This window comes from Cryptomeria japonica, chromosome 9 (genome assembly GCF_030272615.1).
Source record: "Cryptomeria japonica chromosome 9, Sugi_1.0, whole genome shotgun sequence".
Taxonomy (NCBI): Eukaryota; Viridiplantae; Streptophyta; class Pinopsida; order Cupressales; family Cupressaceae; genus Cryptomeria; species Cryptomeria japonica.
The window spans coordinates 479,873,088-479,945,176 of NC_081413.1; the positions used below are offsets into that span (position 1 = coordinate 479,873,088).

At 37.5% G+C, this 72,089-nt stretch overlaps 1 protein-coding gene across 1 annotated transcript; it reads right to left on the reverse strand.

Moving 5' to 3' along the window:
• Positions 1–25,076: 25,076 nt before the first annotated feature.
• Positions 25,077–42,654, reverse strand: LOC131858449 (uncharacterized). The gene is made up of 3 exons (XM_059211687.1): positions 42,480–42,654; positions 42,163–42,374; positions 25,077–25,436 (listed from the first exon to the last, which is right to left on the reverse strand). Exons 1-3 carry the CDS (start codon positions 42,652–42,654, stop codon positions 25,077–25,079), a joined length of 747 nt encoding a protein of 248 aa, XP_059067670.1.
• Between the last annotated feature and the right edge of the window lie 29,435 nt (positions 42,655–72,089).

Sequence of the window (72,089 nt, forward strand, 5' to 3'; positions counted from 1 at the left end):
AACACAAAGCACGAGGTGACTTCGCTTTCCTTGGGGTCAGTATGCTGTATGATAATTCATGTATATCATATGTATGTATGCATAATTGTTCTTCATTCCCCAATCAAGGAAGGTCACCTAGAAGAAGGGAACACATGTGTCTTTTGAGTCAACATGAGAGAGATCGAGAGATCACAATGCTTTGCATCGTCCTCAAGTAGACAACACTAAGGACAACAAATAGAAGAATGAGGATAACACATAGAAGAAGTAACGAAAGAGAGGGGGAGAGAATCTGCTATGCTAATGAAACTAGTCTAGCACGTCATCTACCCCCCGATCTTGCTGATCAATGTTTCGGGAAGGCAGGGAACACGCTAGAGGAGGAACATCCAACACAGTAGATGGAGCTATCACAAGATCCAAACAAGGGCTATGTTCATATCCCAAGCCGCGGTGTTCTTGTCTAGGAGCTAGGATAAGTGCTTTAGAAAATTCATTAGATAAATGGTTATCAATATCAACAAGTTCATATTCACTATCAGAATGAACAGGAGAAGTAGTATTTTCATCATGAATAACATTTTCATCTATATCATCATCAAGATTTATAAAAATAGGATCTTTAACTCGCACAGGATCAAGACCATCATGCATCTTATGTTTAGGAGATTTCGGCTCAATCGTCCGCTGAGGAGAAAATGGAATAATGCTTGTTGAAGGTGTTTTTGAGGATTGCAAAGTTTGAGCTCTAAGACGACGCTTTCGCCGGCGTTCACGTGCAGAACGATTTCATCTAGTCTTAGTAGGAAGTTGAGAAGATTGAGGAGGAGGAATGTTCTCATCCTTATCACTTGGGTGTTTAGGTTGTGGTCTCTTAGGCTGAACAATAGGAGAAGAGGAAGGTCTCTTCTCTCCATAAGAGGAAGGAGGAGGAACTGCTCCATATAAAGGAGGAATATTTGGTTTTGGAAGGAGACCAAGTCCATCATGACAAGGAGGGATAGGTCTACTTTTAGGAAGTTTATTAATCATAGGCATAGTCACATCCATAGGGATGGGTTGGGAATCTTCTTGAGGAAAGACATTAGTTTTATCTTTCAAAGGAAGAACTTCCTTCTCAAGAATGATAGGAATGTCAAGTTTGGGTGTTCTAGGTTCACTTAGAGATAAGATCATATCTGTTTTCCACTTTTGATAAGATTTGAAAAGATTATCACTTCGCGGAGGAAGAGATTGGAATTGTTTAGGCCAAAAGTAATCAAGAGGAACGCTAGAAGTTCTTTCAGCTGGTTTAAAGAGACTATGATTGATAGTAACAACTTCACCATTATGGGGAAATTTCAAACACTTGTGAATAGGAGAAGCGATAGCTTTCATGGAAGATAGCCAAGGATAGCCTAGCTTCACACGAAATTGTTCGGATGATGGAATAATAGCAAAGTCCACATCAAGGGATTTGTTATGGACTTCAATAGGTAATGTAATAGAACCAATTGCAGGAGAAGAAAATGCATCAAATAGTTTCACAACCACATCTGTTTTGTCATAGATCACTTGATTCAATTGCAAAGTAAAAAGAAGTTCTTCAGTAATGACATTAACCATACAAGAAGGATCAATAAGCACTCCACGGCAAGGTGTATTCTTGACTTTTGCAACTATATATAAAGGACCATCAGGTGCCCTGATAGTTTCACTGGAATCAAATGTGATGGAAGGTTCTTTAGGGATTTTCTATTGCTCTACAAAGTTAATCACATTCGGAGTCATGGACACAAGATCATCAGGTGAGACAGAGGAATCAGTAGTATCAATCGCATTAGAGGTATGAGAAGGTAATGGATCAGTGAAAATCTAAAGATTTTGGTTAGGAGGAGCTACAGATGTATTGCCTTTATCATTCACACCAGAAACAGAGATAGTATTATTATCAATCAAATCTTGAATTTTCCCCTTTAAAGCAAAACATTTTTCAGTATCATGCCCAGGTTGACGATGAAATTGACAAATAGATTTGTTATCAAAATAGGGTGAATTAATCTTTGCAGGATCAATTTGCCTTATAGGAGGAAGAGTAAGCACATTTTGTTCCAATAACTTATTCATAATACTATGCAATGATTCATTCAAAGGAGTAAACTTTCTTTCTTTCTTGAAAAACTTAGAAATAGGAGACACACCTGATGCTGCATTCACATTGTTGTTGATGATGTTTTCATTGAATTTAATGGACTCTCTGTTTGGTTTAAACTTCCCAAATGGTTGTTGACTACTATCACCCTTATCACTCAGAGTCATAGGATGTGATTGTTCCATTTGACTCACAGTCAGTTGATAATTGTGAAGAGTTGCGCACAACTGTTGGAAAGAAGTAAACTCAGAAAACAGGAGTTTTTCTCTAATGTCTTTTTGTAAATTAGAAATAAAGATTCTTTGAATATCATTGTCAGGCACTGGAAAAGAAATTTGAGCATACAAATGCTTATATCTACCAATGAAATCAATCACTTTTTCTTTAACACCTTGTTTACAATGCATTAAATCAATCAAAGTAACTTTAGGACTTATATTGTTTTGAAATTGTTGAATGAAAGCATTTGCAAGTTGTTCGAAAGAAGTAATAGAATAGGAAGGCAACGAGCAATACCATTGTAGGGATTTGTCTCTTAATGTTCTAGTAAACAATTTTGCAAGCAACCTTTGGTCATAAGCAAAATCAGTACATATTGTTTGAAAGGTCTTAACATGTGTTAGAGGATCACCCTTACCATTATAAAGCTCCAAATGCGGAATTTCAACATGTTTAGGGGGAATAGCTCGAACAATATCAAGAGAAAGTGGGCTTGCAACATCAAATGTGGGCACACTAAACTTAGATTGATTCATAGAGGCAATTTGTTGCAAAAGTAGGTATACTAGCAATAGAAGTCGTTAATTGAAGAAGAGGGATTGCCCCCATGACTGGTGATCATAGGAGGAATGTCTTGTATTGAAGTAGTCATTATGTTTGATGTAAAAGTAGGTATACTAGCAGTAAAAGTTGGATTGAATGAAGGAAGAGGGTTAATTGAAGAAGAGGGATTACTAGGTATACTAGGTATACTAGCAGTAAAAGTTGGATTGAATGAAGGAAGAGGGTTAATTGAAGAAGAGGGATTGCCCCCATGACTGGTGATCATAGGAGGAATGTCTTGTATTGAAGTAGTCATTATGTTTGATGTAAAAGTAGGTATACTAGCAATAGAAGTCGTGCAAGATTGTTAATGGTCGCTTCAGTCGAAGAGTTCATATTAGACGTGTTAGATTGTGATGGAGGTGTTATGTTATTGAAAGAAGGTAGAGAGTAAGGTGGTGGGACACTATGATAGTTAGTCATAGGAGATGATTGGATAGGAGGAACACTACAAGGAGGAATGGAATGATTAAACGAGTTGCCCCCTTGCGTCATGTTCATTTGTGGTGATATAATAGGAACACTCATTGAAGGAATGAATGAAGAAGTTGGATTGAATGAAGGAAGAGGGTTAATTGAAGAAGAGGGATTGCCCCCATGACTGGTGATCATAGGAGGAATGTCTTGTATTGAAGTAGTCATTATGTTTGATGTAAAAGTAGGTATACTAGCAATAGAAGTCGTCAAAGGAATAGAATGATTGTCTTGAGTAGGAGGTTGTGTATAACCTAAGGTTTCGGCACAACTTTTCATAGGCATCACATTTGAATCCACAATGTGTGCAATACCACGCAAAATATCAATTCCATTCTTATCACTTTGAAGCATACGTTTTAGACCCTCAATTAAAGGAAGAGCTTGACTATCAGGGTATTCTTGAGACATCCAATGTCGAAAATCGTCAAATTGGTTATCCAATTTTGAAAGTTGTTCTACAGAAACCTCATGGAGAGCTTCTTCATCATTAAGAGGATTAGAGGAATTACCCATGTCCTCGTTAAAAAGACCATTCAAATTAGGTTCCATCTCCTCAGTAATTAAACCTTGGAAGGACTTAATTCTAAGGCTTCGTCTAATGGGAATAGTGTAAGTAGGACTTATTGTTGTAAAACTCATGCACTAAAGAGAGAGAGAAGATTTTGAATTTTTAGAGATAGCAAATTTCAGTAAAACCAGCCAATCTTCTAGATTTAAGCTGTTAAATACAATCAGGACAATCTCCCGAAATTTCGGAAAAAATGTCCAGGACCGTGGCGCTCGGGGTGCACACGGTCCTCGCAACTTTTTTCGAAATTTGCAAGGATGAAAGTTATGATGATTTTACAGCTAACCTGAAAAAATTGAGTGATTTTACGATCTATAGATAAGCCAAATTAAAGTTGCAATCTCAAAATTGAACCCTACCAAGATTGTCGAAAAATGCAAAATTTGAATTTTGAAAAAGAGAGGGAAACTGAAATTTTGAATTTTATGATTTTAGAGGGAATACCAAAAGCAATGCAAGTTTTGAAATTTGAAAATTGACTCAATTTCACGCAAAATTCAATTCTGAAAGCGGAAATCAAAGTTGTTGTAATTAAGCACTTAATTTCAAAAGTCACAAATTGCAAAAATTTGAATAAATCATTGAAATTTCGAATGAATGCTAACACACTTTTCAGATTTAGGACTGTAAGAAACACAATTTTGACACAAATTTCAATTTCAACAATTTTTGAATGATTAGAAGCCTCAATCCAAGCAATCACTAGACCAACTTTGACTGTAATTTTGAAGGTGTTAAAATTGATAAAATCAGCCAAAATTCTGGATTTTAGCAGGAAAATACAGTAAGATCTCGCTCCCGAAATTTTGGAAAAAATGTCGGGGACGATGGCGCTCGGAGTGCACACGGTCCTCGCAACTTTTTTCCAAATTTCCAGGGATGAAAGATATTGTGATTGTATTGCGGAATCCAAAGTTACAGCCGATTTGGAGGTGTTTTGATTAGTGAAATTATCAGTCAAAGGTTGAATCAAGAGGGTTTCAAAAATTAGCGTTTTGACACTTAACCACTTAATTTTCAGAATTAAAGCACAAATATGAATTGATAATTTGTAATAGAAGGGCAGATCTGAAACAAGCATTAACAATTAAACATTTCACAAGTTTAATTACTTAAAAAGAAAATTTAGGGTTTTTATGCAATTAACCTCTAAAATTTTGCAAAAGATCAAACATGGAAATGTAATCAAGGAATCCAATTTTCAGATCTAACTATGAATAATCAGAAAGGATGTTCATGTCGGGTTCACCAAAATGTAAAGCGGAAAAATCGAACCCTGGTCGTTCTCCCCTCCCCAACTCCGAGGAGGGAGAAGGGAGAGTCACTAGGGTTGATGGTTTTCACTTAGGAGGGACTTTACATTCAAAAGAGGGGTTGAAACCCACAAGATCCAATCCCACGCAATGCAAGATTGGATTCTATATGAGTTTCAAGGGTTGTGATAGCAAGGATACCCTCTTTTGTAAAGAATGTAGATGGAAAGATTGAACTAGGAATGCATAGAAAGTGAGAAAGATTCGCTTATAAACTGAGTTAGGGATATAGGATGAAGCTGCGGACTTGGAATTAGCAGTAAAATGTCGAGACGGCGCTATCCTGCAAATTTGAGCAAAAGTTGACGGGACGATGGCGCTCGGCGTGCACACGGTACTCCGAAAAATCCGCGAAACGAAGGGGGATCTGTTCGTCTCTGCACAAGGATTCCAGATCTTCAATTTCAGCCGCGTACCTGCAACCTACACATAGAAAAGCGAAGACGATTGGGGGGTTAGGGATTAGGGGTTTGCCCTTAGGTCAAACCCCGGTTTTGGAATTAACCAAGAAATGAGAAATTTTGTAAATGTAATGTAAAACAAGTACTAATACCTTGTTGTAAGGATGTTTGTATCCTTATATGCGAAGGTATAGATGTTGTTATTTGTTGTATGTTGTATGTTTTAGCATGTAATGTGTTGTAAGTGATCTCCTCTTCAATGGTTGAATCCTTGTCTTGAATGCAACACTTAGCCTTGAATGGAGACTTATAATGATCAATTGCTTGAAGGAATGCTTGAATGCTTGAATGCTTGAATGCTTGAATGCTTGAATGCTTGAATAGAGTTTCCATGTCTTGTACACATATGTCCTTCCTCCCTAAAATGGGAGAGGAAATGTAGTTTATATACTTGCCAATTAGGGTTAAAAGACTGATTTTCCCGACCTTAGGCCGACCAGGAAATGTTATTTTCCAAATTGCAAACATAAAGACCCGAAGTCCCATAGGAGACCAGGCCCAAAATAGGGTCAGGGACCAGGGCGCTGGGCGCCATGGTCCTGGGGGACTAGGGCGCTGGGCGCCCTGGTCCTGAAGGACTAGGGCGCTGGGCGCTCTGGTCCCACCTCCCGGGACAGCAGGGTGCAAGGAGGATCAGGCCAGGGTGCTGGAAAAATGCAGTTTTTGGTGTCATGAGCAAGTTTCGGGGTCTCCATTCAGGTTTAGTGTTGCGTCACCATCGTGAAGACCCAAATGCGGTCGAAATTGCAAGTGTCACAATTTTAGGACGCTACAATTTTATTCCAGAATTGGCTGAGTTTTCTTCTCGACTCTGCTTCTGCTCTGGTTCAGCCCTGTATCTTTGTTGCCCTATTTTTCATTTGCTCTTATAAGCTGGAAGAAACAACCATGGGGGGTGACACATTAAGACTGGAACCCGACAAAACAGATGAATTCAAAGCTAGGTTGACAACTTGGTTTGTTTGTTCGGAAGGTGGCATAGACAAATTCATGGAGAGCATGAAAGGAAATGATGAGAGACTGTCAAAGCAGTTTGTGGCCTCCTGGGAGGACAGAAGGGTCACCATGGGTGGTATTTCATTCGAATTCAACGAAGATGTGATTGATCAGTCGACGAGACTATCCATGGAGGGTAGGAAATGGAAGAAACAAAGCCGCATTTCGGACACCACCAGCCTGAACCAATTTTTTCATGATAGGGAGAACCTTGTGAAGAGGGCTAGCTACTTCAACCGAGAAGAGCTTCCACCACCTTGGGATGAGGTCTGCTACATCATCATTAAATATTTCACCCTTGAAGGACGGTATGGGGTCTTCTACTACTATCACCTTTCTTTCCTTAACTATCTTAGGAATAAAGATCTTATCTCCATTCCTTTTTTTCTTTTGCACTCTATGGATTCTAGTGTGAGAAATATTGCGGAAGCCAAGAAGAAAAGCAAGGACTTTACTATTCTCCACCAAGGCCTTATCCTCCACCTTTACAATTTCCACTTGGCCCTATGCCCCCCTCGCACGATTTTTGTCCAAAATGTGCCTGAAAGCCAACCCCTGGCCATTGTTGTTGATAAACCTGACATAAGCCCTCCTCAGCTGCCTGAACTTGGCTCTTGTAGTAAGAAGAATAAAAATAACCATTCAGAGGATGCAAAACCCCTCAAGAAAGTGAGAATCCAGGAAATTGACTTTGATGTGGAGATTACAGATGAAGCTAACACTCCCCGTCACTCTGTGAGATTGGCGTCCAAGCCCCCTGAGAAATCCTTAAAGGACCCCTCCTCATCCCATGAAACTAGGAATTCCATCCCCTCTGACAATGTGGCCTCGTTTTAGTCCACCTCAACCCCCACTCTGCTAGCTCCACCCATGCTTCTGAGAGCCCAAAAAATTCCATGAGCCCAGATGCTGACCCTAAATCCCGGGCCAACTCTTCATCCCCTACTCTCAGGTTTGATAAGATGGTGGCAGTGGAGGAAGTGAGTAGCATCCAGGAGGAAGCGGATGGCAAACCTGCGGACTTGGAAAAGAAAGTGGAGGGTATGTTTGAAAACCTACAAGAAATTACTAGCAGAATGGAGGCCATTGAGAACAAGTTGCAAGACGTCTCCAGGTTTGCTCTGAATGTAATGCACAGCTCGACGACCACTCTTTGTCTCCTGCAGGAAAGAACACTCAAAGGCAAAGGAAAGGAGGACGGGGACTACAGGGACCTTTTATTTACTCGGTTAATATGTGTAGCATGTTTAAAGTTTTTTATAGAGGAAAGTTTAGGAGGCTGTGATTTTGTTGCTTCTCTGCTGACAATTGGCTTGCCACTGTGTTCTTATCTGTACCTAGCACAACCCCCTTGTTTTGGCTGCTTTTAATATCAAAAACACTAATTGTAATTCTAGGTTTTATTAATATATATATTTAAATAAATAACTTGTTAATTTGAATTGTAATTCTAAGTATATATATATATATAGTTAATTTGTTAACATTGATTGTAATTCTAAGTTTTATTAGTATAGGGGTTAAAATAATAATAATAATGATAATACTTGCCTCTTTAGTAACCGATAGTTAGCCAGTTCAACAAGTTTCATTAATTAATTTCTTTTATAATTCGTTTCAATTAAATTTGTTAATAAGAATATTAACATAATTGTTATAATAGAGTTAGTAGATTTTGATTAAATTTTATCAATGTCTGATTTAACTAAGAATTAATAGGTTCGGTACTATTTGTCTACTTTATAATGTAGGCTAAATTAAATTAATTTGATAAATTATCATCTATGGATTAATTCATTTTTTAGTTAAATTTTAGTTGGGTAAAATTGATAAATAAAGATTTATTTTTATCAGATTATTCGATAAAGTTAATAATTAATTTTAAATTTCTCTTTGGTAAATAATAATCTTGGATTGGAATTGTTATTAATCAATACTTCCAATTAGATCACTGAAATTGATATTTGTAGAAATAAATTTTAGTTGGGTAAAATTGATAGTTAAAGATTTACTTTTATCAGATTATGTTAATAATTAATTTTAAATTTCTCTTTAGTAAAATAATAACCGTGGAGTGGATTTTTTTTTTATATTAAAAGCAGCCAAAACAAGGGGGCTGACCCAGGTACAGAACAAAGAAACAGTGGCAAGCCAACTGTCAGCAGAGCAGCAGCAAAATTACAGCCCCCTCAACTTTCCTCTATCAAAAACAATAATCATTCTACGTATGTTCATTAGATATATAAAAGTCTTAATAAACATTTTAAACATTTTCCACGCAAGGCAATAGGTAGATAAGTTCAAACATAAACATAAATAAAAACTATAAGCCCAGAGGCTAATAGGGCCGAACAAAAAACCAGAGGTTCGAAACATAGAGGCGAGCTATTTCTTTTTTCCATGGCTCCTATTGGGGAGGAGCTTCCTAGTCCATTCCTTGGTGAGGAATTTGAAGAGGGCCATGTAGTCATCGTCCTCCTTGCCTTTGCCTTTAATAGTACTTTCCAGCAGAAGACACAAAGTGGTTGCCGAGCAATGCATAACATTCAAAGCAAACCTAGAGACGTCCTGCAACTTGTTTTCCATGGCCTCCATTCTGTTGGTGATTTCCTGCAAATTATCAAACAAACCCCCCACTTTCTTACCCAACTCCACCAGGTTGATGTCCTCTTCCTCCTTTATGTTTCTCACTTCCTCCACCACCATCATCTTATCGAACCTGAGAGTCGAGAAGGGAGAGTTTGTCTAGGATTTGGGGCTGGCCTCCGAACTCATGGAATTTTTTGGGCTCTCAGAAGCGTGGGTGGAGCTAATAGAGTGGGGGGTCAAGGTAGACTGAAACGGGGACACATTCTCAAAGGGGATGGAATTCACAGTTTCATGGGATGAGGAGGGGTCTCTTAAGGATTTCTCAGGGGGTTTGGAGGTCAATCTCACAGAATGGTGAGGGGTGTTGGCTTCATCTATAATCTCCACATCGGAATCAATCTCCTAAATTCTAACTTTCTTTGGGGTTCTAGCATCCTCAAGATGGCACTTTTTTTTCTTCTTACTGCAAGAGCCAATTTCAGGCAGTCGAGGAGGGCTTGTATCGGGTTTATCAGTAGCAATGGCTAGGGGATGGTTTTCAGTCACATTCTAGACAAAGATTGTGCGGGGTGGGCAAAGGGCCAAGTGGAAATTGTAGAGGCAAAGGATGAGGCCTTGGTGCAAAATGGGAAAGTCTTTTCCTTTTTTCTTGGCCTCGACAATATATTTAACATTAGAGGCCAGCAAGTGCAGCAGGAAAAAAGGAATGGAGATAATATCTTTATTTCTAAGATGGTTAAGGAAAGGGAGGTGATAATAGTAAAAGATCCCATATCGTCCTTCTAGAGTGAAATATTACATAATGATATAGAAAACCTTGTTCCACGGTGGTGGAAGCTCCTCCCGATTGAAGTCGCCCACCCTCTTCACAAGGTTCTCCCCTTAATGGAAAAACTGGTTCAGGCTAGTGGTATCCGAAATGCGGCTTTGTTTCTTCCATTTCCTCCCCTCCATGGATAGAATCGTCGCTTGAGCCATCACCTCTTTGTTGATTTCGAAGGAAATACCCCCCATGGTAACCCTTATATCCTCCCAGAAAGCCATGAATTGCTTAGACAATCTCTCATCATTTCCTTTCATGCTTTCCATAAATTTATCAATCCCGCCTTCCAAACAGACAAACCACACCACCGGCTTGGCTTTAAATTCATCCATTTTGTCAGGTTCTAGTCTTAGCCTATCACCCCCCATGGTCATTTCTTCCAGCTTAGCAGAACGAAAGAGAAACAGGGTATGAAAGATACAGAGCTGAACCAGAGAAAAGGCAGAGTCGAGAAAAAAACTTAGCCAGCTCTGGGATAAAATCATACAATAAACGGTGTGATTATTGCAAGTTGCGCCTAAATAGATTTCACTTTCACAAAATCTATTACACTCGTGCGAACCCTCAATCCAACCAATGTGATTTGGCCAATCTCAGCTGTCGCCTTTATCGTCGCCAATTATATCCATCTGGATGATAATTAGGAAATTACCATTCCCGATATCAGTACTATAACAATAACTATCATCATTATTAAACCCCCTTTGTAGCTGATGATAAGGCCATACGTAGCTACGTAGAAAGCCCAACCCATGATGGTCAAGTTTCCCCTCCAAATTCATCTGGTGATCGTTATACAGGTTCATCATTAGACTTGGTTTTTTCAGTCTCCAAGATCTCCTTGGTGATCATTGGCAACAAATCAAGGTTCCTCCAACATCGCAAGCCGTTTTGCAACCTTCCCACTGCAGCCATAGAGTCAGCAGTAGCATTCCCTTCTATGAAGATGTGTCGGATGGTGAAACCATCAAGGTTAGCCAGAAGCATCCTAGCATCCCTCAAAATGGAATCCACTTTCCACCCAACAACAGATCTACCACTAACCGCTTCCACAATGATCTACGAGTCGCCTTCAATTTCTAGATGTTTAATGCCAATAGTAGTAGAAAATCTCAAACCCTAGAGGAGAGCCATTCCCTCGGCTTGAGTGACAATATGGTTCTTTACGTTGCCCGCATAGGTTGCAATAGTATTCCCCTTGTGGTCACAGATGATTCCACCTCCTGCTTGGCAAGCATTTTGGGAAGACCCATCAAAGTTCAATTTGTACCAATGGGGGTTTGGCGCTAACCATTTGGTCTTTTTCCTGTTGATCTTTGCACTATTGTTGAAAACTTCAAACTCCGGGGGGAGCTTCCATAGTTCAACAATTTGTTTGTCCATTGGGTTAGGAGGATTGGGGGGGGGGTTCCACTTAGTCACTGATATATTATCCTAAATCATTTTGAAGAAATTGTAGAAGACTTTATTCAGGGGGGATTCAATATCTCTGAAGATTCTATTATTTCTTTCTTTCCAGAAACCCCAATAGATATGGGGAGGGATTTGCCTTCATAATTGGAGAATCAGGGGGTGGTGGAAGGGAGGTGTCCATCTAGTGACAAACTGATTGTTATCCTGAAAAACTCATGCATGCCACCTTTTTCAAGGGTAATGGCCCACAAGTGTCCAGCGAAGGGGCAGTGGATGAAAAGATGGTCAATAGTTTCCTATTCAGCTTTACATAAAATGCATCTATTGGAAAGTTGGAAACCCCTCCTTTTTATATTGTCCCGAGTCAGGATTTTTCCATGCATTAGGGACCACCAGAAGAAGTTGACTTTTCGAATCAGCTGTGAGTTCCATATCTTCCTCCAACACTCAACATTGCCAATGGATCTCAAGCACTGTCTATAAGAAGACTTGACTGAGAAAGCTCCCGACTAGGTCCCCTTCCAAATGAATCTGTCTTCCTGGGGAGCTAAGGGAATTCTGCATTCCAGCATAAGATCCTGCAGCTCCAGAGTAATGGGTAACATGTTAGGTCGATTAGAAAATATCCAAGCTATGTTCTTCCATCTTCCTCTTCCTAGCTCCATGTAATCAACAATGTACTCCCCTACGTTCTCCTTTAGGGGATACATTATTTGGCGGAATCGAGAATCTGCCAGAGGTTTGTCATCCACCCAAGAGTCTTCCCAGAACCTAATCTTCCTGCCATTTCCAATCAGCCATTTCAGTCCTTCTCGGATAACCGGTCTAAGTTTCAAGATGTTGTTCCATACTTTAGACCCATGAGGTAGGTCACCGACACTCAAATTACAATAGAATTGTTCCCTTTCCAAATACTTGGCCCTGGTAATGTTACACCAGTCCGCCTCGCCTTTAGCTAGGGTCCATTCCACTTTTACAATTAAAGCCTTGTTCAAGGCATTTATCTTTCTGATACCAAGTCCTCCCATGGATTTGGGTAAGCAAATAGTGTCCCAATTTACCAGAGAGAGGCATTTCTTTTCCACTATGTCCGTCTAGAGAAAGGTTATTTGGATCATCTCAAGCTTTTCCTCCATAGTACCAGATATTTTGAACAAGGAAAGGAAGTACATCGGGATGCCCTAGAGGGAAGCAGCAAGGAGTTGGAGTTTTCCCACACTACTAAGGAATTTCCCTTTCCAACCAGCAAGTTTCTTTTGTATTCGCTCAAGGATAGTATTCCAAAATCCAGAGGTAACCTCTTTAACAGTGAGGGGGAGACCCAAGTAAGTCCTTGGAAGAGTAGTAGACTTACACCCTAGTATAGAGAGGATTTTAAGCTAAAGGTCGACAGAGATGTTGAACAAGAAGAGATTAATCTTATCATAGTTGATACATTTCCCTGAGGCATAGGCATAATCGGCCAGTAAATTCTTCCATAGTTTGGCCTCAGTTACTGAGGATATCCCAAACAGAAAGGTATCATCAACAAATTGTTGGATCACTAAGGGGGGAATAGTAAAAGTTTCTTTGAATCCCTGCAGTCTGCCATTGATCATCATATCAACCACATTCCTACTCAAGACTTCAGCAATCATGATGTAAAGATAAGGGGACAAAGGGTCTCCTTATCGAATACCTTTTTCAGCTTTAAAGAAACCCCTAGGGGTCCCGTTGATCAAGACCGAGAACTGGACCGTAGAAACACATTCCTAAATCATGTCAACAACCTTCTGGTTGAAGCCCAGTTTTGAGAGAGTTTTAAATAGGAAGCACAAGTTGACTTAATCATAATCTTTTGAAATGTCGAGCTTGAAATCCATACCTGGGATTTTGATCCTGTCCATGGAGTGGATTATTTCATGGGTGGCTATGGTTGCATCCAAAATTTGATAACCAAGGACAAAACCTTTCTGAAAGGGACTGATAAATTTTGCCAGAAGGGGCTTAATTCTATTCACCAAGACCTTAGATATTATTTTGTAGATAGAATTGCATAGGCTTATGGGCCGAAAGTCCTTCATGCAACTAGGGTTCGAAGACTTGGGGACAAGTACGATGTAGGTCTTATTTAGTTTTTTTAGTAATTTTCTAGTCTTAAAGAAGTCCTTCACCACTTTAGTAACATCATAACTAACGATGTCCCAATAATCTTGGAAGAACGCCAAGGGGAAGCCATCTGGGCCCGGAGTCTTGAAAGCACCCATCGCAAAGACCGCCAAGCAGACCTCCTCCGAGGAGATAGGAGCAAGGAGTTGACAGTTATCCTCCTCCCCAATGGCATTAGGGAGCTTATTGAAAAGCCTGTCCTGGAGAGACACATTGTTTCTTCCAGATTCAGTATACATACGGATGAAGAAGTCAGTGTCAGTTTGGCCAATTAGGGATTCTCTAGTGATCTCCTGATTTGAGTCGTCCTTTAGGCATTCGATAAAGTTTCTCCTTTTATGGATGCTCGCTAAGCGGTGGAAGAAAGCCGAGTTTTTGTCCCCCTCTTTCAGCCACTGAATTCAGGATCTTTGTTTCCAGTAGATTTCCTCCTTAGAAAGGATTTCCTTCCAATTCTTAAAGCATTCTTCTTCCTCAACCAACAGAGAGTGAGGGGGGTCACCTGCAGCCATATTGCTCTGGAATTGTTTTAGTCTAGAGCACAACTCCTTTTTCTTCTTGAATATGTCACCAAAGGTTGCCTTATTTCAACCTTTAACTTCCCTGCAGATGAGTTTCAGTTTCTCAGCAATTCTGAACATTGCAGTCCATTGGATCGAGGTAGCCCACAAACCCTTGACTAGGTCTCTGAAATCCAGGTGGGAGGCCCACATAATCTCATAGCGGAAAGGGGGGACCCAGGCTGGGTCTATCCTTCCAATGGAGCGAGAGGGGGCTATGATCAGAAGCGGTCCTTGCGAGAATCTTTAGGTAGGATTTGTGACCAATATCCCAGTTGGTAGAGACAAGAAATCTATCCAGTATGACTTGAATTAGATGATTGTCTTTCCTGTTATTCAACCAAGTGTAGGGGACACCCTGAAGATCAAGATCAAAGAGGCTAGTAACATTAGTAAGGTTAGTGAGATCTCCCATGCTATCTAAAAAATCCACTAGGCCTCCACATTTCTCAGAGGGGTAGAGGGGGGTATTAAAGTTTCCTGCCAACATGTAATGAGACTTCTGGTCCACAAGGATGAGTTCAAAGATTACCTCCCACACCAGACACCTTCCCACTTTGGAATTGGGGGCATATATATTGAACAGGTGTCATTAGTGCTCACCATATTGAAAAGTAACTGCTAGGAAGTTCTGAGTGCTAACATAAATCTTTCCTTGGACTTTGAAGGGGTCCTAGAGGGTAGAAATTCCCCCAGACGCCCCCAAAGCATCCACATACAAAAAGGCAGCCTCCGACCAAAGTTTACCAACAATGGTTGCAAAAGTTTGGTAGGACATTTTAACCTCCTGAAGAAGACAAATATCAAGTTTCATTTCCAAGATATATTGTTTTATAGAAAATTGCTTCTGGGGACTATTAAGACCCCTTATGTTCCAAGAGAGGAACTTCATTTCTTGTTTCTGTTCATTTCATCAAGGGTCAGTTGCCATAACTTTATGTCTCAACACTCTCTCCGTTAGCCTTCCGACTTTACTTTCAGTACCCACATCTGCCTTCTTAGCCCTAGGTCAGCCATTCCTCATTATCCATCGGAGGAGATCTGGGTGGTGATAACTTCATAGGAGAAGTCGGTATGGGTGATTTAGCTACTTCAACAGACGACTCCACCTTGCTAGGGGAATAAGGAGGGGTTGTGATTAACAACTTTTTCTCACCCGAGGGGGTCATAGCACCACATGGGTTGGAGGGTTGAGGGGATAGAAATAACCAGAGGCTTGGGGGAGAGGTAACCATCACCCATAGACAAGGAGGGGGAGGGAGAGGGACCAGGCGATAGCCAAAGACTTGTCAGTGGGGGGATTTCACCCTCTTCCAGGGGCACAACTAGGCTAGCTTTCTTCACTGGATCAACCGAGGTTTCTAAAATCTCAAGGACCTTGTCAATGTGGGGGTAATCATCGGGGATTTCACTCACATTAGGTAGACCCAAGGGGGTTGAGGAAGAGGGAGCACTTGGGCTGATGGGTTCATCTACAATAGCCTTTTCTTTCAGCTTGGGTTCTACAGACACCTGGGTCTTACACTCAACATACGTGTGCCCTTGTTTAGCACATTTCTGACAAAAAAGAGTAGCATTTTCATAGACAATGGCCTAAGACCATTTCCCCCACTTTGAGTTAAGAGAAACAAAATTGGGGAGATCTTTGTTAATCGCAACATTGACACAAAAATGGGCATAAACCAACTTGGATTTAGCAAGAGTGACTGAATCCACTGTAACATAGCTGTCGAATGAGTTTCCAATCCAACAGAAGATATGTTCATCCCAAAATTCCAGCGGGAGGCCAGGGAGTCTAACCTAAACAGGAGCCATGCGATTGAGTTTAGCTGAAGGGTCGAAACCAGGCTTCCATTTAGCCAGAGTTAGAAAATGTTTCCCATAGGCCCAGGAGCTTGAGAGGACAAAGATCGGGTCTTCCTCCGCAGTGAACTTGAAAAGGAAGAGATCTCCTAGCATTGTCAAGATGTCAATAGTGCCCTTTAGTTTCCATCTTGATTTAGCCCATCTCCTAATCATGTCAATAGATGGCCTGAAGGAGAAGAAGCGTCTAACTATCGTGAGGTGAAGAGATGAAGCGATTTTATCCATGAGACTATTTGGGAGCTTGATCTTTGTTCCTTCATCAATTTGGGTAAAGTTAGCCAAAGCCACTTCCAAAGTCATATTAGTGGACCCAAGAAGGGTGCTTTTCCAATTGGATTTGGAATCTTTCTTACCAAGCTCTGCATTCTTCTATCCAACAACAAATTTTGGCCCTTGGGGGGGCGGGGGGTTATATTGTTCTTATTTGCTTTCAAGTTATCCAATCCTTTGTCTTCATCATTCAGGCCAGAGTCCGTCAATACCAAAGATGAAGAGTAGGAAGGAATATCAATCTTAGTGGTCTTTTTCGTATGACCCACAGATAGTGGGGTCCCAGCAGCGGAACCAACAACATGTGAACCGACCGTGGGGGGGTCTGGTTGCAAGGAGGAAGGGACCTCCCCAGAGGGGGCGATCATATAGACAATTTAGATTCAAACGCTGGCAAAGGCGGGAAATTTGCAGAGCATTGATTTTGTGTGAATAATCTGATCTAATCTTACTAGGAGTGGATTTCTTATTAATCAATACTTCCAATTAAATTTTAAAAGATAATTTAATATTTGAGAGTTGGTTTGGAATTGATATTTATAGATTAATTTATACCTGAATTGGGATTATTGTTAATTAATACTGTTGGTCCTCACAACTGGAATGACAACTAGGTAATAAAACACAATTCAGAGATTGAATGTTCTTGAATAGATAACTTTCATGTGGCAAAGACTCATTTATTTATCAACCAGGGACATAAACTTGAAATGGGTCAGCATTGTTTGTGCACCAAGTTCATATCGCAACCATTCTATATTACTGCAGGAAAGGAAATTCTTCTAAAGCAAACAAGCGGAATCTCAATGAATTAATACTTAATCTTACAACTGGAAATTAATTTAAACAACTACAAAAATGATAAAGTTCTAGCAAGCAAGAGGAACTACTCTACTGCTATGGTTGCAGGAACAGACACAAGAACTATTTCCAATGGTTGCAGGAACAGACAATTGCAGAACTACAGAAGTATGAAAACTAACTAGAACATACAAAGGATTACTCACCAAGTGGGCCCCTTTGAGTGGGTATCTCCATAACTTCAAATTACAATTGTTTAAGCATTCAAAATCATATCGATCTCTTTATTTCATCTTGACTGTGAAAAATACATAAAATACCAGAAGATTGTGTATTACAAATATTATGGTCGTTCTCTACTATCCCCGAGAGGAGAGAGATCCCTTTATTTATAAGAAAACTTATAACAAACTTCTAACTAATCAACCACATTCCTACGGAATAGGTGAACAGGATTTATTAACAAGAGAAGAAGAAGAATAAGAAGTTAGAGCAAGAAAATAGAACATATGTCCTGCAGCTGAGAAAATATAGCATGACTCGCTCCCTGGATCTAAGCTCCACTAAGAACAATTATAAATGTTTCATAAATCAGTCTGCTGAAGAACCGGTCAAGTGGTTTTGATCATTACTACATTTCTCTGACTGGGTTTGCATTGCGGTTACATACTTGATGCTCCTTTAAACCGCCATTAGTCTTTACTTCACCTTTGCTGACCCTACATCATGGTAATAATGTGCACAACAAACATGTGTATATACTAATGCTAACATGATATAATGTAAACCATATTTAAAATTGATTTTAGATATTTGTATAGATAGATCATTTAAAACCATTATATGACATCCTTAGGTATAAGTTAAACCAGTTTCAAAAACACTTAAAAGGTATCAACTTAGGAGAGTATTATAATCCAAATGTCATCTAATCACAAGACCTAGGCAGGAGTATCATACAAAAAAAAAAATCAAAATAGAGCCATTATTTAGGCTCATCATCTCCCCCTAACCTAACTTTTTGTTGATCCTCCAACAACAGGAAAATTTCGGATTCTGGCATTGATTCAGAAATTGCCTAGAGTAACCTGTCTAGAACCGCCTGCAGATAAGCTGCAGTAGAATCCTTTCATTTTCTCCAATCTCTTCCACCTGGTATGCTCTGTTGCTTCACTATATGGTGGGTCACTATCCTTGCATCCCATCAGTGGCCATAGGAGGATTGGAGGTTGAAAACTAAGAGGCAACCAATGTCGTCCCTTTGTTCTTCCCAAGTGCATATACTTGGGTGCTCTGTTTAAGGCTGCATTGTAGTTTTGCGCAGAGTGTGGCTCAGATTGCCTTAACTCATCTATTAGGCTATTCTAGCATTGGACTATATGTCCTATTGCTACTTGTCCTTCCCTTGGAGCCATTTGTTCATTTTCTTTAAACACTTCTTCCCTTAAGGGTAGGATATCCTTTGCATAATTTGGCTCATATACAATCTTTTGCCAATCAAAATAAAGTTGCCTAGGTTCCCTTGATTTAGCCCTTAAGGGCAGTGAAAGCTCAAGTTCTTCCTTGTGATGCACCTAAAACTGCTCTCCCCTTGATATTTCATTCTGCATCCATTACATAAGAGCTCTCAATTGGATATCTCCAATGTAGAGGAGAGGGTTCCAATCGACATCATTAGGAACAACATAATTATGTACATAAAGTTCACAAAGCAGATTTTTAATTGTTGTAGGAGATGTCTAATAAGCACTGTAGAATTCTTCTGGTGTTTGCAATGAGGGACTTAAATCCCCGACAATTCTCATCATCTAGAAACTAATGTGTTGTTCTCTTAAATACAAAGAGTAAACACGAGGAGGAGCTCGGCATTGCATTAGTTGTGGTACCATGGTGGCTACTATCTCCACCTTGGCTTTAAGCTGAGAAATTTCCTCATCCTTTTGTTCAATAATTTTCTTCTCCCAGTCGATTATCATCTGCATTTTTACCTTTTCCAATTCCCATTCTTCATAGAGAGCAAGTCCCACCGCATGACTAGTAAGGGAAGTAGGTGGCCTATGAATAGGTGCCCTAGGTTTCTTCTTTTCAACTTTGCTCCCTGTTTCAATAACTTGTTCTACAACAGATGTTAAGTTGTCTAATCTTTCAAAACCTACTTCTTTCTGAGGCTACTCAATATTCTAGAGTTCCCCTCCTTCCTGAAGCTGCAATTCACGTTCTTCCTCCATATTTTGCAGTTCTTCCTCTTTTTCTTGTTCCCTTTGGGGTTCATTACGTGGAGAAGGAGGGATATCATTGTGAAGTGGACTGTGTTGTTCTTGTTCTGGGGAGTCAATCAGGATGATAATATTTTGCTCTGTTGATTGGTCTTGGTTTTTAAGCTTTTTATGGAGCCTACCACTACTTCTCCGAGATTTTCCTTTTTCAGCTATAGGACTACTTCCTGTAGCCAACTCTTCAACCACTTCAATGGTTACTGGAGAAACTAGTTTTACAACTTTTCTTTTCTTGGCCGCAGGAGGGGGTAAATTCTCACTTTTACTTTTTTCTTCCTTATGTTCTATGTCAACCTGTTTTTCTTTGCCCTTTTCCTTTCGTGTGGCAGCCCTAGTTTTTTTTAGACTTTGAGAAGGAACCCTTGCTTTAGCTTCTTCTTGTAAGGGTTCCTTTGTTGTAGGAATATTTTATTCTGATGATATCATGGAGGATGAGGGTTCAAGAGGGGAACCTGATTTTTCAAGGTTTTCCATATTTTCTTGTTCCTTAGTTGGAAGTGGCTCCTCTATAACCATGTTCTCTACCCTAAACATTCTAATTTCAACAAATTCATTCCAAAGCATTGGAGAGACATCTCTCAAAGATCTTTCAACTAATAGCTTAATTAGGCAATGATGAGAAACAGAATGAGGCCTACCTTTCTGGGTCTCTGTTGCACTTATGGAAAGAAGGTTGTACAATAGGCTTGGAACATTCATCCTTCTTCCATGGCATAGATGACTTAGAATCTTGAAGTGATGGGAATGCAAACACGAGAATCTTCCTTCACAAGTTAAATACTTTAAAACATACAATGCTACGGCTTTCCAATCAAGCGGAAGAGATTCTCGCCTAGTTCCTTGTCTATCTACTACTAATGGGGGGTCTCCCAAACATGTAAATTCTTCTCTTGCACAGCATGCGTCCTTGGATTCTGAGTACTTTTCCCCATCTGTTGGTAACCCAGTTACCTTTGATATTCGTTCCTCTGTAACCACCACTCTCAAACCTTTTACCTGAGCTTCTCCATTTGAAAGTGTGCGGGTAAATTCCCTCGCAATTTCTTCATTAAACACCATCAGCTTCAAAAAATAATCCATCCATCCACTATTACAGAATATTGGTTCACAATCCTGGTCTTGAAGAAGAACTTCATGGATTGTCGGCTCATGACGAATAGGTGGACCACCCATTGCAGTGATAACACTTTCAACTATACAATGGCATAAATTTGCCCAATTTCTGCACTACAATATACTCAATGTGCCTTTACTTGGTCAAAACCTAGCTGCAATCTAAAAATAGCTCTAAGTAGACAGACAAACAGAATACAAGATATCACCTCAAACTAGAAATTTGAAAAATAAAACACAATCTGAGAGGACATCAGAATTATCTGCTAGAGTCATTATCAGTGTACTTCCCCCCACCAACCGAAGGTTTGACAGGTGTCCACACATGCAAAGGAGGATCGAAAAAGGACAGTATGCAAAATATCATAATTATAGTTAATATGGTTTAATTATATACATGCAACAAAAATAAATACACACGAGCATACTTGACATCACGCGAGAATGACTGCAGCTTGAAGACATTGAGTCGTCATGCATGGAAAACGAGGCGGAAATGGATGGAGTGAAAGGAAAGAAATGAGTGAATACGGAATGGAATATTTATTATGCAGAAAAGTACTCCCTCCAGATGTGGAAGTATTTAATATGATCATGCGGCAAAGACTTTAAGATGGAGTGGTGACGACAAAGTCGTCTCCAGTTGCTGCAGGAATCTCGGCATGCTTGGCAGTGGAAAACTACTGTAGAAAGTCATCTTTGCTAAGAGGTTTATGGTATAAGCACAGCCAATGACCATTGACTAATAATTTAAACTTAACAGAATCTATTGTAGATAATCTGGCAGCACCATTAAAGAATGTTTCAACTATCTCATAAGGTCCTAACCACCGTGTTTGTAATTTTCCCAAATTATCTTTATACCTTGAATCATAGAGAAGAGCCCAATCACCTGGCTTGAATGATTTATCTTTGATATAGCGATCATGCCACTTCATGCGCTAGTTTTGAACAGATTCGGTATGCTGCAGGGCAGACTTTCTTATCTCATCTAAGGCTTTAAGCTACAAGAGCCTTGCTTCTTGTGCTGTAGAAAGTCATATGTAAGGAAATAGTTGTTCTCAAAGTTTTATGCTCAAATTCTACAGGCATCATTGCTTTTGTCCCATATACCATTTCAAATGGTGTAAACCCTGTTGTAGTTTTCCAGGTGGTTCTATAAGCCCATACAGCTTCAAATAATCTGCTAGACCAATCTTTTCAATTGAGTGCTACTGTTTTGGTCAATATTGATTCAAGCTCCCTGTTAGTGATCTCTGATTGTCCATTAGCCTGAGGATGATAAGGAGTGGATTTCCTATGCCTGACATTGTATTTATTAACCAGGGTTGTGATCAGAGTGGAAGTGAATTGTGCCCCTTGATCTGTTACTATTTCTCTAGGAACTCCATACCGAGTGAAGATTTCTTCATATAAAAATTCGGCTACCTTATTATCTCTGGCATGCTTAAAGGCTTTGACCTCTACCCATTTAGTGACATAGTCGATACAAACAAGAATGTAGGATCGACCATTTGATGATGGTTCGATTGGCCCAACAAAGTCTATGCCCCATTTGTCAAATGGTGTAACAACCACCTAAGGGTGTAGAGGCATTTGATGATGGATCGATTGGCCCAACAAAGTCTAGGCCCCACTTGTCAAATGGTGTAACAACCACCTGAGGGTGTAGAGGCATTTCATCAGACTGAGTTAGTCTTCCCATTCTTTGACATCTGTCACATTTCTTGGTGTATTTAACTGCATTGTTGTGCAAGGTTGGCCAATAGTACCCTGTAGTTAATATCTTTAGAGTTGTTCTTTTGGCTGCAAAGTGACCTCCACAAGGCTCATCATGACAGGTGTGAAGTATATCATATGTCTCATCTTCCCTTACACAGTGCCTCATAACTTGATCTGGCCCTGTATAAAATAAACAATCTGCTATCCATGAGAAGTTGAAACTCTTTTCTACCAGCAATCTTTTTTCTTTAGGTGAGAAATGTGGGGGTATCTTGTTAGCTTCTAGGTAGTTATCTATGTCAACATACCATGGACTATTCAAAGTGATGGAAAACAAATGCTCATCTAGAAAAGAATCATCAATGACCTTAGCATTGTCTGGTGTTTGAATCCTTGATAGAAAATCTGCCACTACATTTGCTTTCCCTGGTTTATCTATGATAGTAATATCAAATTCATGCATTAACAACAACCATCTTGCCAATCTACCTGTAATTGAGCTTTTGTTCATGAGGTACCTGATGGCTGCATGATCAGTATGCACAAAGATTTGATATCCAGTTATACAGTGTCTAAACTTATTGAGGGCATAGATGACAGCTAACATTTCTTTTTCAGTAACAGTATAATTCAGTTCTGGTCCTTGCAAATTTTTACTGATAATAAATTGCATTTTCCAAAACTCCTTGCTTCTGCCCCAAAACTGCTCCTATTGCAAAATCGGATGCATCTGTATGAATGTGAAAAGGAATTGACCAATCAGGTCCTTTAAGCACAGGGGGCCTGGGTTAAGACTCCTTTTAGTTTAGAAAATGCTTTTTCACATGCAACTATCCATTCAAACTTAACATCCTTTGTCAATAGAGAATACAATGGCTCTACTATTTGACTAAAGTCCTTGATAAATCTCCTATAGTACCTTGCATGGCCTAGAAAACTTCTTACATCCTTTTATTTAACAGGGGTAGGAAGAGCAAGCATTACTTCAATTTTCACTGGATCTACTTGAATACCTGATTGAGAGATACAATGCCCCAACACTATACCTTCTTGCATCATCATAAAACATTTTTCACTGTTTAGGGATAAATTGTGATATTCACACCGCTGCAATACTTTGGTCAGATTTTGTAATGCCTCCTTAAATGTAGTCCCATAAGTAGTAAAGTCATCCATGTAAATTTCCATTCAATCATGGGATATGTCTGAAAATGTACTAAGGACAACCCTTTGAAAGGTTGCAGAAGCATTACATAAACCAAAAGGGAGGACTGAATAAGCATATGTGCCCCAAGGGCAGGTAAAGGTGGTCTTTTCCTGATCTTTCGGAGCTATTCTGATCTAATTATAACCACTAAACCCATCCAAAATTGAAAAGTATTTCTTACCTGCTAGAGAGTCTAACACTTGATCTATAAATGGAAGTGGGAAGTGATCCTTTTTGGTAGCAGTGTTGAGCTCCCTATAGTCCACACAAACTCTCCATTTCCCTCCTTTCTTTAGAACTATAACTAGAGGAGAAACCCATTGACTATCTAAAATAGGGTAAATGAATCCTGCATGAAGCAACTTTTGTAGTTCCTCTTTAACTATTTCCCTTAAAGCAGGATTAATCCTTCACTGAGGCTGTCTAATTGGTTTACAATCCTATCTGATATAAATCCTATGGGTACACAATGTAGGATTTAATCCTCTCATGTCATGATAATCCCATGTGAAAGCTTGTTGTTGGGATTTGAGTACTTTTGTTAATGACAATCTTTGATCTGCTGCTAATTGACTATCGATATTCAGATTTCTTCCTACTATTTCAGACAGACAAGAGGTTTGAATCTCCTATGGTAGCAATGTGTGAAACATGTTTGTGGCTGCAGGAGAATCTAAAGAGCCTGTAGATGGAAGAAGAATATGAAGAGGACTTACTGGTATACCCAATGATAGTTGAGCTGCTCCATAATGATTTCTTATGATGTTAGAGAGTATTGTATCATCCTCCTGAAGTGCTATTAATGGTTCCCTTGCTAACATCATTAGTTGTTGAACATAATTAATTTCCTTTGCTTCTTCTCCTATGTCTGGCCATACTACTCGCTCTTGATCAAGTTGTGGTTGTGTTGGAGAATAGAGTGCAAGTGTTTCGGTAGTAATACCATCTGAAATTGTCATATCTCCTGATCTGCAACCTATATATGCATCAATTGTTGCCAGCCAAGGTCTTCCCAAAATAATTGGATATCCACCTAATGTTGCCTTAGGAGAGAGGATTATAAAATCAGTTGAATATTCCCAAGAATCTAATGTGACAATAATATCTTCAACCATCCCTTCAGGCCGAGCAGTAGAGATATCAGCAAGCTGCAGAATCGTTGGAGTTGATCTAAGACTAGTAATGTTGAGTTGTTGCATGACATCCTTAGTCATCACATTTATGGCTGCTCATAAGTCTATCAAGGCATTTTTAATTTGAGTTTCATTAATAACTACCTTCACAATAGGGCTGCCTGGGTCAGAATATTTAGGGACAACAATTTTTCCTAACATAATATCAACCAATTATCCTACTACATGCACTATTTTTGGGTCTTTTTTCTTCCTCCCAGGTTTCTTCAAACATGCCTCTTTAATAGCTTTTCCATATATGGGAATGTCTTTAATAGCTTGAAATGGTGGGATCTTGACACATATATGTTTTAGTTGATCAATAAGATCAAAAGCTATATCATCCTGTTGCCTAAACACTTCTACCTACAATCTTTGAGGAAATGGGGGAGTTCTTATAGGTGTATCTAAAGTTTCAGACTGTTGAAGCTGCTCAGGGTTTCCAAATTTATCAGGTATGGTTTCCCGAGCAGTCTCCTCTGATGGTAACTCTGTTATGACTAGAGGATATGGAGTAGGAAGTGTTGTCCTTGACCGCAAATGAATATCACTTATATTGAGAGAGTATGCAGGATAGTTATTAGGGTCAGTCGAAAAAACTTGTTGTTGCTGTTGTGGTTTGTTATTTGGATTTGGCACAAGCTGAGTTGGCAGTTGGGTTGGTTTGGATGGAGTGGCATTAGGAGCTGGTGGCATTAAACCCAGCTGTTGGGACTGTTGTTGTGGCTGCAGGAAACCTGATGACTGGTTTGCCCATTATTGTCCTCCCCTCGATTGTGGTGACTATTGCCAGTTACCTTGAGGGGAGACCAATTCCCTTGTGGCTGTTGCCATTGAGATGAGGGACTCTAATAATTAGGCCAAGGGTTTTGAGAGTTATTCCAAGACCGAGGAGTATAATTTCCAAAATTTTGGGAATATGAAGATTGCCACTGATTGTTTTGTGCACTGAAGTTCATATAAGGATTAGAAAATGACAATGGATCTTGTGGCATACTTTGTCTTGGAGGCCAAGGTCTTCATTGTGCAACATAAAAGAGTTGTTCATTATCTTCATAGATAGACTTGAAATCTAGGGAACTCTATTGGCTATCAATTTTAGCTAACAGTTTGCATCTACAATCCTTCTTCTTTTGTCGATAGTGAGGACAAAATTCAGCAAGCATAGCCTCCGCCTCCTCATGCTTCTTCTTTGCCTGAAGTGTATCCAATTGGGTAGTCATATTATTAATTATATCCTCTTTAAAATCCTTCAATAGATGAGCTATTTCCATTCTTGAAACTGTTGAAGATGACTTTGCAATTGAAGAACCAGGCCTATAGTGTCTTCCCCTTTTGGCTGCAACTCTTGAGTATTTTTGATAGATTTTTCTGATGTCATCCCATTGAACTTGAGTAATATCTCCTCCTCCCATTAGATCTAAGGAGTCAACACAATCATCATTGATGCCCCTTAGAAAAATCAACTTCATAGAATCTTCACTAAGAGTACTATGCTTGGATTTCCTGACACTAAATAAAAACCTTTCCAAATAGTCTTCCAAGCTTTCATCTTCTTTTTGTGTCATCCTAAAGATATCATCACCATGTCAGTTCATTCCCCTGCAATAGTATTTATACTTATCCAAGAAGTTTGTCTTCATCTCCTCCCAGATAGTGATTACATCTCTTCCTAAACTCATAAACCATCTCAAGGCAGTTTCTTTCAAAGTAGTAGGGAATAACCTAAGTTTATGAGTGTCAGTGGTATAATCCTAACTTCTACAAAGGATATCAAATTCAAACAAAAAGGTATCTGGATCTTCTGTTACCAATCCATGAAATTTTGGAAGTGAAGAAGCCGGTATGTTTTTCAAATTTGCATTATCATGTTGGTCAAGAATGGGAAACTCAAATGTTGGGTTTACAAGCAGAGGTGGAGGATTTGTTGTCATTGGTCCCTAATAAATGACTAGAGGTAAAATGTTTTGTTTAGGGGGTTCGTTCAGGAAGTCTAGATCTCCTTCTGACAAATTAAAGACACCTCTATTTAGCACATAAGTTTCTACAAAAGGGTTTACTTCATGTGCTTGATCTGATCTTATATCTTAAGTGAATGCGAGGGAAGAAATATTCCTAGTGCATCTCTTCTCCTCCTATGCATGTAGATTAATGAAGAAAATTTAAAGAGCTAATTAAGAGTACTTAGAAACTAATGGTTTGCAATAGGTTCTTAGCTTGGCACCATCCCCGACAACGGCGCCAAAAATGTTGGTCCTCACAACTGGAATGGCAACTAGGTAATAAAACACAATTCAGAGATTGAATATCCTTGAATAGATAACTTTTATGTGGCAAAGGCTCATTTATTTATCAACCAGAGACATAAACTTGAAATGGGCCAGCACTGTATGTGCACCAAGTTCATATCACAACCATTCTATATTACTGCAGGAAAGGAAATTCTTCTAAAGCAAACACGTGAAATCTCAATGAATTAATACTTAATCTTACAACTGGAAATTGCTCTAAACAACTACTATTAAATGATAAAGTTCTGGCAAGCAAGAGGAACTACTCTGCTACTGTGGCTGCAAGAACAGACACAGGAACTGTAGACACCTAAAAATGTCTCATTGATCATGTACTAATTATTCCTCTAATTGATTAAATAATATTTATTTATAATTAATTTAATTAATCTATTTCTTCATCATCTTATTAACTATTTTATATTATATCATCATTTTAATCATTTTAATCATTTTCTAAATATTAATTAAATATTTATTATTTAATTAATTCTAATTAATTCCCCAATTTAAATAATCTTTTTTATTTAAATAAATTGTTAATTATTCAATTTCTATCTCTAATCATCTAATCATTCAACCCTCTTCTAAATATTAATTAAATATTTATTATTTAATTAATTGTGATTTAATTCTTTTAATTCAAATAATCTTTATTATTTAATTAAATTCCATTTCTAAATAAATAAATAGTTTCTTTAAATTATTTAATTAACTAATTAATTCTTCTAACTCTCCATGTCCAAATCCTCAAAGTCTAATTTCATTTAATTTCATATCCTTCTAATTTCTTCCAAATTCAATCACATGTGCATGATTTCAAAAACCAAATTGAAAATCAAAGTCAAGTTCTAAATATATTCAAATGCTAAATTGAATTAATAAATTCAATTATTTGAATTAAAATGTCATGCAAAGATTAAATTGAAAACCTAAATCTAAATGCAAGCACATGCTAAATTAATTAATTCAATCAATCAATTAATTAAATCATTTATCTCTTCAACTTCTTTCAGTTAGCTTTTTGTAAATTAAGCTCTCTGTGTCATCTTATTTATTTCCACCAATCATTCTTTGTCTCAATCAGTTAACGCAATTAATCTATTCAATCTATTGAGTTTCACTCCTACAATCAGTAGTTCAACTATCAATTTTCATTTGAGCTCACCTAAGTTCCACCTCTTGATCAATTTGTTCCACCTTTCAATCAATCTTCTCCAATTTTCTATAAATTGAGCATTTAATCTCCATTTTCAATAATCACGAACTTTGAATCTTTGTGTCACTTGCAAGTTACCAGCGCAATATCTGAGAGCCATCATACCACGAAGAGGAGAAGAGTAATGGAAGTTCTACGCAGTCACGGAATAGGGAGTTTTTGATTTGATTTGATAATTTATCATTCCTATTTCTTAATTATGTTATTTCATTGTATTGTTTGTTAAATTCTGATTAGGATAGAGATTCGTGATTTCCCTTGTTTCTAATTGATTACTTTGTTAATAGAAGATGAATTTTGCATCCCACATTTTTGTGAACCCGACGTGAACTAACAACAATTTAACCTTCTTTATTTTTTCTGTGTTATTTTTGCAGATTGTGCGGATTTTTCAATTTTTTTGTAGGTTGCACGAATTTCGAGAAAATATTTTTCCATCGCACAATCAAGCTTACATCGTCACGCAATCGCATAGATAGGATCACACATTCGACCCTTCGGGGTCATGCATTCATTCAGACAGGGTCACGCAATCGCCCTTTCCAGATTGCGCAATCGCCTTTTTTGCATCACGCATTCGCAGGAAGCTTTGTTGTTTAATTTTTTCTTCCATCTGTTATTTGTTCTGTTTAATTCTGCCTCAAATTTGGTTAATCCGAGATCATATTGCTTTTTATTTTATGATTTGATTAACACAGTTTAAGGCAAGAAAAGTACAGTTCAGGATTTCAAGTGCAAGAAGGACGAAACAATAAAGAAGAGAAGCTAAACGCTACCAAAAGGTTCTCCAGGCAAAAAAATTGATACAGGATTCAGAAGAGCAACTGGCCTTAGATATATATAATAGCCTAGTTCTTTCTTATACATTTAAATATGATCTAATCAATATTGAATGGATGATGAGGGATTTGGCTAGGGCTTCACAATTGGTTTTGCAGGTTCCTGATCGGGTTTAAGTTCTTTTATTTTTTTTAGTTTTTAACTTTTGTTGTTGTCTGCCTTCTGTCACGCAATCGACCTGTTAGTGCTACACAATCGACCAAATATAGTCATGCATTCGGTCTGTCAGATTTACGCATTCAGTCTGTAAGTATCACGCATTCGGTCTGTAAGTATCACGCATTCGCTCAGGTAGTATCACGCAATCACCTCTGTCAAGTTTTGGGTTTCTATTTTCTGTTGGTTTAATTTTACTACTAATCTTCTATTTACAGCCTGTGGCGGATTTGCAGGGAGGATTAGATTAGTAATTTTGCATGCACATCTCACACTTCAATTTTTAGTGCTTAAAATCAACAACAGTTAAAATTGACATGCATGGATAATCTCACACTTCGTTGTTGGTGCTTAAAATGAACAAGGCTAAAATTGACATGCATGGATAATCTCGCACTTCATTGTTGGTGCTTAAAATGAACATGGGATAAAATTGACATACATGTATCTTACACTTGGTTTTTTGGTGCTAAAAATCAACAAATGGTTAAAATGGACATGTATGTCTTCATACTTGGATTTGGTGTTTAAAATTGACATGCACATGCATATCTAACACCTAAATTTGGGCTATAAAACGAATGTGAATCAAGCTGCATTAGATTAAATCATTTTTCATTTTCTTAAGGAAAAGAACTTTTTATTGTGTCTGGGGTGGACCTACTGTTGCACTAACTGACTTTCTACCCGCCATCGGGCTCTTGGGAGAAAGAAGGAAGGTGACAATGACATCCAAATTTTCTTTTATTCTACGTAGTGAGGGGTATCTTTGACTGGGGATTCCATCACCCCACAGAGGTACTTCGAATTGGGATACATTGGGGATATCATCTCTCCTAGTGTACTCTCGAGCGGTTTTTTCGAGCCGCTATATAAATATATTGGTTAGGCGGCTAGAGTGTTGAGTGAATTCAATGTATGTGGGGGCCTTCCCTGCACCGATAAGCTCAACTAAAGCCTTAAGTGGCTTGCTCTGAGAATCCGTCGTTGGATCGGGACCCCTCGAAACCTAATACTAAGAACCAATTTAGTTGCCAAAAAACCCTACATTCAGTGATTCCGGGAGTGCGGATTGTACCCCATAGATATCCTTCATGTACCTTACACTAAGATACAGGAATCCCTCGGCTATAAGATCTTCAGATTTTTGGGGTAAGAGAGACTGGCATGCCCAAGAAGTGTGTGCCGTGGAGTGGAGCCAGTGCTGCCAGACTCTCTATTTATTCATTTTGTCTCGGTATTTCGTAAGGGCCTCACTTGAATGGTTTCCACTATCCAACCTAAGATTGTATTCCATGCTTTTTTATGTATCGATGTGCTAGACCAATATTGAGTCAGTCCCTTGGGCTATTTCAGGCCCTATCCCATGTATCTCCAAATTTTCCAAGATTGTATGAAAATTGAGTTAGTCAGCTATACATACCTACCAGCAATTGTTCTCAGATTTGGAAAACTACAAAACATTGTCCTACACACGAAGTTACCAAAAATAAAGTCTATTTTGAAACTGATTCTCAAAAGTCCTTACATACTTGTGACCATAGGCAGTCCCTTACATAGTCTCTTGCATAGTCCCACTTACGTCCTCATTATCATCCTACATCTTTTGCATAGTCACACTTACATCCTCATTATCGTCCTACGTCTTTTGCATAGTCATAGTTACGTCCTCATTATCATCCTAATTCTTTTGCATGGTCCCACCTACATCCTCATTATTGTCCTAAGTCTTTTTGCATTATCATTCATATTAGTTGCATAGTCCTGCATTATCATATGCGTCTTCATCTAGACCTCATATACGTCTAAGTCCATTGTCAGTTATAGGTTCATAACATGTGCCTTCATGGGTCTCCTAGGTGATGGTTTGCTCCCCTTCGAGCAACCTAATCTAGTTCCAAACGGCGGTCAATGAGAAATCATTGATGGTCTAGCTAACTTAGCTTGGGATTTAAGAAGAAGCGCACCTCAATATATAGGAGTCATACATGAGATAAGCATTGAGTCTAGGATTTCCTGTATAATTGATAGAGAGATTGAGGCTGAACAACTTCGTCAACAAATGGAAAGACTTGCATTAGAGAAATCTAGAAATGCTAAAAAGGTCTCACATCAAAATCCTCAATAGAGTCTAGTATAGTCTTGCATACCTCATATTTACGTCTATAATCTAATGTTAGGCCATCATCTTGCATAGAACCACCTTCATATAAGCAATTTTAGATGCCCGTCACAAGGTCGCAAAAAGCGAAAGGAATAATGGACCCGAACAACACACAATCTATAAACCCTACTTGGAACATGGACATGTCAATAGGTCAACACTCAGGTAAATAGACAATGTCCACCATAAACAAATTACAACAGCATTTGACAAAGAAAGAAATTGAGTCCACACAGCAAGACCCACATGTCCTCATGATCCTAGATGCACTTATACATAGCGATAGGGACAAGTATCTTTTGTTGTTAATACAAAATGGGGCAAAACTACCTGAGGATTTTGATGTCACAAATATTTTACCACCAGGAAAAACTTTAGGTTAAGATAACAGTCAAACACTGCCCTTGACACAAATACAAGCAACGACCTCCAGTTTTCCTCAAAATGTACCTATCCAAACAAATGTCAACACAAATGCAAACTTTCAAACAAGTGTGTCATCCCCAACGATCAATGCTAGTATACCATCACAGAGCATACCGATAATATCAAGTGTCTCCACACCTATTCAAACACAAGCAACAAGTGCAACCCAACCTCCAGTTTCCTATTCTATGGGATCCACATATAGTCAACAAAATGCAAATCTAGGTATTGCCAATACAACAAATACAACTCAACCAAACATGGGTTCGCATATCAACTATTTCACAGTACCCAGTGGAACGCACAACACACAAGGTTATAATCTTGGTACCTTCCAACAACCTCCTAGTTATGCAACCATGAATCCTTTTGTGGGACATACACAAACACAAGGTATACCTTTGACACAAACAGATATTGTGACACAACAAATACAGAATTTACAACAACAAATGACGACCATGCAAACTGGTAACGATAAAAAGAGCTACACAATGCAACACTTACGTCTTTATCCATTCAATCACACATTATACATGCCACCTTTCCCACAACATTTTGAAATGCCCAAATTTGATAGATATCAAGGGAAGGGTGATCCTAGAGATCATATCAGAGAATTTTTTACGGCATGTATAGAAGTTGCCTCAGAAGATACTTATCTAATGAGACTATTTCCTCAAAGTTTGGGAGGTCCGGCTTTAGAATGGTTTTCACATTTACCACCAACCATCACATCATGGGGAGAATTAGCTGAACAATTTATTGCAAACTTCTCGCACAACATTGACACCCTGGTTACTTTGATGGACTTATGTGCCACTAAACAATACGAGAATGAAACATTTGCATTCTTCATACAAAGATGGAGGGCTCTCTATAGGAGGTGCAAGATAGTTATCCCAGAAATAGAGCAAGTGGATATGTTTACAGAAATTTTGATTCCTAAGATTAAATATCCGATACAAATGCAATGTTTAACCACATTCAAACAAATCACAGAAAAGGCTCTCAAATGTGAGAAGGGATTAGTAGAACAAGGTCTTATTAAGTATGGCAACACCAACAACAATGACAAATCTAAGTTTTGGTCAAAAAACAAAAATGTTACCAATGATGGTATTGTAGATGCTAGAATGATAAACAGAACTCAACCCATTTTATCTTTGGGAACGAGTTAGTCAATAAATCCACATACAAGGAATAACACAACATCAGCAAATGTAAATGCTACGCAAAACACGAACACAAGATACCCTAGGGTAAATGCTCCAAGAAGAAATTACACACCTCTAGGAGAACCTATTGAGTCAGTGCTCAAAAAATTAATACAGACAAACATGATCACTTTACCTGAAGTATGAGTATATGAACCAGGTCCTTTCAAACCCACATGGTGGAACGACAATGATTTCTGCGATTATCATAGGACTAAAGGTCACAAAATGGCAAGTTGCTACAAATTGAAAAACTTGGTCCAAGATATGATAGACCAAGGGGACATCACAATTGATACCGATAAGACCTCAGCAAACACAAATCATACGATTTTTAAGGATCCTTTTGTTAAGCATGACAAGGGAAAAGCTACCACATCAGGTACCCAAGACAATATGGCTAACTACACAAAGGTCTCATACGACTACACTATTCATGCCATTAGCTCAGGAGATACAACAAACAATGATTCACAAGAAACACCTGATAAAGAGGACCAATATCAAGACACTCATAGAGATGATAACCAAATTTGCATGATATCCAAAGCACCAAATTACGATGATGATACATATCTTTGTCTCAGAGATTGGGGCATGATCAACCATCTCACTCAGGTTGGTTTGAAGATGAACTCATATAACATATTATGGATGCCAAACATACACATCAAGACTATGAAGAGGGATTTAACATAAATCTTGATAAAACATCTTATGATACAAATGATACAATTGCTACAATCACAATTACTCCCAGAGACAGAGACTGTGCAGGTTACTCGCAGGTCAAAGGTAACTTTACAAGGGATACCACAAAATCAACCACCAGAAGTAGGGACTTACAATGTAGTTGAGCAACTTAAGAAAACTCCGGCATAGATATCATTATTCAAACTATTGCGTATTTCACCCGATCATAGAGCTATACTGGACAAAGCACTTCAAGATTCAATAGTGGACAGAGATATAGATGAACATGCCTTCCAGTCTATGGTAGGAAATCTGACACAAGGCACACGTATTGCATTCACAAAACAAGATATTCCTAGTGATAAATTCCTTCATAATGACCCACTACATCTAGAAGCTTACATTCATAAGAAAAGAATCAGACGAGTACTCATAGATGGGGGAGCTGGTCTCAACATTTGTACTTTAAAGCTGGTCAAAGCACTGGGATATTCTGAACTTCACATTGATTCTTCCAAAAGGATAAATATCAAGGCTTACGATGACGAAGAATGTCCATCTAAAGGCATTATAACATTACCTATACAAGTAGGACCAATAACAACAAAGGTCGCTTTTCAAGTCTTGGATAGAGAACTGGGATATAACATGTTATTGGGTCGTCCATGGATCCACACCATGCAAGCAATACCATCCACATTTCATCAGTGTGTCAAATTCCCATACAATGGTATTGAAATCACCATAAAGGGTGATCCAAATCTGTTCCAACATTGCAATTATCTAAAAGACAGTGTGGATAATCAGATACCTATCAATCATGCCGCACCTCTCACTACACAGCTGGAAACGTTAAAGATCATAGAAACAAAAAAAGATATGCCTACAACATCCTCCTTACAAATAAAGGATATGGGCTGTGGAGAGCACTCTATTGCAAATACTTTAAGTGGGAAGTAGTTGTCTCTTTCTCCTAAGTCCTTTGGGAAACTTCACACCACAATGCAAAAGTGAGACAAAGGAAAAGAAATTGTCAGATACACATATTCATGTTCTTTCATTAGATGGGGTGACTTTCAGGAAGAATCCTTGAACCAAGATGTTAACCATTGGATATATAAAGAAGAAGATCATATGGCAACACCCAGAATACACACAGATCAGTATGGAAATGGATTAAAAATACTCCAAAGACATGGATATGATGGTACCACAGGCCTTGGGTTACAGAAACAAGGAAGACTAGAACCTGTTGTTCCTAATGATAATCCAGGGAATCAAGGATTGGGATACAAGCATGTACAACATATCACCGAAGCAAGACAACGTACTCTTGATATACTAAATCAACCAAGCAAACCATCAGATTATATATCACAAAGGAATTTGTCCACACAGGTGCTTCCATCTTCATCTCAAATGAGTAATCAGGTACCTACATCACCAAGTGCAGAATCTGATGGGGAAGAAATGAGACAACTCTTGCAAGAACCTACCACTGAGTTACAAAATGATGTAGTTATTGACACAACAGTACAGGCTAATGTGGCAACAGATGTAGGGTTACCCCCACCACCTGAATCCCACCCATGGTTACTGTCACTACTTCTACCATGAGAAGCAACTCAGGCTCAACCTAACAAAATAGATGAAGAAAGATTGCAAAGGCTTATACCTAGCTTAAGAAGGGTCACTAATATGCAAATATGACCAGTCAATCTACTATAGAATCAGGGGCAGGAACAAGAAGAAATAAGTGATGATAGCTCATATGATGAGACATATATTGAAAGTGAAACATACTCTCATGACTACGAGTTCTTATCACTCTATGATTCTACCCCACCAGAAAGTGTAATATCAAACAATCAAGTCTTCATGTTATCAGATTCTACTAAAGAAGGGAATAATGATTTACCCCTAGTACATTCACACTTGATTGATTGGGGGCAAGAAGGAAAACCAACATTGGATTGGTTTGAAAATGACGAAGCAATTTCAGAATTTCTAGGAGTCAGAGAGGGATTTTCGCAAGGTGATCATAAAGCAAGGTTTGTTATAGACCTAAATAGAATAGCATACTTTGGAGAAGAAAGTACTTCTGCAATAGAAGATAAGGATCAAGCTACCCATAATGACAAGAGTGACTTGGGTAATCTTCTTATGGAAAGAGAAAGTTCAGCATTACTTACAGAGGAGATAGAAGAAGTAAACATAGCAAAAGGGGAGGTTGTACATAACATGCATATGGCGAAATCACCGAGAAAAGAAGAAAAAGATAGATTCATTCATTTTTTCAAGCAACGACCTATCAACTTTGCTTGGTCCTATTCAGACATGCCGGGCTTAGACTCTGAATTAGTGTTGCATCACTTACCATTGATACCAGGAGTTAAACCTTACAAGCAAAAATTAAGAAAAATGCATGCAAGTATCGCATTACTGGTTAAAATAGAACTACAAAAGTTGTTGGATGTAGGTTTTATTAGACCTATTGACTACGCGAAATGGATATCCAACCTGGTACATGTGACTAAGCCCACGGGAGGCATAAGAATCTGTACTGATTTTCAAGATCTAAATAAAGCTTGTCCTAAGGATGACTTCCCGCTATCCAATATCGACATGATAGTTGACCTAACAGCTGGAAATGAGATGCTATCCTTAATGGATGGTTTTTCAGGATACAACCAGATAAAAATTGTACCAGAAGATCGACATAAAATGACCTTTACATGCCCGTGGGGAATGTACTGCTGGAATGTGATGCCATTTGGTCTCAAAAATGCCGGAGCAACATATCAAAGAGCCATGACAACTTTGTTTCATGACATGATCCATAACATAATGGAAGATTGCGTGGATGACATATTGGCTAAAACACAAACCAGGGAAAGTCACCTTGCAGTTCTTACATAGATATATGATTGGTTGGAACAGTATAATGTCAGATTAAACCCAAAGAAATGTGTGTTTGGCGTAACAGCAGGTAAATTGTTAGGGTTTATAGTATCAAACAGAGGAATTGAAATAGACCCTACCAAGGTCAAGGCAATCATTGATATGCAACCTCCATCAACACTTAAACAACTCAAAGGGTTACAAGGAAGACTGCAATCCATAAGGAGATTCATAACACAGTTGGCAGATAAGTGTCACCCATTCCAACATTTACTCAGGAAAGGAGTTACTTTTAAATGGACAGAACAATGTCAGGAAGCTTTCCAAGCTCTAAAAGATTATCTTTTGAACACACCAGTGTTAATATCTCCTACTCCAGGACAACCTCTATTGTTATAGATATCAGCAACGAACTCAGCTCTAGGAGCTCTATTGGCACAGCATGACAAAAATGGAAAAGAAAGAGCCATTTATTATATAAGTAGGACTGTGATCAGCTATGAGCTTAATTATACCCCCATAGAGCGAGCATGCTTAGCATTAATCTTTGTATCCCAAAAGCTCAGACATTACATGTTGAGTCATAAGGTGCAACTCATTGCATGCTTTGACCCACTCAAGTACCTATTGAGCAGAGCAACATTGACCGGGCGATTGGCTAAGTGGGTTATGATCTTGAGCGAGTTTGATATAGAATACATAGACAGAAAAGCCATCAAAGGACAAACCATAGCTGATAAATTAGCAGAGGCTCCTATACAGGACAATCGTCCATTGTTGATAGACTTTCCAGATGAATCTGTGTTTACATTAACTGCCTCAGTAATGTGGATATTATACTTTGATGGGTCATATACAAGTCACGGATCTGGAGCAGGCATTCTCTTCATTACTCCTCAAGGGGATGTTATACCTAAGTCATTTAGGATCAATTTCCCATGCACCAACAATATGGCTGAATATGAAGCTCTCCTCATAGGGCTTCGTACAACTGTACAATGGAAAATACAATAGTTACAGGTCTATGGTGATTCACAGTTGATTGTAAAATAGGTCAATGACGATTACAACATGAAGGATGACAAACTCATGCCTTATAAGAAGTTGGTCAAAGATTACAAGGAGCACTTCAGCAAAATTACCTTCAAACAAATCCCAAGATTACAAAACAAGGTAGCAGATGCAATGGCAACCATAGGATCTCTTCTGAATATGCCTGCTAACGAAACTCAGTTTGAGTTTATCATAGAACAGTTAATGCTACCTGCATGTGAGACTCCCCTATTAGACTATGTATGTGCAATTGTGGGTCCAAAATCACCTTGGTACAATGAAATATATGCATATTTGCACACCCAATACATGTCACCGGATCTGTTCAGCAATCAAAAGAAGACCTTTATTCGTCAGGCATCTAGATACACCATTATAGCTGATACTTTGTATAGAAAGGGTTTCGATGGAACTCTTCTCCGATGTCTAGATGAGAATGAAGCACACCTTGCTTTAACAGAAGTCCATGATGGAATCTGTGGGGCTCACCAAAGCGGTCCGCCGTTGTCAAAGAAATTGCTTAGAACAGTGTATTACTGGCCAACCATGGAAAAAGATGCTTACAAGTATGTACAAAAGTGTAAACAATGCCAAATGCATGGAGACCTTATTCATGCACCAGCACAAGATCTTCAACCCATCACATCACCGTGGCCATTTTCACAATGGGGATTAGATCTAGTGGGCAAAATCAACCCTACTTCTTCCAATGGGCACAAGTTTATCTTGACAGCCACTGAATATTTTACCAAATGGGTTGAGGCAATTCCTTTAACATACATTACTGGAAAGTAGGTAACAAAATTCATGCTCAACTACATTATATGTAGATACAGAGTTCCAATGTGCTTTGTTAAAGATAACGGGTGTCCATTTAAAAACCAGGAAGTGAAAGAATTGTGTGACAAATTTCACATACAACAGAGATTTGCCACGCCATATTATCCACAAAGTAATGGACAAGCAGAGGCTACAAATAAAACAATATTGAAAATTCTTAAGAAAGTAGTCACTGACACAGGATGGGACTGGCATCTCTAGTTAAATCCCGCTCTTTAGGCTTACAGAACAGGAGTACACACACCTACAAGAGCAACACCATATTCCTTGGTCTATGGTACAGAAGCGATACTTCCCATTGAAATAGAAATACCATCTCTAAGAGTATCCTTATAGAATATTATATCAGAAGAAGACTACAGGGTAGCAAGGTTGCAAGAACTCGAGACCCTTGATGAAAAATGACAAACAATGTTCAATCATTTACAAGGATATCAAAACAGACTGAGACGGAGTTATAATAAAAGAGTCCACCCAAGAACTTTTCAAGTGGGAGATCTAGTACTTAAAGAGAATCAGAGGAACCTAGCAGAATGAGAAAGGCCAGGGAAATTCGAACCTAACTGGCTAGGTCCTTTTATTATAACAAGGGTCATAGGTGATGGAGCGTATAATTTGGCTACCATGGAGGGAGATCCAATCTCTGACCCTATGAACAACATGCACCTCAAACGATATTATACCTAAGGGTTGTGTAGTTTAGGTTTTGCTTTCCATATTGTATATCATATCATTTAAAAACACTGCATTACATATAGTTTCTTTTTTTTTAGATGCATCGCATTCTTAAACTTTCCACATTTTCATATAGAAGCATAAATAAAACAAGGCAACTATCCAAGTTTATCATTTTTTTGCATCTAAGGAAAACGAGGTCATCTCCTTTCTTAGATATTCAGACATGAAGTCTTTGAGGTTGTAAAGTCATTCATTCTCAACATTACCCTGTTTTACTTATGGTTGGGTAGTGATTTCACTATTTAAGACTTGTTAACCCACAGTCTATCAATTGCTATATCTCACACATTAAGAAGATCAATAATTCATTCTAGACACCTAATTGATCATATGACTAGTGAAATATCTAAAATTCTACTTCAGCGCTGCTGTAATTGTCACACCCAAGTAGGTTTCATTACTTACAAGTCAAGGCAAGAAAATAAAAAGAAAAAGAGCTATGCCAAACATCCATCTCAAGGCAAAAGAGCAATGATATATAACTGAAATATCATGCATACAAGTGCAACAAAAAGCTTGACTAAGGGAACATGCAAGTAACTCCATCAGGGCTATGAACGCCTACTGGCAATGGAGCAATATTTGAGAAATTACAGTCTATAACCTCGTCGAAGCTCTTAAGGCTTGCTGGCAGCGAGGCTCTATTCGAGATGCTTTTGAAGTTAGAAAAATCATGTAGCTAGTCTTATAGGATGCTAAGGATCTTTAGTGAACACAAGAGCGGGAATTAACGCATTTGCACACACATTGGCAAAAGAAAATCAAAGTTTCAAGAACCAGTGGGGAAATTTTCTACGTCTCCATTTGTAAATCCTAGTCACTAAGTGTGTTAAGATGAATGTTCCGAAGGGCCTTAGGGATCAATTGACTTCTTATCTATGAAATGATTTGCACCTCCATTTTCAATTGGTGTATTACAAATGCAAAAACAAACACAGTCGACCTTGTTCGAATAGGAAATGCATCTTCATACTCCATATTGCATTCACATAGGTCATGTCAAAAATTCATTTGTCTCCACATACATTCTACAGATCATTATGTCATATAGGTCTGCACGTTGGGGGCATAACTGAAAAAATCCTTAAAATCGTATAAAGTCTTGAAAAAATCCAATAACATTGAAAAATTCAAAATCCAAAAACATTGAAATATTTAAAATACCAAAAACATTCAAATACAATCCTGAAAAAATCAACCAAAAACATTCAAATATGATCCTAAAAATACCAAACACATCCATATAATGTCCTGAAAAAATCAATCTAAAAAACATTCAAATAGCGATCTACATAATCCAAAAACATCGAAAAAGCTCTTGGAAAAGAACTAAAAATCGAAAATCAATCAATCAGAAAAAACTTGCAATAAAATGTCTTGTGAGAAACAAATACCCTAGCAGATATCCAACAAGCACTTCGCACGAAGTTAACAAAGGATACGACTATCCAGTCAAACATTTGCAATCAACTGATCAAACTGTCTTATCAATCGTATCATATCCATATCAAAGTGATCATTATCTTGTCTTAAACAGAAGAGGATACACTCGAAATCAGACAGGTCAGTCTTAAATGGGGTCCGCAACTTTATGAGATCAGACATTATCAACCATCACATCAAACAATTGAGAATGAAGGCACAAGGTCAGTATAGCTGCTGAATTTTGTCATTTGGCGACAGATATTGTTCCTATGCTACTCAAGGATGTCCACAAGTGACTAGAGGAGCTATGATGGGCATTATCTTTTTCTTTGTTTGTTGTTTGTGGTGTGAACCGATGAAATTCTAGGGAAATTTCTCTAGTGGGTGTTTGTGATAAGAGCCTTCACATCAAGGTGAAATCGCCACACATACGTCGACCCCTAATGCAATTCCCAGAATGGAGGGTTCACTCCTTGTCTGCTACGTGTTTGTTTCTTCAATGAGATATCTTTGCATCTTGGTTCCTTATACCCTGATGTGCTAAAGCTTCATTGTTCAATAATAAGGCTCAGTGATGAATATATATTGATGCAATAAAATATGTGACACAGGCTCGTGATTCATTCAATTTCATTCTCATGTTCATCTCATTTGCTTATTGATAGTTTGTTGATTTCTCATCTTCTATCTAAATCGCATTCTTTCTAACATTCTTTCTATCATCAATGTTTCTTTCTATCATTTAACTAACATTTCTTCAAAATGTATCTGAGTTAAAATTGGTTCAACTATTATCATACAAAAAACATTAATTAATAGAGTTCATTTGCATTTCATTATACATTTCATTTGCATTTCATTATAGAGTTCATTAGCATAACATTCATTATAGATTCCATTTGTATTTCATTATAGAGTCATTTGCATTCATTCAAATTTCATTTACATCATTACTACATACATGTACTACCATTGCATTTAGAATCATATAGAATTAAAATAGATATGCATCATAAAACTCATAGCATCATATAAAGCATACATGAAAAGCAAAACATACATAGATAATTACCAAAACCCGCATGCTATATATATAACTCAAAAATGATAATGTGTGTGAATACAATAAATAAGCCCGAAAGCTCAGATAACATGATCAACCAACACTGCCTCTGTCAGCAGGTGGATCCTGTCCACTAGATCCTGCCCTAGGATGTTGAGGTGGTCCCATAATGCCACCACTGCTAGTCCGTCGTGAAGTAGATCTGCTCAATCTCCTCCCCATGAATGCACTGAAGCTAGACTCTCTCTGACCCTCGGGGATGGCTCTCTCATATGCTTGTCTATAATAGATAGCCTCCTGCGTGGCAATGAAGTACCTATCTGCCTGGTCGCGGGCATCTGTACCTGCTCTAAAAAGTTGATCAAAGGCATCCATAATGATCTAACATGGTTGCACTGCCTCATCTCTCTCCCTCTAGAGACGAACTCGCTCAGCCTCAAGGGCACCATAATCTGCACGGTAGGTCTCTTGCTCGACATCTCGTCTAGCGACCTCATCCTCCAAGCTCTGGACCTGCGCCCTAAGAGTCTGCAGCTCATCCCCATCACCAGCCTCTCCTATCCCACCCTCTGTGGCAGACACATCCTCTAACTCTGGCATATCCTCATCATCATCCCCACCATTGCTGCTTGATGACTCTGAAGAATCATCGCTGTCCTCACTGCTAATAGACTTGGTGTCTCCACCAATGTCTACATCCTCATCTCCCTCATCTCCCTCTCCTCCCTCACCACCTCCCCCACCTCCCCCATCTCCACCACCTCCTCCCCCAGCTCCACCATCTCCTCCAGCTCTCTCCCCTGCGTCTATCCTCAACCACTGTCTAGGATGGTGAATCTGTTGTGCTGTAATAGGAACAACAGGATCGGTCAAAGGCACTAGCTCGTGCCTAGTAAACCATGTGTTGTACTCCGTCATCATCCCTGGATCCGCTCCACCTCTACCCCAACCCTAGAGTAATGGCTGTAGAGAATCAAACTCAGCAGAAGCAACATGTGGTTGAATGCACACACCCCAATCAGATACCTCTCGCGATACACGAGCAAAATAGGCAGTAACCACAGGTGTCACCTATACCTCACCAAATTGTCTGAGAACCCACCCTGGAAGATACATCTCAATAATCCGCTGGGTCTCAAAGGTGCTCCCAATAAGATATCTCTACTGTCGGCAGAAAGATAAGTGCACTACATCATCAGGCCAACCGGGGCAATCTAAGTAAGCTCTCCAAATAAAATGCTGCAATATGTCAAACTGATGTCTCCAGTACAAGATGTTGCCCGAACCCCTGTGTCTGATACCTGTTGTATACCGGAAGGCATAAGGCTCACCAGGATACAAGTCTACATGAATAATAGGCCTCGAAATAGAAATGTGTTCTCATGCCCATGTCTGAAGCAAAGTAACACCACAACTGGTAGAACGATATCCAAGATACACAATACCATGCATCTGATAATATAACATGGCAAGTAGACAAGGACCCCAAGCATACAGTCGATGATGCACAATCATATCATGGAGCACTCTGCCCCATCCAACTAGAAACCCATGACCTCGTATGTCAGGTATCAGTAAACCACCGACAATATCGCATAATACAATGGTCAGGTCATCATAGTCTAATCGGGCCCAAGGGATCTCATAATGGCCACTGATTTGCAAATCCTGAATCTCACTCTCAAAAAGTGCACATAGTCCAGCGATACCATCATCATGGTCATATACAACTCTCTCACCATGAATGGGAATACGCAGTATACACCATACACCCTCTAAGGTAATGGATGCCTCACCAATCGGAAGATGAAAAGAACAGGTCTTGGAATGCCACCGCTCTATCAAAGCTGTAATCATGGCCATGTTGGTCATAACCTCTAGCAAATGTAAAACATGGTATAGACCAAGCTATTGGATATGCTCGATCTCCTCATCCGGTAAGTCAGCTTGAAGATCAAGTCCACTAGGTCTGCTTTGTCAACAATATAACACTCCAATGTTCTCCTGCAACGAGAAAATGATCAAAATATCAGATATCGGATCCCAAAAAACTTAACTATTTTCAAACGCATGACAAAAAATTACACATACAATGAATGCGTGATAGTTATGGCTAATGTAGTACAAACATGACTCTTGTGTAACGATTAAAGCTAATGCGTAATGAAATGGGCGCATGCGTAACGATAAACTCTTATGTGTAATGATATCCAAGAATGCGGCATGTTAACAATAATGCATAACACTTAGGATGCATGCATAGCATTTGAAGCGTTTGCGGTACACTTAACACTAATGCGTGAAAATCAACAAGCGATTGCATAACAAAGAGCAAAAATTGATCATGGAATTTTTTTTTTTTGAAAAATAGGCATAAAACATGCATAATCAGGAAAAAAAATGGAAAAATACCATGTCGCCAGTCCCAGGAGGTCTCTGATATGAATGTACTCGGTCATATAGGTGCAATCGAGCTCTATAACCAGCCATGATGTTCAAATACTCAGAAAAAAGGACACAAATTGCAAAGAAAACCAAGGAATTATCAAAGTGCAAATGAGCAAATGAAAACCTAAAAATCTCTATTTATAGCTCAAAATTAGGGTTTTTTGACACCTCGATGCTCGTGGTCCCCGCTAGCTTCAAACACCTCGTAGCCTACTCAAACGATCTCAAAATCGCATGAAATTTCACACGCTGGCTCATTACACTAATATCAAAAACATGGTCTCAATTTTGGAATTTTCCGACCACCTTTTCCGAGGGGGCATATTTACACTATACAACAGTACCAAGGCATACTGGGGTAGAATTTTTCATTTTCTTTGAAACAATGTCGTTCTGACTTTGTCTCAAAGAGGGGCAAATGTAGACACCTAAAAATGTCTCATTGATCATGTACTAATTATTCCTCTAATTGATTAAATAATCTTTATTATTTAATTAATTCAATTAATCTATTTCTTCTAATTTCATATTTCCTCGTCATCTTATTAACTATTTTCTATTTTATCATCATTTTAATCATTTTAATCATTTTCTAAATATTAATTAAATATTTATTATTTAATTAATTCTAATTAATTCCCCAATTTAATTAATCTTTATTATTTAAATAAATTGTTAATTATTCAATTTCTATCTCTAATCATCTAATCATTCAACCCTCTTCTAAATATTAATTAAATATTTATTATTTAATTAATTGTGATTTAATTCTTTTAATTCAAATAATCTTTATTATTTAATTAAATTCCATTTCTAAATAATTAAATAGCTTCTTTAAATTATTTAATTAACTAATTAATTCTTCTAATTCTCCATGTCCAAATCCCCAAAGTCTAATTTCATTTAATTTCATATTCTTCTAATTTCTTCCAAATTCAATCACATGTGCATGATTTCAAAAACCAAATTGAAAATCAAAGTCAAGTTCTAAATATATTCAAATGCTAAATTGAATTAATAAATTCAATTATTTGAATTAAAATATCATGCAAAGATTAAATTGAAAATCTAAATCTAAATGCAAGCACATGCTAAATTAATTAATTCAATCAATTAATTAATTAAATCATTTATCTTTTCAACTTCTTTCAGTTAGCTTTTTCTAAATTAAGCTCTCTGTGTCATCTTCTTTATTTCCACCAATCATTCTTTGTCTTCCCTCAATCAACCTTTTCTCAATCAGTTAACTCAATTAATCTATTCAATCTATTGAGTTTCACTCCTACAATCAGCAGTTCAACTATCAATTTTCATTTCAGCTCACCTAAGTTCCACCTCTTGATCAATTTGTTCCACCTTTCAATCAATCTTCTCCAATTTTCTATAAATTGAGCATCCAATCTCCATTTTCAATAATCACGAACTTTGAATCTTTGTGTCACTTGCAGGTTACCAGCGCAATATCTGAGAGCCATCATACCATGAAGAGGAGAAGAGCAATGGAAGTTCTACGCAGTCACGGAATAGGGAGTTTTTGATTTGATTTGATGATTTATAATTTCTATTTCTTAATTGTGTTATTTCATTGTATTGTTTGTTAAATTCTGATTAGGATAGAGACTCATGATTTCCCTTGTTTCTAATTGATTACTTTGTTAATAGAAGATGAATTTTGCATCCCACAGGAACTATTTCCAATGGCTGTAGGAATAGACAATAGCAGAAACAACTACTACAAAAGTACGAAAACTAACCGAAACATACAAAGGATTACTCACCAAGTGGGCCCCCTTGAGTGAGTATCTCCAGAACTTCAGATTACAATTGTTTAAGCATTCAAAATCATATTGATCTCTTTATTTCATCTTGACTGTGAAAAATACATAAAATACCAGAAGACTGTTGTTACCGCGTCATTTTTCCTTTGTAATAGGGACAAATTCCTTTTTAAAATTCCTTTCCGATTCCTAGTCTTTCTTGTAATACCTCGGTTCAGCTCTTAGTCCATTTGTAAATCGTCTTTCAATAAAAAATGTCGAGTTTTAGTAATTGGTTGAACTCTGTGAACACTTTGAACCATCTTGAATCAGGTTCAACAGGTTCATTTAGGTTCCACAGGTTCCTAGGTGTTCAAGAGATTTTTCATACTAACATTTTCTTTAAGTGTTTTGCAGCGGCTCTTTAAGGGTTTTTGTTCGATGATGTTTTATGTCATCTCTCTCCTAGCGTTGAACTCATTGAACCAAGTTCAAAAGGTTCAAACGTGTTCAACATGTTCAACATAGCACAAATTGTCAACAGCTTGGCATAATTAATATTCTCAACAAAAAATTTTCCCTGAGCGTGGCGTACACCTTGAACTACTTGAACTCCAATGAAGTTTGTTCAAGATGTTCATATGTGTTCGAAGTTGGTGGGTCCCATGGGTTAAATGATTTGATGGTGCATTGATTGCCAAATATGAGGAAGGTGAACCATGTCTTAAGTGATGTCAATCCTTAGCTTTTCGAAGTAAGTAATCATTTCGGGAACTGGTGGTTACTTCAAAAATGCCGCCATGCATTTAATGCATGTGTGCGATGTCCAATCCACAAATTTAGCACACTCAAACTAACAGTTGGAGTTATTGCACTTAATAGTTTCATATCATTGCCCTCGCTATAAAGTATGAAGGGTTAATTCTTTGAAAATTTGTTCCTTGCTGCTGCGGTGTTATTTTTCCTAGATAGAAGTATCAATCACCGATAGTCGTCTGGTTGCTCAACTGTGACGGTGAGTCCCTTTCTTGTTCTTTCCAGTAATTTTTGCCTATATTTCTTCTCTCATAGTAGGGTTGCTGCAACAAAATAAGGCTTATCACTTTGCATTATGAAGTCCACACTGAACTTGTTCGGGAATGTTTTTAGCTTAGCATGCACAAAGCCCATAGTTAGCGATACCGACCTTAAAGGGGAAAATTTTGAAGTTCTAAAAGAAAGGGTATTCAAGGGAATTGATGGTTCTTTTGGTGTGGAGATTTCGAGTGGCGGTTTCATAGAGGTAGCAACTTTTCCCCCAGCTATCCCGTGCCCAGAATTGGTTAGGGAATGTATTGCTAGGTATGATCCAGTCTCTGAGACCATTATAAGAGATGATGGTGAAACCCTTCTTGCTATAAACCATGAAGTAATTTCCTCTGTCTTCAAGATACCTGATTACCAGTTCTCCAATTTTTCCCCTACTCAGTCAATCACCGAGTTCAACGCGGACAAAACCGGACACCGAAATAATGTAGCAAAATACTGGCTGAAGGTTCCTCAAAGGGGTGGTTCCAGGTTGCCCAAGAATCCCAATAAGAATCACATGTTGCCTCACATTCACGATGTCATGTTTTTTTTGCACCGAGTCAGAGGCTTTGCAGAAGCCTACAGTTTCGACGACTGGATTTATTGCTATGTGCAACTAGTGCTAGAGGGGAAGCAATACCTTGATTGGGCGGAATTGATTGTTGATTCAATGAGGGATCAAGTATGGCCAAACAATTTAAGAAAAAATTCTTCATGTCTTCGTATCTTGTATATTGTTTGGCGTGTGTTAAGGATTTAGTTGGAATACCACGACACCTCACTGAGGAGGATGTTCCCGTGTATGATTTCTACCCCATGCTGCAAAAGGATAATGTCTTGCAGGATTTCAGAAGGGTACGCAATGCTTTTCTGGGTGACTTGTGTTATGAATTGAAAAGTATGAAAACCAAAAGAATCTTCGAGGATGCGCAGACATTGATAAGGAGGTTTGGCAGTTTCTTTATCCAGTTTCCTCATTTCTGCTATATAAGAATAGGCGGCTTTGAAGAGGAACCCTTCAAACTCCCTCATTATTGTTCAGATTGCTTTGTTTTAGCGGAGATATGTAGGCAGCTGACCTCTGTGGTTAAAAAGGCGCAACCCAAGGATACATGGGAGGGTCATTTTCCCATCCAATTAGGTGTGTTGTCCTACAATTCAATGTCGGATGCCTTGAGCATTGGAGCAGATCTCAAGAACTTCAACTTTCCCCTGTATCCCGAAAGAAAAGGTTTCGATAATAAGGGTTTTTCTCGAAGTCTTGGTCTAATGCCATATCTCCCAATGCCACAGTTAGAGGACTTCTGGGAAGATTGTATTGATGAACTCGAGGTGTTCAAAAGGGGAAACATGAGGATGGTATTAGAACAAGTTATTTCACTTCAGGTAAAGTTGGACATTAAAGGGCTCGAAGAGGACTATCTAGAACTGTTTGAACCCGGATACTTAGCCCGTGCAGAAAGTGAGATGCCTTCAATTAACTAGAACGAGGAAGAGGAAGATGATATACAACTAAGAACCAAAGGAGTTTTGGAGAGAACTGCGGCGTGGGTTGCTAGGAAGAAAGAAGTGAAATTCGGCATCAAGTCTAATTCTGCGAGAAGTAATGAGGTTCCTCTGCATTCACCAAAGTGTTTTTCTAAGAATGCTTCTATGCCTGTTCATGCAGGTAAAAATAAAAAGCTGCCTCAGGTTAGACACAAGTCTAATTCAGCTTTGGATTTCTGTACTCCTCGACATACCCGGTCACGAAGTGTTGCTCAGAGAAGGATGGATCATGTTAAGGATGCAGAGGTGAAGGATACGATTCTTTATACTCAAATATTTGAAGTTAAAGACCTGGATAGCGATGTTGCAAATGCCCTGGACTCCCATACGGTAACCATAGTTATGACACCACCTTCCAAAGCCATTGAAGGAACAACCAGTTCCAATACAACTCCCAAGTGGTTAACCACTTCGGTAAACAAAAAGCGGAATTTCCTTCCTGTGACTATTCCAATTAAGGAGATGGTCGTGAAATATACTGAGAAGCGGGCCCAAGCCGAAAAAGTTCAAAACTGCTGCTCGTCTGGGTAATGATGAAAGAACCGGAAAATGGGTCGCTGAAATTGCCTCATACAAGCCCAAGGATGAAAACAAGGAGGCCAGTGCAGATGATTTTGAGATCACTAAGGTGGAGCTGGGAAATATGAGTAGGGACTCAAACAATCATTTCTTCCAGGTATCGGCAAAGAAAATGCTCACCAGATTGGAGAAAGATGGGCGAGAAAAGAGAGAGCTAAAGGGACACATAAATATTCTTGCTCAGTTCATCGACATCATTGGTTGTTTTGGGGCACTCCCTATATCTCATGCTACGGAGAACTTTGACCCAACTTCACCAGAAAATAAAAAGTTAATGAGTCGGGTTCAATGGGCCAGAAGTATTGCAGAGGCCGTGGAGAGATGGATTGAAGGAATAGTCAAGGATGGAGAGAAGTATATCACTGACTCCCGGAAGTTATGTGATGAAATACAGAGCATCATCACAGAAGTTCAAAATCAAATCTCGCCATGGGTGAAAGAGGAACACAAATGGGAGAACGTCTTGTCAATGTTCACGAAAATAGAAGAGTATGGAGTTACCCGATTTTTGATAGAACATTCAATCAAATTGGTGATAGATGAATGCCAGCTCTTTGTGCTGAAGAAGACCATAATGTGGCGGGTGCTTACCTTCAAATCTGTGATCTCTGAGGCTAAGACTTGTGTATGAACTCTAAGATCTCCAATGCAGTATTGTTAATGACAACAAGGTGGTTAACCCTGACCATGATTGGTAGTTGGGAATTTGCGGGCTGAACATGCAGGATGCGATAAAAATTTTCCGAATATACCTGGAGAAAATCAAAGCCAAGGGTAATTTCACTCTTGAGGATATAACATGGGTTGCTCGGATTGAGTCTATGACATTTATTGGTAATGATCAGTTACCAAAACATGCCGTAAAGATGGTAAAACACCGGTGGGACAAAGAAGCGATGAAGGCAAAGCTCAATGCGATTAGGGTTCCGAACCAATCTATAATCCAAGAACTCACGACCGCCCACGACGCCCAAGAAAGTGGAGAAGAAGATGATGATGGGAAAGCGGCATAATGCGTTGATCCAGGCTCCAATTTTGTTTATGTAATTTTCATATTTATGCAAAGACTTCGGAACATCTATTCCAAATATATCTTGTTAGTTTCATAACTGTTTGGGGAGGTTAAGTTTTTAGGGAGACCTCCCCTGTTCTAAAGACTATAAATTAAAGGAAGATAGATAGAATACAAGTTAGATTATGTAAAGAAATTTAGTTAATTTTTGGGTTTGAGATTCTTTTGTTCTGTAAAAATCCTGTGGGAAGGAAGGATCAAATTTGTTTTGAAATCTGGAATTACATATATATATATATATATATATATATATATATATATATATGTATATATATATATATACATATATACATATATATATATATGTATATATACATATACATATATATATGTATATGTATATATATATATATATATATATATATGTATATATATATATAAAAGATCATACTATTTTTGGGAGAAGGAAAATGTCTGGGTTTTGAATCTGTGTAAACACATATCTTTGTATATGCTTATCTAATCAAACAATAGTAATGACCTTTCTATTGCAGAAAATTATTATTTTTCTATTACTCCTTCCTATGAGTGTTTGTTTTTAGGAAAAGATTTGTGCTTGAGAATAGATTTGGTTTCTATTATCTGTTCTTTTCTTATCGAAATTGTTGAAATGGTGTTCTGAACTTTGTTTTGGTTACTTCCATCTCTTGTATTGAAAAGATTGGAAAGATAGTTTTTCTCAGAAATATGTGTAAAATATTGGCCTCTCATCCAAGAATGAAGTAGGCAACCTTACATGCTTTCAGGTTAAAAGCATACTACTCAAATAAAATTAATTAGATTATTCCTTGAATAACTAAAATAGGGAGCTATATCTATGGAAAATTTAGAGGGAAGTGGTTTATATAACACTTGCCCAATTGTTTAGTTGAATACTTGTCTTTAAAAGAAGGCGACAAAGTTTGAAATTGATCATTTTAAGAAAGGCAAAATCCATTCACTAACAAATTTTTGGCGACTCTGCCGGGGATTGAACAAAACAGGCTTGCTTTGTCTAAAACAGATTCCCAGAGTACAGGAATATTGTTGGGTTTGAAAGAATTGTTGAAGATCTGAGAACCCTAGGGGTAACAACACTAGATTCTCGTCCTTATACCAGATCACAGAGGAGAGAGGGAATAATTGATAATTGTTTTGAAGAATTGCAAGGGTTGTCATTTGCCACAAATTTTACTCTTAAAAGAAACGCTAAAAGTAGGTCTTCCTCTCCTGTCAGAACTACTCCTATACCTTCTTCTTCAAACCCTTGGCAAGCACTAATGCTTACTAAGTTCAAACCCCTCCTCTAGTTACCATTTATGCTATGTTCATTATGGCCCAACCATGGGGTGCCGATGTCGGACCTCTTGCTCTCGAAGCTCATAATCCACTTCCAAAAGGGGCGAGGGATGTCCTACCTAAGTATAATGGAGATGGAAAAGTCTCAGTTGAAGAGCACTTGAATTCTTTCAATGTAGCCACTGGGATTTTGGCAGTCCAATATGAAGATGTGGTTGTTAGGCTTTTTGCCTGAACTCTTACTGAGGGGGTAGTAGATTGGTTCAGTCATCTGTGAGCAGGAACCATAACCGACTAGCAAACAATGAAAACCGCTTTTGAGAAAAGGTTCAAAAGCGCTGATGATGAACACTCTTTACTGGCTCAACTCACACAAATGAAAAAAGAAATTCATGAGCCAATGAGGGACTATGTAGCCAGGTACAATAAGATTATCCACAAAATCCCTCAGGCTAAAAGACCAACCACTGATAATCAACAATGTTTCTTCATAAACTCCATGCCTCCTGATGTAGGTTTCCACCTTAGAAGAAACAGGTCGGCTGATCTTGAGACTGCACAAAATGAAGCTATACAACTTGAAGATGATCTAATAACAACCCGAAAATGGAGGAAAGATGTACAAACTCCTCAAGGTCAACCCCAGACATCCACCTCTTCCACTGACCTAGTTGTTCAATGGCTTGTCAACGATATGATTGCTTTGAAGAGGTAGATACCGAAACCCGAAAATTCATACCCGCAACCTTATCAAGATATAAGCAAAAAAACTCCAAATCAGTATAACTATGGACGATCATTGCAATTGCCCACTGCTCCACAAAGATTGCAAATAGAGGCTCCTCCTAACAAGGGTGCCATGTGTTCATTTCATCTTACCACAGACCATGATGGGGGTTCTTGTCCTGATATGATAAGACATGTTCAAATGCAAAACACAAAGGATGAATTAGGTGAGTTCACTGAAGCAGAGAAGATTCAAGAGGTACCTAGTGACTCTGGATCAATTTACCTCGAATATGAGTCGGATTCAGAAAGAGGTAGTAATATTTTGGCAACCCTTGAAGATCCTACATGTGCGATCCTTACAAGGAATCAATGAACTTCCCAATCTTCCCCTTTTGTGAACCCTTCTGGAGGTAATTTCAAAGGTAAAGATCTCCCAAATAGTAGCTTTCCCTCTCATTCGAAGACTCCTAAAGTTAGGATTTTGCAAAGGAATCATGAAGATAAAAATAGCTCTTCTTCTTCCTCCTCCTTTGACATCATCGAATTTTGTAAAGCTTCTACTGTTCAACTTTCCACTACTAAGTATTTAAAACTAAACCCGAAAGAACTAGATAAGTTGGTCAAGTATGTTAAAGGAGACTCTTCTTCGGAGTCCTCGGTGCACAGATGTGTGGAGAATAGTGATTTGATTGCTGCTGAAAAATCTTCATCTGTTTCATGCCCATTAGATAACTTGGTTGATCCCTATGCTTTTCATAATGCTGAAAATGGGCTTGAGATTGAGGTTCTGAAACCTGAACCTTTCTACATATCCCTCCTCCTGAATGGTCCAAAGCTTAGCAATTGCATAATAGATTCAGGAGCATCAGACAACATAATGCCTTCATCTGTTGCTAGATCTTTAGGTTTAACTCTCACAAAAACATTTGTGAGATGTTGTTCAATGGATGGGAAATAGGTTCCTCTTATTGGACAGGTAAAGGATGTCTAGACAGTGCTAGCAGCATGCCTTGATAAAAGAGTTAAATTGACTATCTTGGTTGCTGATATTCCTACAAGTTACAAGATGCTCTTGAGTAGAACTTTTTGTAAGGACCTTGGAGGTGAAATCAAGATGGACTGGTCTAAAGCTATTATTCCCCTTGGAAAATAGAAAATCAAGCTTGAACCTGAGCCAAAAAATAAGTACACTGTCTTTCCTTCGGATAACCCTAAAGCCCAGATTCTGTTTCAAGAATGCGAGTTTGGAAACTATCTCATCCTTGCACCTAGCGAAAGAGAACCTAAAGAAGTAGTTGATGAACTTGGCCGGTTGTGGCAGATGGAATTCGATAGAAGTTGCACCAACTTTGGCTCTAGAGCAGGGGTAGTTTTACTGTCACCTAATGGTAACATTTTTCCTTTTTCTTTCAAGTTGGATTTTAAGAATACTAATAATACTGCAGAGTATGAGGCATTATTGTTAGGATTAAATGAGGCTAGATGTAAAGGTATCAAATTGCTCAAAGTTAAAGGTGATGCAGAGTTGATTGTCAGACAAGTGAGGAATGTCTATATTGTCAGATTGAGACATTATAGAAATAGGGTTTGGGATGAGATAGAATTCTTTGATGCTTTCTCGATTGAATCCAGACCAAGGGATCAAAACAGTAGGGCAGATTCGTTGGTTGTTTCAGCTTCTCTTTTGTTGCCGCATCCAGACTTTAAGGATAGTTCATATAGGATTGAAATGATTTATAGGCCTAGTGTCCCTGATAATGTAAATCATTGGCAAGTATTCGATGCAGATGCTCAGATCAAAGACTTTTTGGAATGTGTTCAGTCATTCTCCCAATCATATTTTGAAGGTTCTGAAAATAACTGTAAGGAGTTTAGTCCAAACCCGGATGTTGATCCCACAAATAGTTTTATTCAGCTTAAAGGCAACAAAATTACGAAAGGGCTAGTGACTCTGGAGAGATTTTCACCCAGGATGATGTGTTCATAGGCAAGAAATTCCCCAAGGATGACCGGAAAGGAAGTTGCGAGGAAATAAATCTGGGCGATGAGTCCAACCCTAAAGAAGTAACAATTGGCAAGTGTTGTTCTCCGGAAAAAATGAATACTTGGCGCACTACTGAAACAATACATTGATGTATTCGATTGGTCCTACGATGATCTGAAGGAGTTTAGAGATGGGCATTTTCAGCATCAAATTCCGTTGAAGCCAGGCGTCTCTCCCTTCAGACAAAAATTGAGAAATTTCAACCCTATAATGGCAGATGCAATTTTTAAAGAGGTTGATAAAATGCTTAAGGCCAGAATCATATATCTAATTCATCATTCTACTTGGGTAGTGAACATTGTGCCCGTAAGGAAGAAGAATGGGGAGATTCATATTTGTGTGGATTTCCGCAATTTGAATTAGGCAAGTCTTAAGGACAACTACTCTTTACCCAATATGGATCATATTCTGCAGACGGTATCCGGGTTAGAGATGATGTCGATGTTAGACGGTTTTTCTGGTTACAATCAAATTAGTGTTGCAAAGCATGAACAACACAAGATGACATTCATCACTTCGTGGGGAACATTTGCATATAACCGTATGCCTTTCGGTTTAATAAATGCCAGAGCCACCTTTCAAAGGGCTATGGATTCCTCTTTCAAGGATTTTCGAGACAAAATTATTGTTGTTTACCTGGATGACCTGATGGTATTTTCTAAAGAGAGGAAGAACCATCTCAAGGATTTGAGGGCAGTTCTGCAGTGTTTTCGAGAGCATGGAATCTCCCTGAACCCAAAGAAGTCAGTTTTTTGTGTCACGGAGGGCAAATTACTAGGACACATTGTTTCAAAGGAAGGAGTCAAGATTGATCCTGAGAGAGTTAATGCAATTCAACATCTCAGTTTACCTTCAAATAGGATTGGAGTAAGGTCTTTCTTTGGTCAAGTGAATTTCTTAAGGAGGTTCATTCCGAAGTTTGCAGAAACTACAAAACACATCATCAGCTTGTTGAGTGAACAACATCCTTTCAAATGGACTGAAGAGGCCAAAGAAGCTTTTGAAAGAATCAAGGTTTCAGTTGCTAATGCACCAACTCTCATCAACCCGGATTTCAAAAAGAATTTCATCATATATTGCTATGCCTCATAACACACGATGTCTGAAATACTGTTGCAAATGGATGAGTCTGGGGCCGAAACACCTATAGCATTCATGAGTGTTTCACTCAAGAAGCATGAGCTTAAGTATTCACTCTTGGAGAAACACACCTTTGCTGTGGTCAAGGCAGTGAAACAATTTTGATATTACATTCTGCACTCTCACTCCTTGGTTTTTGTTCTAGACTCTGCAATGAAAAGCATTTTAACTCAGCAAGAGGTCAGACTCAACAAAAGAGCAACTTGGGTAACAAAATTCCAGGAATATGATCTAGACATTTTCCCTACAAAGACAGTCAAAGGACAAGGCTTATGCATGTTAATAGTAGAAAATGAGATGGAAACAGAAGCAGAATTACCATTAACTCTTTTTGTTGGATTGCAGGATACCCGGTTCTCTGATGTGGCCTATTATTTGACTTATGGCAGCTACCCAAGTCATTTGTCAGTAAAGGAACAAAGGAATCTTAAGTTAAAGGCCGCTAAGTATGTTATTTGGCAGGATGTTTTGTACAAAAAAGGTTTGGATGGAACATACTTAAGGTGTGTGGATAAGCCTCAACAACAAAAACTTCTGGAAGTCTATCATGGTGAAGCTTGTGGCAGACACTTCTCATCCTCTGTCACTGCTTTCAAAATTTTAAGGAATTGCTTTTATTGGCTTGGCATATTTTGAGATGCGTATATTTATGTTAAAGAATGTGAGAAATGCCAACTCTTTTCCGGGAAGCCACATTTAGCGGCTCTGCCTTTAAGGCCTATGGTAATTGATGAACCTTTCAGACAGTGGGGAATTGATTTCATTGGGCCGATAAACCCTCATTCCAGTGCTGGTCATATGTATATTTTGACAGCAACTGACTATTTTACCAAGTGGGTGGAGGCCATTCCCACTAAAAAGACAAACTCAGAGGTTGTGTGTAACTTCCTCAAAGATTGCATCCTAGTCTGTTTCGGGGTTCCCCAAAAGATTGTTGCAGATAACGCATCGTATTTCTCTTCTGAGGAATTAACCATGTTTTGTTATGAACATCAGATTACTCTCTCACATTTCTCTGATTAATTTCCATAGGGTAATGGACTGACAAAATCAAGCAACAAGAACCTGATAGCGATTATGAAAAAGTTGGTTGACGAAAATGCTCGGAATTGGCATAAGAAGGTTTATGAAGCTTTGTGGGCAGACATAATCACACCTAAAAGAGCCATTGGAATGACACCTTTTGAGCTTGTGTATGGGATTGGTGCAAAACTTTCTTTACCCTTGGAATTGTCAGCAGCCAAGCTGCAGACAATAGTGGAGGATTCTTTCTTTCAGAATGCTTTAGAAAAGAGGTTTATGTACCTAATGAAGTTGGATGAAGAAAAAGAGATGTTGGTGGACAGAATTACAGAACATTAGAGCAGGGTGAAAAATATTTTTGACATGAGAGCTTGTCCAAGAGGTTTCCTTGAAGGAGATGAGGTACTGTTATGAGATAAACGGAAGGAACCAAAGGGTGCACATGGTAAATTTGACTCATTATGGAAGGGCCCATTTAGGATCTATGAAGTGGTGGGACAAAATGCTTTTAGACTGAGCTATTCTGATGGAACGCTTATGCCCTATACCTATAATGGGCAAGATCTCAAGCTTTACAAACTGTGAGTCCTGTGGTCAAGAATTTTTGTATATAGTAGATTAGGTGTTTTGTTTCAAGTGTCTATTTAGGTGTAAGTCTCCTTTATTCCCCTATTTGCCTTTGGTCCTGCAAAACCAGAGATTCAAAGTTCTTTGCATTTTTCTTCATAAACTGCAATCTCCAGTCAGAGCCAATGTTACTGCGTCATTTTTCCTTCATGATAGGGACAAATTCCTTTTTAAAATTCCTTTTGGAGTCCTAGTCTTTCTTGTAATACCTCGGTTCAGCTCTTAGTCCGTTTGTAAATTGTCTTTCAATAAAAAATGCCGAGTTTTAGTAATTGGTTGAACTCTGTGAACACTTTGAACCATCTTGAATCGAGTTCAACAGGTTCATTTAGGTTCCACAGGTTCTGTAATAACCCACCATAATTAACTCAACAAAATTGACCATTCTTTTTTTTTTGTGTTTAATTTAATCATTATGTTTGATTCAATTGCATACTCTGGGCATCCATCCATTTGGATTAGGCATTCATCCATCTGGGATGAGCATCTAACCATACGGGTTAGGCATTTGTCCATACAGGACATAAGATTTCATCTATCCAGTACGGGATAGGCATCTACCCATATGGGGTAGGCATCTATCCAATCGGGATAGGGGGTGCTCTGGCCAGAGACTTAGACTCATCAGGACCATTCGGGTCCTGAGCCACTCACTAAGTACTACACTCTTCTAACAGAAGTGCACCGAGGTCACCATCCTTAGGAGTAATTAAATAACATAATACAAGCTTGAATTCCACCTCGGAATTTGGCTTAAAGCTTCGAAAAGTCAAGCAAATCCATACGGGATTCCTTCCGAGTATGCATTGAATTATTTATTTCCAATTTAATTATCTTTATCTTTCAAAATAGGATTCTTACTCAATCCTTCCTTTACCAAGCCTAGACCCCACCCACGAACGCCTAAGTACGAGGGACAAATCCATCCCAAGACTGCCTACATACTCGCTTTGACACGGGATCAAGGCATAAAGTATGTAGTTCTATTTTCTACTCTATGGTTTGATGTAAACTAATTAGTGGGTACGCAACCCTTTCTAGGGTCAATGTCCTAGACAGTTTCTCTGCGGTTGCTACCCACGATGGTAGCGCTTAAGCAAAGGCTCAAGATGGCCTATTGCTTGTGGCCTAAAACAACTAGATCCTAATTCTTATCATGAGTGTCACCCTTGACCAATTGCCAATCAACAATAATTCTTCGAGATTAAATCAGTTTATAAAAGCATTTCACTCATCATCCCAATAGGGGTTTACTATAGTTTAACTCGGCGAATGAAAGAACGTTTTAGAATTATCTTATTAAATTATCGATCCAAGGGGGATTACCCGCCCCTTGGATTTTAACTTCCAAGTGTCCCTTATTACTCCCCAAAGATTTATAGGGGCGATGCCACAGACGTCATTGATGTAGCTTTATTAGGCGTTAAGTGCAATAGTTCAACACGACGACATTACCCGTAAGCGTGATCCAGAGGCACCGTATATACCTAACACTACTAATTTTTGGTTTTCCAACTTCCTTTATTTAAATTTCTAACTTATGATAACATCATGCTTGAAAAATAATTATGAATTTAGACATTGCAAGGCTCAATTAATTGAGATAACTACTTGATGAATTGCATGGAATAAAAGCCATAACTAACATTATTTATTATTCAAAACTTGAAATATAACTTTGCATAATAATAATGATTGGGAAACTTGCATAATAATAACGATTAGGAAACTTGCATAATAATAACGATTAAGAACTTGCATAAATATATTTAAACATATAACTTGCATGAAGAAGGGATTACCAATAATTGAAATCAACGTAAAGACATTTGCATGAAGCGAAGGTAGGGTAAGTTACTTGCGAGAATATCACTTATAAAACCACTAATCCCAACATAGAATTTAGCTTCAATTATTTAATACCGATTAATTGCTAAGTGGATCAAAAGAATCTAATAATAAAATTTGGCATAATTTTAATTACAATTTATAAATGGCTAAAACTAATTAAAAATTAAAAAAATTATCTAAGTTAAAATTTTTATTAAACTAAAAGAATTTATTTAAACTAAAACTTTATGTACATAAAAAAAGTGTCTAACAAATGTCATTTGCCAAAATTTAGAATTGAATTGGCATTAATAAAGGGAAATGGGAGTGGGACCCCACGGGTCCCCTCCACTACCCTGCGGCCACTGCTGCAGCAATGACTGCAAGCTAGTGGGGGGTATCGTTACGGTATCACTCCCTGCGGAGTAATAACTCCGTCCTTCGCCTACGAGCCGGTACGCATAGGCACTTTATCGTGCAGTATAACATCAATCACTTTGCATAAATTTATTATTACATAATGCATAAAAATTTATAAATACTATATGTGTATATATATATATATATATATATATATATATATATATATATATAAATTATATTTTTATGTATAAAGTTTCTAGTTTAATTTTATTTAAGCACAGAGAGTAGAATTAAACAAGAATATGAGAGGTAAAATATTAATGTAAACAATAAGAATTTACTTATAGGAGTAAACAACACAAAGAGTTATTCGCAGAGGGATTCATTCCTTAGTTTTCAATTTTTTCTAGTGAGAAGTAGATAACCAGACTCAAACATTTAAGGAACCAAATGAGAATATCACAGAGAATTATTCACAACGAAATCTATCCTTTCATTGCAACTAATTTTCACAGAGAAAATATGTATAACCAGGTAATGGAATCAAATGAGATTATCACAGAAGATTATTCACAACGAAATCTATCCTTTCATTTCTACTAAATTTCATAGAGAAATTATATATAATCAGATAATGGAATCAAATGAGATTATCACAGAGGATTATTTATAGCGAAATCTATCCTTTCATTTCTGCTAAATTTCACAGAGAAATTATATATAACCAGATAATGGAATCAAATGAGATTATCGCAAAGGATTATTTACAGCGAAATCTATCCTTTCATTTCTACTAAATTTCACAGAGAAATTATATATAACCAGATAATGGAATCAAATGAGATTATCACAGAGGATTATTTACAGCGAAATCTATCCTTTCATTTCTACTAAATTTCATAGAGTAATTATATATAACCAGATAATGGAATCAAATGAGATTATCACAGAGGATTATTCACAGCGAGATCTATTAAAAGGCTGAGATTCAGATTTCTATTTGAAAAACCAGAGAGATGAATTAGAGGGAGGAAATAAAGATTGATCTAATCTAGTTCTCAGCAAGGAATTGAAACAAGATTTTTACTAATCTAATTCGCAGCAAGAATAAGATGCATGATTCAAAATAAAATAAAATAAATAAGAAAAAAAAAAACCTAGATACTTGCAATTGATGTAGAAACCCCTATGAATCCTTCAATTAGCCTCCCTTGATCCTTCAAGCTTGGGAAAATTTCTCCAAAGCAACCTTAGCTATGCTCCAAAATGAAATATGACTACCAAAAACAATTTTTTTGAGAAAAGAATTTCTTCAAGGAATAACCAACTCCTATTTTTGAAAACTTGCATATCATTTATAAGAAAAATCCCTCTCTTCCACTATCTTGAAAATTTAATTAAAAGGGAAATTCTTTCCCAATTTTGGACTTCATGCAAATTGATTAGACTTAGTGGAGGAGTTACATGCAAGGTGCTAGAGAATCCTCTAGAAGCTTCTTATTCTTCCTACAACATGTGCCATAATTGGATGTGGAAAAGTAAATAAATAAATAAGAAAAATGTATATTTTCCATGTGTGTGTGTGTGTGTTTTATTATTTTATCCTTTTATAATATTCATTCAATCATTTAAATAGCTTATCCAAAAATATAATAGAGTTTGTATTTTAAATCCAAAAGTGATAAAGGAGGGTTGTGACAGGTTCCTAGGTGTTCAAGAGATTTTTCATACTAACATTTTCTTTAAGTGTTTTGCAGCGGCTCTTTAAGGGTTTTTGTTCGGTGATGTTTTATGTCATCTCTCTCCTGGCGTTGAACTCATTGAACCAAGTTCAAAAGGTTCAAATGTGTTCAACATGTTCAACATAGCACAAATTGTCAGCAACTTGGCATAATTAATATTCTCGGCAAAGATTTTTCCCTGAGCGCAGCGTACACCTTGAACTACTTGAACTCCAAAGAAGTCTATTCAGGATGTTCATATGTGTTCGAAGTTGGTGGGTCCCGCGGGTTAAATGATTTGATGGTGCATTGATTGCCAAATATGAGGAAGGTGAACCATGTCTTAAGTGACGCCAATCCTTGGCTTTTCGAAGTAAGTAATCATTTCAGGAACTGGTGGTTACTTCAAAAACGCCGCCATACATTTAATGCATGCGTGTGATGTCCAATCCACAAATTTAGCACACTCAAACTAACAATTGGAGTTATTGCACTTAATAGTTCCATATCGTTGCCCTCGCTATAAGATATGAAGGGTTAATTCTCTAAAAATTTGTTCCTTGTTGTTGCGGTGTTATTTTTCCTGGATAGAAGTATTAATCGCCGATAGTCGTCTAGTTGCTCAACTGTGAAGGTGAGTCCCTTTCTTGTTCTTTCCAGTAATTTTTGCCTATATTTCTTCTCTCATAGTAGGGTTGCTACAACAAAATAAGTCTTATCACTTTGCATTATGAAGTCCACATTGTACTTGTTCGCGAATGTTTTTAGCCTAGCATGTACAGAGCCCATAGTTAGTGATACCGACCTTAAAGGGGAAAATCTTGAAGTTCTAAAAGAAAGGGTATTCAAGGGAATTGATGGTTCTTTTGGTGTGGAGATTTTGAGTGGCGGTCTCATAGAGGCAGCAACTTTTCCCCCAGCTATCCCGTGCCCAGAATTGGTTAGGGAATGTATTGCTAGGTATGATCCAGTCTCTGAGACCATTATAAGAGATGATGGTGAAACCCTTCTTGCTATAAACTGTGAAGTAATTTCCTTTGTCTTCAAGATACTTGATTACCAGTTCTCCAATTTTTCCCCTGCTCAGTTAATCACCGAGTTCACTGCAGATAGAACCAGACACTGAAATAATGTAGCAAAATACTGGCTGAAGGATCCTCAAAGGGGTGGTTCCAAGTTGCCCAAGAATCCCAATAAGAATCACATGTTGCCTCACATTCATGATGTCATGATTTTGTTGCACCGAGTCAGAGGCTCTGCAGAAGCCTACAGTTTTGACGACTAGATTTATGGCTATGTGCAGCTAGTGCTAGAGGGGAAGCAGTACCTTGATTGGGTGGAACTGATTGCTGATTCAATGAGGGAGCAATTGAGTATGGCCAAACAATTTAAGCAAAAAAATTTCATGTCTTCGTATCTTGTATACTGTTTGGCATGTGTTAAGGATTTAGTTGGAATACCACGACAACTCACTGAGGAGGATGTTCCCGTGTATGATTTCTACCCCATGCTGCAAAAGGATAATGCCTTGTAGGATTTCAGAAGGGTACACAATGCTTTTCTGGGTGACTTGTGTTATGAATTGAAAAGTATGAAAACCAAAAGAATCTTTGAGGATGCGCAGACATTGATAAGGAGGTTTGGCAGTTTCTTTATCTAGTTTCCTCATTTCTGCTAGATAAGAATGGGCGGCTTTGAAGAGGAACCCTTCAAAATCCCTCATTATTGTTCAAATTGCTTTGTTTTAGCGGAGATATGTAGGCAGCTGACCTCTGTGGTTAAAAAGGCACAACCCAGGGATAAATGGGAGGGTCATTTTCCCATCCAATTAGGTGTGTTGTTCTGCAGTTCAATGTCGGACGCCTTGAGCATTGGAGTAGATCTCAAGAACTTCAACTTTCCCCTATATCCCAAAAGAAAAGGTTTCGATAATAAGGGTTTTTCTCGAAGTCTTGGTCTAATGCCATATCTTCCAATGCCACAGTTAGAGGACTTCTGGGAAGATTGTACTGATGAACTCGAGGTGTTCAAAAGGGGAAACATGAGGATGGTATTAGAACAAGTTATTTCACTTTAGGTAAAGTTGGACATTAAAGGGCTCGATGAGGACTATCTAGAACTATTTGAACTCAGATACTTAGCCCATGCAGAAACTGAGATGCCTTGAATTAATTGGGACGAGGAAGAGGAAGATGATATACAACTAAGAACCAAAGGAGTTTTGGAGAGAACCGCGGCGTGGGTTGCTAGGAAGAAAGCAGTGAAATTAGGCATCAAGTCTTATTCTGCGAGAAGTAATGAGGTTCCTTTGCGTTCACCAAAGCGTTTTTCTAATAATGCTTCTATGCCTGTTCATGCAGGTAAAGATAAAAAGCCGCCTCAGGTTAGACACAAGTCTAATTCAGCTTTGGATTTCTGTACTCCTCGACATACCCGGTCACGAAGTGCTACTCAGAGAAGGATGGATCACGCTAAGGATGCAGAGGTGAAGGATACGATTCTTGATACTCAAATATTTGAAGTTGAAGACCTGGATAGCGATGTTGCAAATGACTTGGACTCCCATACGGTAACCATAGCTATGACACCACCTTTTAAAGCCATCAAAGGAACAACCAGTTCCAGTGTAACTCCCAAGTGTTTAACCACTTTGGTAAACAAAAAGCGAAATTTCCTTCCTATGACTATTCCAATTTAGGAGATGGTCGTGAAATATACTAAGAAGAGGCCCAAGCCGAAAAAGTTCAAAACTGCTGCTCGTCTGGGTAATGATGAAAGAACCAGAAAATGGGTCGCTAAAATTGCCTCATACAAGCCCAAGGATGAAAAAAAGGAGGCCAATGCAGATGATTTTGAGATCACTAAGGTGGAGCTGGGAAATATGAGTAGGGACTCAGACAATCATTTCTTCTAGGTATCGGCAAAGAAAATGCTCACCAGATCGGAGAAAGACAGGCGGGAAAAGAGAGAGCTAAAGCAACACATAAATATTCTTGCTCAGTTCATCGACAACATTGGTTGTTTTGGGGCACTCCCTATATCTCATGCTACAGAGAACTTTGACCCGACTTCACCATAAAATAAAAAGTTAATGAGTCGGGTTCAACGAGCCAAAAGTATTGCAGAGGCCGTGGAGAGATGGATTGAAGGAATAGTCAAGGATGGAGAGAAGTATATCACTGACTCCCAGAAGTTATGTGATGAAATACAGAACCTCATCGCAGAAGTTCAAAATTAGATCTCGCCATGGGTGAAAGAGGAACACAAATGGGAGAACGTCTTGTCAATGTTCACGAAAATAGAAGAGTATGGAGTTACTCGATTTCTGACAGAACATTCAATCAAATTGGTGATAGATGAATGCCAGCTCTTCGTGCTGAAGAAGACCATAATGTGGCGGGTGCTTACCTTCAAATTTGTGATCTCCGAGGCTAAGAATTTTGTGTATGAACTCCAAGATCTCCAATGCAGTATTGTTAATGACAACAAGGTGGTTAACCCTGAGCACGATTGGCAGTTGGGAATTTGTGGGTTGAACACGTAGGATGCGATAAAAGTTTTCCGAATATACATGGAGAAAATCAAAGCCAAGGGTAATTTCACTTCTAAGGATATAACATGGGTTGCTTGGATTGAGTTTATGACCTTTATTGGTAATGATCAGTTACCAAAACATGCCGAAAAGATGGTAAAACACCGATGGAACAAGGAAGCGAAGAAGGCAAAGCTCAATGCGATTAAGGTTCTGAACCAATCTATAATCCAGGAACTCACGACTGCCCACGATGCCTAGGAAAGTGGAGAAGAAGATGATGATGGGAAAGCAACATAATGCATTGATCCAGGCTCCGATTTTGTTTATGTAATTTTCATATTTATGCAAAGACTTCGGAACATCTATTCCAAATATATCTTATTAGTTTCATAACTATTTTGAGTTTTCAGGGAGACCTCCCCTATTCTAAAGACTATAAATTAAAGGAAGATAGATAGAATACAAGTTAGATTATGTAAAGAATTTTAGTTAATTTTTGGGTTTGAGATTCTTCTGTTTTGTAAAAATCCTGTGGGAAGGAAGGATCAGATTTGTTTTGAAATCTAAAATTGGAAAGGATTTATAGATGTATTATCGTGCCTTTGTCGCATTATATATATATATATATATATATATATATATATATATATATATATATATATATATATATATATATATATATATATATATATATATATATATATATATATATATATATATATATATATATATATATATATATATATATATATATATATAAGATCATGCTATTTTTGGGAGAAGGAAAATCTGTGGGTTTTGAATCTGTGTAGACACATATCTTTGTATATGCTTATCTAATCAAACAACAATAATGACCTTTCTATTGCAAAAAATTATTATTTTTCTGTTACTCCTTCCTATGAGTGTTTGTTTTTAGGAAAAGATTTGTGCTTGAGAATATATTCGGTTTCTCTTATCTGTTCTTTTCGTATCTGAATTGTTGAAATGGTGTTCTGAACTTTGTTTCAGTTACTTCCATCTCTTGTATTGAAAAGATTGGAAAGATAGTTTTTCTCAGAAATATGTGTGAAATATTGGCCTCTCATCCAAGAATGAAGTAGGCAGTCTTACATGCTTTCAGGTTAAAAGCATACTACTCAAATAAAATTAATTAGATTATTCCTTGAATAACTAAAATAGGGAGCTGTACCTATGGAAAATTCAGAGGGAAGTGGTTTATATAACACTTTCCCAACTGTTTAGTTGAACACTTGTCTTTAAAAGAAGGCGACAAAGTTTGAAATTGATCATTTTAAGAAAGGCAAAATCCGTTCACTAACAACTGTGTATTACAAATATTATGGTCATTCTCTACTATCCCCGAGAGGAGGGAGATCCCTTTATTTATAAGAAAACTTATAACAAACTTCTAACTGATCGACCACATTCCTACGGAATAGGTGAACATGATTTATTAACAAGAGAAGAAGAAGAAGAAGAAGTCAGAGTAGGAAAACATAACAACATTTGTCCCGTAGTTAAGAAAATATAACATGACTCGCTCCCTGGATCTAAGCTCCACTAAGAATAGTTATAAATGTTTCATAAATCAGTCTGCTGAAGAACCAGTCAAGTTGTTCCGATCATTATTGCATTTCTCTGACTGGGTTTGCATTGCGGTTATATACTTGATGCTCCTTTAAACCACCATTTAGTCTTTACTTCACCTTTGTTGACCCTGCATCATGATATTAATGTGCACAACAAACATGTGTATATACTAATTTTAGATATTTGCATAGATAGATCATTTAAAACCATTATATGACATCCTTAGGTATAAGTTAAACCGGTTTCAAAAACACTTAAAAGGTATCAACTTAGGAGAGTATTATAATCCAAATGTCATCTAATCACAAGACCTAGGCAGGGGTATCATATAAAAAATCTATCAAAATAGAGCCATTATTTAGGCTCATCAAATACTTCAAGTCAATTTTATTGGTTTAGTAAACTTATATTTGTAGACTAATTATAGTTAAAACTTATATCATGGAGTCATTTAATTAGTTTGATATTTATTGGGTTACATAGTTGGCATTTTAAAAATCATTACAAACTAGTAATTTTATATTGTTATGATTGTAAATTTATTTTAATTTACTACTAATGTCTTAAAAAAGACCCCTTTCCAAGTAATCATGTCTAGATTCATAACCTCCTTAACCACTTGCTTATTTCAAACAAACTTTTACTATTAATTAAAATTGCCCTCATTTAAGAAAATGAACATTGGTTAGTCTTTCATGTAATTTACATTATTACCATTATCATGCAGGTTACACATGTAGTTATGCAATTTACGCATTTATTGTTACCATGCAAGTTACATGATTGTTGTTATCATATAATTTATTTATTAATCTTTCTAGTAGTAATGGGATAGCATTTTTAGTGGTTATTCATTTCCTAGAATAAGTATATTTTCAACTATTTAAATCTTTGCAAATAATGATCTAAAATTTTCGAGTTGCAATAGGATAATGTCTATTTGAACTTTTTAATTGTATAATAGTCTCTCTCATAGTTGTTTTAAGCTTAGTGTTGTTTGAGCTTTTAGCATTACTTAGTTAGATAACTATTCAAGATGTGTTGGAAACAAAAAAAAAAATAGCAGCGTTCGGTATCTATGGTGCCTCTGGGTCACACTTACGGGTAATGCCATCATGTTGAACTACTGCACTTAACACCTAATAAAGTTGCAACAATGACATCTGTGGCATCGTTCCTATAAATCGTCAAGGAGTAATAAGGGTCATTTGGAAGTTAAAATCCAAGGGGTAGGTAATCCCCCTTGGATCAACAATTTAAAAAGATAAAATTATGAAATGAATTCTTCATCCGCTCAGTAAAATCATAGAAAAACCCCCAGTAGGGATTGGTTGTGTATGGCATTGGATTTTAACTATCCTTATGCTTTCAACGGATGATAATGGGTTAAGGGTGACGTTCATGATAGGAAGTAGGACTCAGTCTTTTCGGACACAAGCAAAGGGCCACCTTGAGCCTATTTGCTTAAAGCTACCATCGTGGGTAGCAACCGTAGAGAAACTATCTGGGACAATGACCCTAGAAAGGGTTGTGTACCCACCAAAACAGTTTACATTAAACCATAGATTAGAAAATAGAATTACATACTTTATGCCTTGATCCCGTGCCAAAATGGGTATGTAGGCAGTCTAGGGACGAAGTTGTCCCTAGTACTCAGGCATTCGGGGATGGGGTCTAGGATATTGATCAAGAGAGTAGATGGTCTGCAAGGTTCCTTGGCTCCTCAATCAAAGGGGTTAAGATTACTAATTGGAAATTAATGGAAAAGAAAAAAAAGTAATTCAATGCATACTCGGAAGGAATCATGTATGGATTCGCTTGACTTCCCGAGGCTTTAGGCCAAATTCTGATGCGGATTTCAAGATTGCATTTTGTTATTTTATCTACTCCAAAGGACGATGACCTCGGTGCACTCCTATTAGAGGAGTATAGTTCTTAGAGAGTGACTCAGGACCCGGATGGTCTCGATGAGTCTATGTTTCTGGCCAAAGCACCTCCTATCCCAAGATGGATAGATGTCTACCCCATTTGGGTAGATGCCTATCTCATATTGGATAGATGAAACCTCCTGTCCCATATGGATAGATGCCTAACCCGCACGGTTAGATGCTCATCTCGGATGGATGAATGCCTAATCCGGTTGGATAGATGCCCAGAGTATGCGATTGAATCAAACACAAATAGATAAATAAATAAATAAATAATAGTAAAAAATTCTTGGGTTAAGTAGAGTGGGTTATTACATGTTGCATGATTTAATTTTGCGATTGAATCAAGAATTTTCATAAGTGATTATGAAATGATATTTTTACATAATCATTTGATATTATGTATATATATACATATACATGATCGTTTGATATTATTGTATATATATATATATATATTATGGTGGTGGACTTATTAAATAGCATGTTATTAGTAACAAAGCATATCACATAGTGAAGTCAATGAATAGTATCGACTGTGCATTATAACAAACACATTGTGTTTAAACAAGGACCATCCCATGTAACAAAATACCTTGCAAATATGAGTCAATGAGTATATCGACTATTTAACCAAATAGAAATATAGTGTTTAAGTTGAACATGGACTTTGCAAGGAATAACAACCACGATTGTGTTTGAAAAGTTTATGGATTGTGCCATTAAGCATGGACACTACAAGGTTATACCATTGGAACACGCCCTACGTGGAACATTCACAGGCCAAGTGAACTGTTAGATGTGCTGCGTGGGTGGCATGTAAAACTATAATAGCAGTGGATGTAAGCCCAAAACGTAGCAGAAAACATAACATGCAACTAGCATAAATATAAATAATTGGAAATCTAGGAGGACGGTATTGAAAAGACAATGAGAAATATGCAGAGAATAGTGATGATAGAAAAAAGAATAAAGAATAGTGAATAGAGAAGGGAGATTAGAGAATAGAGAGGAAAGAACACGAAGGATTGAACAACATAGAGGAAGAAAAGCATTAGAAATCTAGAAGTATTGCAGTCAGAATTGGAAGAAGATTAGCATTGATCATATCAGACTTGGCTTAAATTTCAAAGGTAGGCTCTTTAATGAGCAATAGTTTATTATATAATTAAGAGTATAAGAACAAAATTATCTTGAGATTTGTTTGTTTTTAGATCATTAGAGAAGAAAAAAGTTAAACTTTTGAATTAGATCCTTGCAATAGAAGTCATGATGATTATTTGAAATTTTGTTTGAAAAGGCCATATAGTTATGTGCATTTTGAATTATCATTTTATTTAATGCCGTTATGGAAAATTACTAAATTCAGTTAGTTGAATTCATAAATCATGGAAAACACATGTTAGTATCGAACTTAATATGTTATTCGAGAAAGGAAGTATATAATAAAAAACATGTGGAAAGATAGAGAACTTATGCATTCTAAACTTGGAAATTTGAAACCATAGAAAAGAGAATACAAGTTAATGTATGATTACGCTAATTGGATTTTATGAGAAATAGATAAAAGAATGTGTACTCATATTTTCTGTTTCTGACTTTTATTTTTGTCTATATGCTAATATGCATATATGTGCTACACCTTCTTCTTTTTAATTCTTGTCCTTGATTTACTTGAAAAGATAGAAGCGAAATATTGTTTTCTTATTAGATATAATTGGGTGTAAACGTAAGAATGTTCTTCGATATCCATTTAACAAAAGATTGTTTCTCCTATATCTCTTCAATGAAAGATTGTCTTCTTTAAATATTGGAATTTTAACATGCGAGAAATAGGAAGCTAGAGTTGAAAAAAGAAAGATTGTCTTCTATATATTTATTCTGATTTCATATGAATATTAGAAAAGCTAGATATGCTTGAGTGTTTGGAAAGTTACCTTCCAGGACGGGTGCTGAATATGGACTTATAGAGAGAATAGTTTGCTTTTCCAAACTATATTTTATTGCTATGCATGGCATTATACTCGTCCGAGTAACTTTTTGACCATTGAAATAGATGGATTTATTTACGCTCTCTACCATATCCTTGATTGATCTTGCTTGTTTCTTAATGAAATTAGAAAATTGAAAATGCATGCATCACTCTAGGCATGCACTAGATTCCATCTTATCTATCAAATTCTTTTTGCTAAGCAATTCGTGCAGGGTCAGGTATTCTTGATTGACCAAGAATTCTGAGGAAGTGTAAGCTTCAAGGTTGGGTGGAAAAAGCACCTGAATCTTGTTTCCGTCTTCATTCTAAAGATTGCATTGAAGATAGCTTTGGATTGCACATGAATGGACGCATCTCATCCTTTACTTATATTTTTCTTGTTATTTGAACTTAAGGCATTTGAAAGGCCTAAGTATTGTATGTAGATATGATCGAGATACTACTCACATTCTCTTATTGAATATGAAATTTTTACCTCTTTATAGAAATCTTGTGCTTTAATATGATATCATTGGAATGATCATTTAAAGCTAAGGATGGAATAGTGGAAGTAAATAGACTTATTAAAGGAATTACGAGTTTATTTAAGAATAAAAAGTATTTCATTTTATTGTTGAATTTAGAACGTTTTATGTCTTTACACATATACAATCACAACAAGAAAATAAAAAAATTTAAAAAGTCGTTTGATCAAATAGTTAAAATAGTTTTATAGTTTGTAGGATGCTAAGTGAGTTCCAAAACTCGAGTTTGTAATATTTTGTATACTTTAAGATTAAATTTGCATGCTTACAAATTGCTAATTAATAGTGGAATTTTGAAGTTCCCTATTATCAATCCTTAATACCAAAGTTGCACTGTCTTAGAATTATTTTTGGAGTTCAAACCTCAAGAATTGTGAGTTTAAATTTTCAAACTCAAAATACAAACAAAATGTTGATTGCACAAGTTTGCAACCATGTCTTGTAGCCACATGATCTTAAGGCTATAACCCTTTGGATCTTCAAAGCAAACTTGCAATTATTAGTTGTTTACTTGTACGACAACCTTTTTGACATATTTCATCATGACTAAAGTTTGTTGTCAGAGAAAATAGAAAAAGATACTTTGAAGCAAAAGTTATCTAAAAGGTCTTGTCAACATGTTTTGATATTTATTCATAATTAGATGTAAAAAGTTTATATGCAAGAAAATAATTTTATTGGACTATTTTATACATGAATGATGGTTTGTGATGATGACATGTGTAAGCATGCAACCGAAAACTTGAACTTGTGAACATTATAGGTGATATTAAAAGAGGAACTATTTGCCCAAATTATCCTTAATGTAAGGTTTGCCTTGTTAGACTATATTCTAAGATAGACGTGTATAAGAAGCTTACACATTTTTCCTAGTTACTAGATACCCCACATGTTCTTCAAAATTTAAAATATAGTGTGAGAAGTCTTATTGAGAAATATCTAGACAAGTGTGATATGTAATTGATGCTACACCAACAACTATTTGATAAATAAGACATTGTTGTGCATATGGATGGGTGAAACTTGATTCTCACATGTTCAAATTTCAAGAATGAAGCATCTTTTGGAAAATTGTTAGTTAGATCTACTACACTAGACTCTCAAATGCTTTCTACAAATATGTTAATGTATATATTCAAGGTCTGAAACCTAAAAGCTATTTCAAACTTGTAGATTTATTTTGTATTTAAAAAAGATATTAAGGTTTAAATCTCACCAAATCAAATTTTAATTTTTTTTTTTCATATTTCAAGAATTCTATTCTAAATAATTACTCCTAATAAAGACAATGTTTGTTTCTTCCAATTTTTTCCTACCCTCCAATATCTTTCTCAAAATATATCATGCTATCGGTATAACCCTTACACCTCATTAGATGCAAGTGATAGTCACATTAAAACATTATAGACCTAAAACTAAATAAAAATGAACACAAATATACAAATTTCCCATTACCTATATCTACATATAAATTTATCATTTCGAAATTATGCACTGACTCAACATTAGTTAACTAACTGACTTGAAACTGTAAATATTACAAAGATCTGTGG

Excerpts from the sequence above, each read along its gene's own strand:
- LOC131858449 (XM_059211687.1), bottom strand. The coding sequence starts at position 42,654 with ATGACGGAGTACAACACATGGTTTACTAGGCACGAGCTAGTGCCTTTG. Across the intron at positions 42,375-42,479 it reads AGGTGGTGGAGATGGGGGAG|AGTCATCAAGCAGCAATGGT; the intron begins GTGGGGGAGGTG and ends ATGATTCTTCAG. Across the intron at positions 25,437-42,162 it reads GTGCCCTTGAGGCTGAGCGA|CCACAACAACAGTCCCAACA; the intron begins GTTCGTCTCTAG and ends GGTTTCCTGCAG.